Here is a 72,089-nt window from a genome sequence, read left to right as displayed (position 1 = left end):
GGTCAAAGGGAATTATTGTTTTGTTTACTTTTTTCTGACAGAGTGTCTTTCTGTGTGGTTCAGCCTAGCCTTGAACTTGTCGCAATCTTTCTGCCTCAGCCTCCCGAGTGCTAGGATATGCTGCCACACATAGCAATGGAAATTGTTACTATAAGAGTTTATATACCAACATTTTTTATCCCCAAAGTTACATCAAATAGCATAGTTTTGAGCAATGCATTCTTTTCTTTATCTTCTGTTGATTCAGTACTGAAGACTCAATGTTAGCAAGCTCCTATCTAGATCCTCTTACATAAAATTGATTATATCCTCCTGATGTCCAAGTTATCTAACAAAGAAATGAGGTGGAAAAAAACTAAAAAGGAAGAAAATAGGAGAGAAGAAAATGGAAGGAAAGATGGAAAAAGTAGAGGAGAAAGCAGAGAAAAAAGGAATGAGGGAGAAAGACATGCAGGAAAGATGGGCTTTTACACAGGAAACTGAATCTCCAAAGCTTTCCCTGTCCAAAAAATAGAGTTTACACAAAGTAGTTCCTGCCAACATCCTTCTTCTGATTCAAGATCAACAAGGAACATTTTGCTGTCAGTAAAATAGGTTTAAATTCTTCTTTTTCCTGAACTGAACTCTTCCCTTCCTATTCCTAAATTTATGAAAATGGAAATAGATTTAAAATTCACCTCGTTCTCATTTTGACAGACTGCCTGAGTTTTCATACACATTTCATATGAGTCTTTAGTCAATTTCTATATAATAGATATTATCACCCCAAATATAAAAATGAGAGAACAACTTAGACAATCTAGATAGTTTCTCTGCGTCAACCAGTAAATGTAAGGGCCAGTTTTTGCATTCAGGTTTTGTAACTCTGATTTTACTCTATTTCAAGGTTTCTATAGCTTTTTGATTTCTGTTCCCTTATCTGACTTCTCAGTTGGGTATTGCTTCTGATATCCTGGAAATCTGCCCAGTCTTTGCTTCTGTGGTCAGGGCTTTTTGCCTCGCTCCTTCAAACTACTGTAGCCCACATCTCAACCTGGTACCTTTCCAACTTTGTATATTGGATAGTGTATTCATTTAAGAAAATGTACTGTTAGAATTAAAATCAATGTACTTTGGAGACACCTGCATTAGCCATGTTTAAAGTGGCAAAATGGAAAATAGCCAAGATATGGAAATAGGCTGGGTTACCATCAGCAGATGAATAGTTAAAAAAAGTTGTGTATACATAAACAATAGTGTATTAATTAGCCATAAAAAATAAAATAATATCATGCCTAGGAAAATGGATAGAATGGAGACCATCATGTTAAGCAAAATAAGCCAGTCTCAGAAAGACAAGTATTATATATTTTCTTACTACATGGATTTTTTTTAAAATGACATGAAAATAGAAGGTAGACTACTTGTGTTTAACATTTTTTTTTAAATTTTGGAAGTAGTAAAATACAGCAGAACAAGACAGAATAAAGCCGAGACCATGTAGTGAAATTGGTACAGAACTTCCCAGCAGGTTACCAGGATAACAGTAATAGGTATTACAGTATATTTCATTATCTTTACAATAGTTCTTTCAATCACATATATCAAAATAAAATGAAATACAGAACATTATAAAACTTCTCAAAACAGAATATTGAATAGGGCAGTACCATTAATCAAAATAAAGCAAAACAGTAATAAAAATATTTGCCTTCAAAGAGATGGTAGAAGGAAATCCCGCTTATTTGCTATGGTCAACCTCCCAAGAGATGTTCAGATTTCTGGTTCCCATTTGCTAATGGGGGGACAGGGAAAGGAGAGTAAAGGAAGTGGGATGTTTGACTGTAGGCCATGCACCAAGTAGGTTCACTATTGCTTAGCAGGGAGGCAGGCTGGTTGCTTGGTTTCCCAGCATCTTAAGTTCCAACCTGGTGTGGATCTCAGAAGACACTGGTGGTTCACCCCCTGGAGGGGCCGTAGTCTGCCACACTGCAGGCACCTACCAGGGAGGGAGCTGCTTGCTTGGTTTTCCGGCATCCTAAGTTCCAACATGGCTCGGATCTCGGGAGACACTGGTGGTTCTCCAACTACTTGTGTTTAAATTGAAATTTCAAAAGTTTAAGGATGTGAATATGCATTGTGTGTGTGTGTGTGTGTGTGTGTGTGTGTGTGTGTGTGTGTGTGTGTAAAGGGACTAGGACCATTTCAATTCCTGCAAGATTTTAATCTCTAAAACAAAGCCCTGTATTTCTAGTTTGCTTTTTAAAATGTCAGGTAGTTGCATTGCATTTAAAGTAATCTTATTTTAAAGTCAAAAGGGAAAAATTCTTATGAGACTAGAATATCATAACCAATCCACAGAAGTACTCCCAGGGCAATCGTAGCAATTTCTAAGGAAACCACCCATCTGGTAGAATATCTAAGGTTGACTGGCCCTGCAGCCGCTCCCTACTGTAACTGCCAGCAGCAGAGGGTCATTTTTTAGGCTGTTGGAGGTGTGATAAAGGATAAATGTAGAGGTGTTTAGTGACCTTTGAGATGTGTACAGGACTTATTCAGATGTCATATACATAAAGGAGATGATTTCCACTGTCTAAATCCAGCAGATGAGAAATTTGGGATTCATTATCAGTTATAAGTAAGTAAGAAAAAGTAATAGCTTGTTCTGCAAGAAAGACAAAACATTCCACTTTGGTGCCATTGATCTTGGGGCCAGCAACCACTCTTGTTTCAGTTACTAAGCACCCTCTTCTTTCCTCTCCTTAGGCCTGTATCCTCTGTTATCTGTCCTTAGTCAGAATTCCCTCACCTCTGGTTTGACAGGTGTTTAACATATCATTTAGTGATCTTTAATGCATTTCTAAATATGAACATCTTTTGGCGATAACTTGCCAAAGTTTTTTTTTTTAAATTAAGGACAAACAGTGAAATATAACTTATCTAGATTATATTAAATCCTGTCCTTTTAAAAACAAAATGAAACAAAACAAAAACTCCAATTAAATAAATATTTAATTGGTTCTCAGGCTGAAAATAGTCTACATTTCTTCTGTCTTGGTGGGGCCGGAATACATCTTGAGGTTTATGTTTTACTAGTTAGCTTGCCCATCTGAGAAGCACCATGCATGAACATTTCAGCATTAGTAAGCTGCTGATTAGTGACAGATCTAAATCATCCTACAATGTCTTAACTCTGAGCTCATCCCACTCCACCCCACAGGTTCTGTCTTGGTTCCTCTTTAAGCACCTCATTCCCATGTCACACACACTGGGCCATCTTCATCTGAATCAGACTTATTATTTCACTGATCACCGGTCTCAGTCTTCCAAAATTCTCACTTCATTACTCCTCATGTCTTATATTTGAGCTCACTGAAATGTGAAATGCTCTGACATCTTTCTTTTCTTAAGGCATTCCATCATCCGCTCCCCTATCCAGACATTGGCCAACTCGTGTTTCGTTCCAGTCTAGAATTTACAGCATGCTGTTCTGTAGCATTGAGTAGAGGTCTGGGGAGCTATGGGCCTCCCATGAAAAGTCTCTCTATTCCTCCGGGTTCATGCCCACACTCAAGCAAACAACAAAGAAGTGGAGTGAGACTGGATAAAAGCCGAAAGCTTCTGGCTAAAATTAGGGAAGTCAGATTCCACAAAGAATGAAGAAATCAGAAATGAAAGTAGAACAAAGCCAATATTTATTTGTAATGAGGTGAAGACAGGGACAAAGTGGCCAGGTAGCAGGCTACAAGGCAGGGGGAAATCAGAACCTTGAGCAATTTTCTAGGCAGGGTATATTTGCCCTGCTGTACTTCATAGGGTTAAACTGGTCCCCCAAAATAACTATTTCACTGATTGAAGTAATCTTAGCTAATCAGGATCTTAGCCTTTGTTTCTGGGGGTGAGTTAAGGGTTATGGGGTCTAGGGGTACACAATGGTAAATGCACACAAAGGCTTTACAAAGGGCAACTTCCCCAGCTACATAGTGCAACATAAGCATGTGGACATTTATATAACCATCAGCTGTGTCAGCTACTTAGATCACACCCTGTGTCCCTGCCTGTCCAGTCCCTATAGTTTGTCAGAAACAATGCCCTTGCCTTTATTCCAGCCCTGCTAACTAAAAACCTTTCCCAGATCAATCATTAGTCCTGTATGTACCTACACCCAGATTCCTAGATAGAAAGTTATGTAAAACATACACTTCCCCTTACCTCAGCTGAGCTCTGGGACCACTGATGCGTCTTTTGCTTAGCAGTCTTTGCCATTACCTGCAGTAGCTTTTCCTAACACCCTCACTGTCTCCCACCCTTAACCTCTTTCCCCTCAGCAGATGGGATTGCCTTATATTTCACAAGAAAAAAAATGGTGTCTCTCTGGAAAGATCTTTCTCCCATTCATTCCCCACAGAAATAGGCTTTTCTACAACTGTGGCATCTTTTCCTCATGTCCTACAGAAGGAAGGTTCTACCTAAGATTGGCTTCTCCTCTTTTTTTTAATCTCATTTGCTCTCAATTATTCAAATTCTTTATATTGTCAATTATGTCTTTCATTTCCTACATTGTTAGCTTCCTCTTAACTACACTGTCTCTTCAGCACCATGTAAATATTTTCAAATTTGTTCCATTTTTAAAAAGAAGCTATCTTTGCCCTATCCTTATTCCTTCCCTTCTCAGTGGAATCCCCACTCAGGAAAAGTTGTCTATCTTCCTGTCCCCACACTTTCCTCTATATCCCACAGACTCTTGCAATTTGCTTGTACTTCAACTATGCTACTGAAATTACTATTGTCAAGATAATTTCAGTAATCTCTAAATTCATAAACCTAAAGTCTAGTGTTCCACTCTTGTACTGAATTTTCCTGCAGCGTTAGATGTTTCTTGCCACTCCCATATCTTCAAGTGCTCTGTCCTGGATTCTAGAATAACATTCTTCCTTGTTTATCATCTTACTTCCCTGACCAGGCTTTTCCAGACTAACTCCTTCCATCTTCTTCCTATCTATGTTTTTTTAAAAAACGTGTAAAAACAAAACAATGTAAGTGAAATAAGCCAGGTACAGAAAGATAAATACTGCATTATCTCACTCATATATAGAACCTAAAGCTGATCTTGTAGTAGAGTAGAAGGTTGGCTCCCCAAAGTAGGAGAGGGTGTGGAGAATGATTACTGAGCACTAAGTTATAATTAGATCAGAGAACTGAGTTGTGATGACCTATTGCATACTAGGGTGACTATGGTTACTATTATATTGAATATTTCAAAATACCTAGAAGAGAGGACTTTTGGATATTCTCATTACAAACAAAAGATAATGTATAAAGAGAGTGATATTAGTTCAATTATTAGATATACATCTGTGAAAATATCACACAGTATCCCACAAATGTAATTATTATATGATAAAATAAACCCAACAATAAAGAGATTTAGTTCCCTTCTCTCTCCACAAATATTGTTTCACTCAGTCACGGGTCTGACTTTCCCTGCCAATTCTCCTAGTTAGGTGATACCACCATAATTCTTCCAAATGAAGCATTTGCTCCTCAACTTGACTCCTCACCTTGACTGGTCTGGTCTCTGAGTGTCTCTCCAGACTTCTGTCACCTCTCCTGTCCTTACACTCTATGCTCCAACTATAAGATGATCTGAACTAGTTATTCTTTACTAAATATTTACCATGCACACTAGAAGTACGTGATTAAAAAATAGCTTGGAAGACAGGAAGCCCAAGTTCAAAGTTAGACCTGGTGCTTAGTTGTAATGGCATCGGGGGGCTCATTTAAAAGAGTTCTTTGAGCTCTGTTCCCTCACTAGACTACAATAGCTACAACACAGACTATAATGAATATCTGATTAGAACTGTAGATGGACCATACTAAGTATACAACAACTTTTAGGGGCAACAACTGTCTTTGTCATTATGGCAGAAACTTTAGAGAAGATGGCTTATTCCCAGAATTGAATGACATGAGTACCACTTCCCTAACTAAAAGCCAGAAACTTGCTTTTCTTAGCATCTGTTGAAGATGGGAATATGATAAAGATATGCGAGACTTTGATTCTAAAGAGAGCAATGTGCTATTCTTTCTTTACCTACTTACATTGCATATTAAAATTGTCACTTTAAAGCTTAAAGTACTGTAACATGCACATTAAGTTCTGGAATCAGGACCAAAATTATATCTCTATATATTTTTCATTTATTTAAAAAAATGTATCAATTGCCCTAGTGCTGGAAAATATGAAATGTTACCTATAGCTTACTATATTTTCAAAATTAGAAACTGAAAGCTAACATAATTGTATATTTTATTGAGCAGTTTTAATAAGTGGCTTTTTGTTTTACTAGGATTTAAATATATTACTTGAATTTTTGGCCAATGAAGTATTAAAAAATCTTTAAAAATTCACACTAGAAATTATCCCAAGTATGAATTTGCTCCAGTTTGTTTCAAGAGGAAAGTATATTACATATATTTTATGCATACCTGTGGTTTCTTTCTAAATGAGAATAAAAATTTGGCATTCATCTCAGAGAATCAGTGACAAAGTTAATAAAAGTCTTCTCTTCCAAACATCTGACAGCATTATATGTAATACATAATAAGCCAATATGCCATTATTACTCACAATTATGTAATGTCAACAATCTGGGTGGGCATCCATGTAATTAAAGTATGAAATATTTAATTATCATAATGGTCTGATGTGAACTTTACATTCTTTTACTGTATGTAGTTGGTCATAAAGCAATATTTTCCACATGGTTTATTGTATAATAATAGCTAATATTTATTGATGGATTACCAAGTAAAGCTGTTTATGTTTATCAACTCATTTCTGTTTAAAAGGCTCAATGAGTAAATACTATACCCATTTTAAAGATGAGGAATTTGGGACAAAGACAGTTAACCCCTCAAAGACAACACAGACACAATTAGAATTATCACAGTGACTTGAGCATAGTATAGTCAGGTTCAAGATCCTGCTTCTGGCCGTCTCTTCTGATATTTTCTCATACAAATCTCCTCAAAACAATATGCTGCTGCCTCTCCTTGTTAAAACAGGAAATTTTTCTTCCATTTTTTAAAATACTAAAATAAATGTTCAAAACTACAATCTGCTTCTCTCTCATATTGAATAATAGTGGTTCTGGTGTTTTGGACATTGATTTACATGCTTCCTTTTATCTCTGTTCTTTGGAAGTGTCTATCATTATACTGTCTATGAACTCAAAAAATGTGAGACTTGCTTAAGAAGAGAAAGATAAATTTTCTGCTTGTCTCTATCATATTTTAATAGTGTGAAGAATAATGCAGAGGACAGATAATGGATGAAGACATGGCATTGTGCGAGGAAGAATTTTGATATCTTACAGCTGAATCACCAGATAATAACTCAGACCGTGGCTATCCTGGACCAGATTTCTGTATTTTGGACCAAAAAAAAATCATAAAAATATGATTATACTGAGATACAATAGAAAAAACCATGTGATATGCAGCACATCTAATCTACTCAGCTGTCACAAATTGGTGGTGGGGAACTGTGTTGAGTGGTTAAAGTGCTTTAATTAGATTTTCTTATACTCCTAATAATAACTAACCTTGGACAACATACACAATGAGTCTGTCTCATAACGAATTCCATAGTATAGAACAACTGAAACACTTATTTCTTAGAAAACTAAGCTAGGTTGTTTACATATTAGATATTATTAGCATAAATTATTAGTGAAAAAAGGAAAAGAAACTGCTTAAAAGGAAAGGACTGGTATGCTGGGAAGGAGAAAAGAAGGAAAGAAAAAAATATATATATATACACACAGATAACTAAGATAATTGTACCACTCATTCCATGAGTTTATTAAAAGGAACAGTTAGTGCTTATACTGTTTGATCAATTTTTTTTAATTTTATTTAAGGAGAAAAGAAAAAAAAAGCAGGGAAAGGGTACAAGTTATACAGATTTACAGAAAAAAAATGAACAGTAGGAAATCACTAGTTAATGGATTACATATTGTCATCTTAGAAATAATTGTTCAAGTCACAAAATTAAAGCTTGTAAAGTGGACATTCCATCAATGATACTGCAAACAGTTCTGTTCATTGATCCAATAAAACTCTGTGATATCATTTTCTATCTTATACACTTAAATATACATGCAGTTATATAGTTTGGAGCACTTTCTTTTCCTCTCTTTTGTACCATGACTATTACACATTTTGGGTTTCATTGCTCCCACGGTTCTTATTACTTTTTTGGAAGAGAGTAAAACCAAATGTGACATAACAGAACAGAATCGGTCAAGTCAAAAGGGTGGACATAATAGATAATGTAAAAACATAATACAAGGTGATCAACAATGGTTACCATAATGCCTCCCGCTATCTCTAATAGAATTGCCTATATGGTTAGTTATAATACAATTGAACAAAACAGTAAAGAATAAAACCGACAAAACCAAAACATTGGAGACATTGTAGGTCTTCAAAAGTAGATAAAAGTCAACGAGAATGGGCGTTATAATGAATCTCATTATCTTCACAGCTGATGCCTAAACTTTCGAACCTGATACTATCCAGCAAAACAGAATAGGGGAACATCAGTTAAAAACCAGATGGTGAGAGTAATACAGGGCTTTAAATCAAGGTAATGAAAAGTCAAAGTGGGTTACTATAATATATCCTGCTATTTTTTTTCCTTTAATTAAAAGGATAAAGATAAAAAAGTAAATAATGGAGTGGAGATTGAGATAAAAGAGGGCATAACAACGAAACAGCGCAGATCAAAACATAACCATTTAAGCAGAATAGTGTTTCACCACCAGATAATCCTAACCTAAAAGTAGTTACCATATTGTTTCTTTCTTTGAAATCCTTGAGTACAACTTCGTATACTGTAGCATTAAGTATATCAAAACAATGTAAAACCATTCAAGAGAATGACAGCATTACAGAGTATTTAGAATCGACTAACAGAAAATGAACAATGGTTTCTGTATAATCTCCTTGTCTTTAAAAGGTTTTTGCTTATACTATCGTACATAATAAAATCCAATAAGATACAGCCTATTTAGACCATTGGAGACAGAAGGACAAAAGCTAGATGAGACTTCAAAATAAGATGATACTAAGTCAGTATTACCTATTAAGATGTCATTTTCTCCAAAATAGCTGTTCCTATCATCCAATCTTCTCTGCCTCATTTCTGTTGAGCTCTTTTTCTGTCAGTTGCTGTCAGTTTGTCTTCTTCATTTTGTTCTCTGCTCCATTCGTTGTGGCCTCTCTGCCATTATTTCTGGATTCTTTGTATTTTTCTTTTTTTAGAATATCCTGCAATACTCTCTGTAGAGTTGAATTGGTGGTTGCAAATTCCCCCAGTTCCTCTTTATCCTGGAAGCACCTTGTTTTTCCATCAATTTCCAGGGACAGTTGTGCAGGATATCTCAATCTTGGCTGGAGATTATTATCTTTCAAAGCTTGAATTATTTCCCCCCACGCTCTTCGTGATTTGATGGTTTGTGCAGAGAAATCTGCTGTAATTCTGATGGGTGTTCCCTTGTAAGTGGTCTGTTTCTTGTCTCTTACAGCTTTTAATATTCTGTTCTTGTATTGAATTTCTGGAATTTTTATTATTATATGCCTGGATGTTGCTCTGTTTGGGTTGTAGGTAGCTGGGGTCCTGTATGCCTCATACATCTGAGTATCTTTACCTTTTGCTAAATTAGGAAAATTCTCCTGGATTATTTCTGTGAGTAGCTTTTGTAGTTCACTTGTTTGTGTCCCTACTTCTTCTTTTATGTTCTTAATCCTTAAGTTATGGCTCCTCTTATCATCTTCTTGTCTTTGTATTATTGCTGTTTGTTTCTTTGTTATTTTTAAGAAGTTTTTCATTTCATTCTCCCATATTACAAGTCTGCCCTCCAGTTCAGATAGTCTGTCCTTAGTTTCTTTCAAGCTGTTATGCCAGTCTTCTATAGACTTCTTAGTATCTTGGTAGTCCCTTTGAACCTGCTTCACGTATTCTATGCTTTCTCTGTTTTCTCCATCAAACAATTCTCCCCTTTTTTTCTGTTCTTCCATTCCACCACCTGTTTTTTCTTGGGTGGTACTTAGCATTTCTCTAACTATTCTGCATACTTCTAGCTTCAGGTCGTTGATAACTTCATTCCTGAATTGGTCTATGAGGCTCTCTATATGGTGCCTTATGTGTATTGGTGCGGTGTCTGCTATTGCCTGTTTCTCAGAATTGGGGGCCAAGGAGCCTTTCTTGTTGCTGCCTCTTCCCATGCTGCCTCTTCTTCTCTGTTCCTTATATATGCAAGCTTATATAAGAGGCCCAGCTTCTCTCCCAGTCAGCCACAGCCTGATCGAATTGCGCCAGTTAGGTGTTCCCGCTCACCACTGCGCACCAGGGAGTTACGGACCAGGCAGCCTATGCGTCTCCCCTCCCGGCCACTGTCAGGCTCTGGGATCTGGGTTGGGACAGTCTACCAGGTCCGCTGGCAGCGTCACGCAGGCCAGGCACTTTTCACCAATCCCGCTCGAGAGGGGGATGTGTGGCTGGAGTGGCCACCGCACCCTGCTCCCACAGGACTGCTCGGGCCCAGAAAGTCCTCTGCTGGAGTCAAACTGTGGTAGAGTGTCAGTTTCTCTCACTCACCTCACCACAAGTCAGTGCACGCCTCCCTGCCGTTCGCAGATTGCCATTCTCAGAGCTTCTGCGCGTCTCTCTCCTTGCCGGGCCACTGTAGAGGCAGCCAGCCGCCGCGCGGCGGGAAACCCAAATCGCGGCTTACAATGATGCAGGGTCCAGCCTCCACACCGAGGCTTTTCTGTTCCTGTTTTAGCACCAGGACTGCATTCCAAGTTGGTTTCTCTCAGCCCAGTTCCTTCCTGAGTCAGCAGAGCATATCTCCACCTGCTTATGTCTCCTTAATCCGCACCATTCCTGGCTTCTGAGCCGAGTCTTTCAGAGAGCCTCCGGTAGTTGCTGTTATCTGTCCGCCATGTTCTCCCGGAAGTCCCCTGTTTGATCAATTTTGCTTGCATATATCTGGTAATCTGAGCAATCGTTGGAAGACAACAATATACAATATAATAACAATTGTTAATTTCTTACCTTATTTTGAAATTCTGTATCATTTTTATTATTTTTTAAAATTCTCTTTAAAATAAAAAAAAATTTAAAAAACATACTAAAACACATTAAGATAAATCGACACCGTGAAACCTAACTCTGTTCTCATGTTTTTCAACCCTTTTGGATATGAATACTTTTCTTGTAGAACAAATTATTTACCTGAAAATAATGTAATGAGACAATTTTAGTTTTACTGGGTTGTCAAGTGGGGAGTGTAAAAGAGGCAGGTTCTGTACCACATTCAGAAACTGTCCTTTGGGGAATTTTCTGGGGTAGTAGGTAACAGCCAGTTGTCACACTCACTTGTCGTTGTCAGCAAGCAGAGAAGTGAGACAAGTGACAAAGGCCCTTCTGAGACTGTCATACTAGCAGCAATGTGTCAAAAGAGCTCCTAGTGCTCTGAGGAAAGAAGGGAGCATCCTTCCTGCTTGAAAACAAACCTGTAGATCACTCCCAAACCATCCTTCTCCCTAGAGGCTTTCCTGAAGAGTGTGGACAGGAAACAAGGAAACCTCTGTTTACATTTGGTGTTTGCTCCAAATGCCATTTCGGGTTAACAGGCTTTTGAAGGATGAAATTTCATTATGATGAAAGTTGAATAATTTAGAAAGTAGGAGATCACAAAGTAAACAGTATAATAGTGCACATTACCAAAACACCTCCAACATTCAGAATTGAAAGGGCTTTTCTGAAAGGGCAGTTTCTTCTGAGCAAACAAGGAAACAGAGTCATAGCTTACTGGTTCTGGACATTTTGATCTTAATCATACTAAGTGAAATGCCTAGGATTTCATTTAAACATCGTGTGTGTGTGTGTACACAAAGCATTCTAACATTAATTCGTAAATACCATGATACTTAAACAGATTTTCACAAATTTATATTGTTTGAAAATCACTTTAATAATTTGAATTAATGATGTTCTTACCCAGAGACTTCCTACAAGATGTATTTTGCACTTTTAAGACCATGTTCATTGTTTTTAACAAAGTGCCTGGATTATAGTCAAAATCCTTTTGTTATTCAGCATGTTCATTCTCTTATAGCATTTGCATTAGGCCTTTTGTGTGTGATTTTGTATGATGATGTCATATTAATCTTCAAAATGATCTTTAAGAATCTATAAATGGTAATGGAGGTTAGCCTGTTTTATGTTGACTTTTTATTGTTGATATCCAACTGAAGCATGTTACTGATACCAAGTAAATGATTCACATTAGATATTCTTTTAGTGAACATATGTCTCATCTCTGTATTGAATCATCAATTTTAACAGCACTGAGAAACAGATCAGCTTCTGCCTGCCAGGTCCTGCCACCAGAAGACCCTTTCGTACAGGCACCCAGTGCGGGTAGAGAGAGCCAGCAGATCCACCTTTGCCTGCTGGGCACTGCCACCAGAAGATCCCGTCCTGCCAGCAGCCAGCATAGGCAGAAAGAACCAGGAGACTCGCCTCCACCTGCAGGGAGCTGCCACTGGAATGCTCCTTCCTGCAGGCAGCCAGCAGGAGTGGGACACACAGCCAGGTAAGCCCTGTGTACCTATAGGTCCCCATTGGAGGCCCTTAGTTCCTTTGGGCAGCCACTAGCAGACTAAGACAAACACACGCATGTGTGTCTGCCACAGGAGTGGCATCACAGGAGTCCCAGTGTAGACACACAGGCTGAGAGAAGCAGCCACCTCCATGTGCCCCTGATCATCAGGGAAGCCCCAGTGTAGTTGCACAGGTCTGAAGAAGCCTGCTCCATGTCCTGCTTCCTCCCTCTAAATCTGGGATTAGAGGAACCCAGGTGCCCATCCCATCCCCCTACACCACAGAGGGGCAGCCAATGTGGGAAGTGCCTGGGGCCCCACAACCAGCTTGTTGGGAGGAACCCAGGAGAATGTCAAGACAAAGGAGCAAAAGACAATCTCAGCCTCCAGCCCACACAGAACAAGTTGGGGAGATACAGCCATGGAAGAAAATGGAAGTCACACACCTGAAATCTCTGAGAGGGCAGCAACTGAAACAAAGAAACAACTTCATGAGATTGTAAAAGCAATCAAACCAGAAATAATGTCTCAGGTAAAGGAGGAATCACAAACATACTGAAAGAATTGTTCAGCAGATCTAAAGAAGACACAGACAAAAAAGAGGAGCATAGGAAAATGATGGAAACCTTGGATGAATATAGAAAGGAATTACATGCATGAAACAGATGCAAAGAGAGATCCAGGAAATTAATTCAATTGAAAGCTGGCAAAACTGCTTGAAACAGACTGAAGGTAGACTTTCAAATCTTGAAGACAGGATTGCAGCTAGTGATTCTGAAAGTGATTCTCTTAAAAATAACATGGAATTGGCCGGAGATTTAGCTCAATGGCATAAGCACCTGCCTGGCAAGTGCTGGGTTGTCAGTTCGATCACCCATACCAAAAAACAAAACAAAACAAAACAAAACAAAAAACCAGAATTCAAATAACAACTCAATGGCTGCAAGATGATGGAAAGAAGCACAATTTAAGAGTGATAGGTGCCAGTGAAGAAGCAGGGTCCAACACAAATGAAATTAAAAAGCTGTTTACAGAAGTAATAGAAGAAAGCTTTCCAAACATGGGAAATGGATCTGGCATGTAGATAAGTGAGAATGCCATATAGAACGCCAATTAACCATAACCAAAGTAAATCTACACCCAGACATATAATAATTAAGATTAAATAAGTTCAGCACGAGAACAAAATATTGAAAGCCGTTAGAGAAAAGAAACAGATCATCTATGAAAGAAAACCAATCAAAATCACAGAAGACTTAACAACACAATCATCAAGTCAAGAAGGGCTTGGAGTGACGTGTTTCAAACCTTGAAAGAAAACAATTTCCAACCCAGATTGCTCTACCCTGAAAAATTATCTTTCAAAATTGATGGAAAAATAAGATACTTCCATAATAAAGAACAACGGAAAGAATTCATGACCACCAAACCAACCCTACAGAGAATGCTAAAGGATAGTCTAAGAGAGAGATAAAGATGACCATGATTCCAGGAACAGCAGCCAAACAAGAAAGGCAACTGAATGAAAGGGAAAAGTGGAGGACCAACAACAGGAGGATAGCAGGTCAGAGACAATCTAATGTATGCTGGTTGTAACCATTGAAGTAGATGGCCTCAGGTCAGCAATACAAAGAAACACAGGGAGAGTGGATCAAGAAACAAGATCCATTGATATACTGTATGCAAGAAACACATTTAACTGGAAAGGAAATTCATAGACTGAAAATCAAAGGAGAGAAAACAATTGTTCCATGTGACAGGAGACCAGAAAAAAAGCAAAGAGTAACCTACCCTCCAACTGCAGAATGGATAAGAAAAGATATGGTACATACATGCAGTGGAAAGCTACCCAGCTATAAAACAGAATAATCTTAAGGCTCCTGTAGGTAAATGGCACAACTGGAGATCATATTCATGGGCAAAACAGTTCGAACTCATACATGTGAACACTAGTATAAGAAACAGAAGGAGATAATGAGATCTAAAAGCAAATAGTTATTGTAAGAGTGATAGGCGAGGAAACACCTGGGAGGGAAAGTTGGTAACTACTGTTAATTTCTTATTGTCTTGTCTTGAACTAACTCTTGTACTGTTTTCACAGTTTTGTTAGGTTTGGCTTTGTTCTGTCTTTTTTGTTAGATTTTATGCTGTCAGATGGTAGGGGCGGCTATTTTGAATATAGTGGATATATTATGGTAATCATGGCTTCCTATTATATTGAAGTCTTATAATGCTTTCATTAGTTTAATTGCTTTTATTTTGTTTTGTTTGATTTTATTATGTGCAATGGTATGAATAGTTATTTTGAAGAAAATAATACATTATGGTAGCCACTGCTGATTTCCTGTTATCTTGTTTTGAAGTCCTATCATACTTTTGTTCTTCTGTTTTGATTGGTTCTATCATGTTGTGTTTTATTTGATTTCATTATGTGTGAATGGTATAGACAACTTTTTGAGGAAAATGAGATAGTATAGTAGCCATTGTTCATTTTCTGTTATCTTGTTTTGAAGTCCTATAATGATTTCATTCTTTTGAATGGTTTTATACTATTTTGTTATGTTTGGTATTATGTGTATGCTCAACTATTTTGAAGAAAACAAAAGACATTATGGTAGGCACTGTTGGTATTTTATTGTCTTGTGTGAAGTGCTGTGTTGCTTGCATTGTTCTGTTCTGATTTGCTTTGTTCTGTTTTGTTCTTTATAAAATAAAAAAAGCAGCACTGAGTTCTCAAAAAGGATTATTTTAATTCATGTAATTTCATGTACTCTGTCCATCACTGTTTCCTAATATTCAATTATTATAACCGCTATATTGGAAATGCTGATAGTATCAACCTTGTTATATCCTTTACTCTATTCTTTGTGCTTAGACTTAATTTTAGATAACTGTTTAATTATTAAAAAATTAAAATTGCTATAGATAGCTAAGTTTGATAGAATATTATAATCAGGCAGACAGGGCTGCCCTTTGAAGGAGCCAATGCAAAAGACCAGATATTTTGCAACCTTGGAGGAGACACACTTCCTACTGAGGGCCAGACCCTAAGACAAAGGATACAATAAATGCACCCACATCCAAAATACAAGAATCAGGTACTGATATTCTGTATAGGTATCAGATCACCTTGTGGAAGCCAGAAGGAGCCATTAACCCAATCCCTGCAGCCAACAGCCATGTTCCTTGACTCACTTACCCATTTGATCCCAATTTAATCAATTTTACCTGAGCAATTATATTCATAAACTATTGATTTACCAGAGTTTCGTCTTACGTCCACTTGCGAGTTTCCAGTTTTTCCCACTTTAGACCCGCCTCAGCTCATCGTTTTACTCTATAAAAATCCCTAGAAAATACAGAATCTTTGGCAGCCCACTCGGGACCTCTTCTATCTCTCACTCAGACAGAAGCTTTGTTTTTCTCAATAACTGTGTCCTTCTGTTAACCTTCCTTCTTCCTAAAATTCACTCTGTTTTAGAGAACATGAACTCATACCAAACATCTAGTAGGTTGAGAATTTCTTTCCCCTATATCAAAATCACTATGTATTTTTAAAATCTGATCAACAGAGTCACAATTACTAATTATTTACATATTAGAATTTTTAAAATCCATAGCCATCTCACTACTAGAAAACAGAGCTTTAAGTAGCATATAGTCTATGGCTATATCTACAAGTATCTGATCTGATTACCACTATTATTCTAACATAGTATGTTTGAAAATTGCAAGGGAAGAGATACTGGCATAAACAAATGACAGAATCCTATAAGCCAGGGACCTAGGTTTTGACTCGGATTTTGTCACCATTATACCATTTGTTAAATTATACCATTTGTTAAATTCTGTTTCTGAAGGTGCTAAATTAGAGTAATACTGTATCACTGAGTTGTTCTGAGGGTTACATGAGTTATAACTTACTAACACATTGTGTGGCCTCAAATAAGTGGTCAACAAATGTTAATTTCCTCCTCTCTGTTAGCCCATTTCCTCATCTTGATATTATTGCTATAAAGCAGCAATAATACCTTAATGGACTTGTGGTACACTAGAGCTGACTTAAACCAACTATCATGAAAACTAATTGTTAAATTTTTGGGAACTTCTATTTCAAAACACAGATGGTAACAAAAATTATATAAATTTAAAATAAAATAAATTGCATTAAAAGCAATAACAAGAAATATGTGAATCTCACTGTTTTCTAATTATTTTACTTCACATAGTACTGTGGACTATGGTTTTAAAAGTATTTACATATATTATATCTTTGTGGTGGACATACATTAAAAATAATGCTGCATTCAGTGAAGACCTTATACCAAAAGCATCAAATTGGCCATGTTGAGAGTACTTACACTACAAAAAATATTAAATGCTTCAAATTAGAGATTTTTCCCTACAGAATGCTAAACATTTATCAGTGCTCATATATATAACTGATTTTGAAGTGGAAAAGCACTCTACACATAGATGATTTTAGAAGTTTCTAAAATTTGTCCCTATAATTTTATGTTGAAATATTATGCAAAAGGAAAGGATGTTGCGCTGGGAATTTAGCTCAGTGGCATAAGCACCTGTCTGGCAAGTGTGTGGTCATGAGTTCAATCTGCAGCACCCCCCCAAAAAATTGTTATTAGCAGTCATGGAAACATCAGTAGCAGATAGTATGCTGACTGTAACTTGGGGCAAGTGGTCTTGAAAAGTAAGTACAAGGAAATGAATGGATTTTGGATTTAAATATTAAACAAATATATGAACATTGGACAGGGATATGCTTCCCGAAATAAGTCCTATAAATGGCACTAAATATGATTTAGTGTTTTATCCTAATTATAATCTATAATTAACTGGCTTCACTTTTGGAATAGATCTAATAATACTTGCATATATATTCTTTATGATGTCATGATATGCATTCATGTGGTGTCTTGTTAATAAGTGAGGTCAGTTCACTTTGTAAATTATTATTTCTGAGTGGCCTGGCCTTATAATGAATTTTACATGACATAAATGCTATAATGAAGTTCAAGGTTTTTACACCTAAAAATATTTTTTTATAATTTAAGACTATGTGATCCACAAAGAGTGGGTTATTTAACTCAAAGTTCAAAGTAAAGAAAAATAGAATATAAAATATAATACACATACTAGTGATGAGATATCCTTATATTTTTTAAATTATTGGTTAAAGTGTTTTTTCTTTAATGTATTTCAAAATTCTTAAATCCCATAATCTTCTTTGGAGCAGCTTTTTACAACTAAACATTTTCTCACAGGAAGAAACAACAATAGGCTGAATCCGTTAAGAAAGTAATCGCAGCATTCCAACTTTGAAAGAATAAAAAACGATAAATTCCAATATTACGATTTGGGTTAGGGTTAGAGGGGAGAAACTACAAATTATCTATAAGTATTTGAAAATAGAGTCTAGAAAATATGAATAAAAAGCAAACATTCAATTGTTATTTCTGGAAGTGATTGCATTTTCTCTCTTTTATACTCAAATTTATTTTTCTTGTCCCAGAAATTAGTTTCCACTATGTAATTTATTACAAAGAAAATTATTCTATCCTGATTATGTAATTTGAGAAGAAATTATGAGGAAAAAATCTTATGTTTTTGATAAACTTTATTTCTAAATTTCATAATTTGCTTTGAAATTAGTAAATAATTTTCCTAACCTCATATTCCTTATTTTACAGTATAGCCTTCTTCACATTATAATTATGAGACTTCATCTCTTTTGTCTACTGATCATGAATAAATTAATATAATTCTCCTGATTGGTTTCCTGCGCTCATAAAACTACAAATTAGAAAACCTAAGAAGCAGTTCTAAAAATCTTTTTATCAAGCAAAAGCTGATTTCTGCCCACGTTGTCATTGGAAATGATGGAGCACTTCTTTTCACATCATAACAGATGGTATGGTAAACTACACTAATATCACACACACGTTCAAAATACCATCAAGGGAGTAGCCCCCCTTGAGACCTTTTTAACTTTTTACTAAAAGTATGAATACTGAAACAAATGAACATTCACAACACAAAAACACTGAGACTAGATTCAGCATCTATATCCAGCAATGGAAAGAATCTGTCCAAATTATAAGAAATATGAGCTGCTTTAGGGAAAACAAGCAGACCTTAACTTTCACATGAAATGAACACCTAAGAAATGGCAAAAGATATTTGGAACCCCCCAAATCCACCCTCATTATAAGGGGCAAAAAAGAATAAGGATGTCTTTCCCTTAGAGAATCACAGCCAACTTGCCAAATTCATGCCACTCCATTCTTCTCTCCCTCACACACACCCACGTAGCCCCCGCACACCCATGTATTCATGAGGTAGGAGCTGGTAGCACATGCCCCACCTCGTGTCACTTCTGCAGTATGGTTTACACATTCCTCCAAAGGTGAAACACACATTCCTCGGTGAAACGGAGCCCCAGGTGCCCACAGGTGTGACGAATTCAATATAACTTGCTTGTCCCTCTCACTTCACCTTTTTGTGATTGTGCTTCAAATTACTTGGGAGTCTACCACAGCTATCAGGAAACTCAAACTAAAGCAAATTCTCTACTTTTCCATTCTTTATGTTTTTGTTTAAGCTTTAAGACTTAGTTCTCCAACCAGGTGTGATGGCTCATGCTTATAATTCCAGCATTCCTGAGGCAGGGGGATCACTGACCAGCCTGGGCTACGAACTGAGCCCAAGGCCAGCCTGAACTGCATAGTGAGACCCTGTCTCAAAAGGAAACAAAAAAAAAAAAAACTTAGTTCTCGCATCACCTCTTCAGAATCTGATTGACCTGACTTTGATACCTCTTTCATTACAATATTATAATGCTTGATCAACTGGATTCTCCCTACGATTGCCATCATCCCTTACGTATCAAGATAGACATTTTTCTTTTTTTTTTTTAATGTTTTATACTTTTTTTTTTAATTGGTACCGGGGATCGAACTCATGACTGCCTGCTTGCAAGGCAGGCGCTTATGCCACTGAGCTAAATCCCCAGCCCCTAGGATAGACATTTTTCTACTGCATTTTTACCTTGGCACCTGTTACATGGTAGGCTCCTAGTAAATGTATGTAAAATAGATAATTGAAATAAAGAATAAAAAGAGAAAAAAGAAAGAACAACAACACAAAACACAGACTTCCTTGCTAACATGAGTTAGGACTTTGTTTCTGATTATCCCAAAAGCAGCTCTGTGTAACCAAATTGAATTTCCTATTTTTGGCTTACATACTCACTCCACAAAAATAGACTTCACAAAGAACTTCCGTATCTTTATTTCTGAATGAAATGGAAAGGACTTGTAAAATGAAAATATCTGAGGTTTCAACAGCAGCAGAAATATAAAACTCCCTTCTCATTTAAAGCCAAGAAGAACTCATTCAGAAGTTCCCCTTGCTAGATAATTTCAGGGAGAAAAAGAAGTCACAAGTTTACACTTGGAAAATTATTCATATTTATACCTACAATAGGAATGACAGCAAGTTGGGCCAAAGGTTAAATGAATAGGAGACACCCATGCAACTCTGAGCCCTGGGGCTTCCTCGGGCTGAGGAGGTAAGGGTTCAATAAAGTGCCAAGAGCTGTAGCTGCCAAGCCCAATATTTTGGTGCAGTGGTAAGACAGATGGACATTACTGGTTAAACAAAGTTTTTAAAAACACTTAACAAAAGTATTTCCTTCAGGGCATGGAAGATAAGGAGTAAATCTAGTGTTGCCTGTAGTAGTCAAGAAAGGCATCTGAGATATATAAGAAAGATAGTTGACCTATTTTTGCCTCATCAATATAGAAACATTTAAATCAGGAAAAAAAAGGAGGCATGTAATACAAGTATAAATCCTCTAAATCGGTATTTTATTAACTACTAATTGCAACTCATCAACAGTTCATAAAACCAATGTTTGAATTTTGACCAGTGTTTTAAGAAATAATATAGAATGGATTAGAGTAGAAAATTATTGTAATGCTCACATTTTTGTGGGCACATATATGTGAATGCTAGGTCACAATATAAAATGTTTTCTTAACTCTGGTTTGTGGTTAGACATATCTGGAAGTCTCTGCTTTTGCTGTTCCTTCTTTCAAATTGTCTTCTGTATCAAAATTAGAGTTCAGATAAACGGGTGGGTTCTTGGCCTCAGCTCCAAGCATCTGGATTTTAGAAGAATGGCAAATGATTGTAATTCCTGCCAAAAATTTGGACTCCAATATGTTAGCCAGTTTTCTGTCACTATAACAAAATATGAGGGAATTAAAGAGAGGAAAGGTTTGTTTTGGCTCAGAGTACTGGAGATTCCAGGTCAAGATCACCGGCCTCACTTGCTTTGGACCTCTGGTGAGAGCAGCACATCATAGCAGGAGCTTGTAACTGAGCAAACTGTTTATCTCATAATCAAGGAAAGAGAGAAGACATTGGATCCTACAGCCTCCCTCCAATATTCTAAGGACCCTCTGCAATGTACTATCAATCTGCCACGAGGCTCTACCTCCTAGAGACTCTTTTTCCAATAGTACCACCCCAGGGAACACTAAGGTGGGCATTTTAGGGGATATTCTACATTCAAACTATAGCTGATGATAACACTTCTAGGATTGTGAGTGGTACATAAAAAAAAGTGCTAATTCTTTCACTTGCTAGCCTTGTAGAGCACTTCCACATGATTATAATTTCAGGGAAGACCTTAATTCTTGAGAAGAAGCAGAGTGGAATAGAGGTTAAGAGGTTTTATGTGAAAAGAGGCAGACTTGGATTGCAATCCTAGTTTGTCTTTTGCTAGCTGTGATATCTCTGGAATCTCAATTATTTGTAATAAGTGGCATTTACAACTGTACCTACTGCATAGAATAAAATTAACTAAATTATATGAAGCAGTGAATAGTAACACAGAAAATCTTAGCAATTATCACCTTTAAGAATCCACCAACATTTTGAGAAAAATGCTTTTTAACTTAATTTGACAAACATTGGTTGCACATGCAAAGAACAAAATTGAGGGTTTTTATAAATACAAAAAAATAGTTCTATTTTCATGGAGTCTACAGTTTAATATGGTTGTAAGTTTTTATAGCAGAAAATAAGCTTACAGATTACCAGTTCTGTCCTTCATTTAACACAGAGAGAAGCTGAGACTATTGAGTCTAAGCAAGTTTTCCAGAGACCTCAAAATTAGTTAGTGGAGAAGTTATAAATATAGCCTGGGTAAGTGAACCCAAGCCAGTGCCCTTCTACCAGAGTAGGTAGGTCAGTTCCTGGGTAAGCCAGAGCTCAGTCCTGACATTGGTATATTGGTAAATGTTAAAAAACAGCTCTGTGTGGACATATGTATGTACCCACATTGATATGCACATTTACTGATAATAGGCTGTATCATACAGTTTACAAATGATTAAAAAATACAACTTTTTAAATTACAGAATCCAATTATTGTCACAAAATCCTTTTGCTCATTTTTGCTGGATTTTTATATCCATAGCCAACCTATAGTTATAATAAAAGATGATTTGACAAATACAGTTGTGTTTCAATACATTAACTCTTTATAATTGAAGTAAAATACACCTAAGATTTGCCATCCTGACCATTTTTAAGTGTATAGGTCAATAGTGTTAAGTGTATTCACGTTGTTGTGCAAGTAATCTCCATAACTTTTTTATCTTGCAAACCAAAACTCTGTCTTATACAACAATAACTTCCTGTTCTATCCTCCTTTTAATGTTTGGGAACAATTATTTTACTTTATGTTTCCATGAGTGTCACTACTCTACTTCATAAGTCACTTTTTGTGACTGTCTCGTTTTACTAAGTATATAGCATCAAGATTCCTCCATGTGGTGATAGCCTACAAGGTTTTTTTCCCTCTTTTACGCTTGGGTAATACCCTATTGTTTGTCTGTTAATGGACACTTAGGTTGCTTCTGTTTCTTACATATTACAAATAATGCTTCTATGAACATAAAAACATTTCCTCAAGATTCTAAGTTCTTTTTGACTATACAGTACACTCAGATGTGGGGTTGCTACATTACCTGAAAGCTCTATTTTAAATTTTGTGAGGTAGCACTGTACTTCTTTCCACACCAGGTGCACCATTCTACATTCCCACAAACCCCACCCAAGCATTCCAACTTCATATTCTCTCTCTCTCTCTTTTTTTTTTAATCAGTACTGGGGATCGAACTCACAACCGCCTGCTTGCAAGGCAGGTGCTTATGCCGCTGAGATAAATCCCCAGCCCCCAACTTCACATTCTCATATCCTTGACAACAGTTATTTTCTGTAGTTTTGATAGACATAGGTGTGAAGTGATGCACTTACTATCAAAAAAAAGCCTCAGTGAGTCTGACATGCTTTCCACTATTAAGACAGGTTAAGTCTCAATTAGGTTATATTCGTTAAACTAAAGCCTCTTTTTAATTTAGCATACTTCTGTTGCTAAATCTAAATGAAACAAAGGTAAACTTTTTCTGTAATGAACCAGATAGTAAACACTTCAGAGTGTGGGCCATAATGTGTCTTCCCCAGCTGCTCAGCTCTGGCAGTGTCAGACAATTCACAAATGAATGAGGCTATTTCAATAACACCTTGCAGCAACAGACACCAGACAGACCCTAGTTTGTTGACCCCTGGTACAGACAATGAAGCCAAAACTCAAGCCCTGGTCTTTGCCAACTTCTCTGTGTAAATGCTCTCACCCATCATTTTAAGAATTTACTGAAAGTAGTTAGAAAGAACAACATAGTAGCATACTATTTATAAATAACGTTCTCATCACATAGATACTAACAGCATACATTATCATAATGGCACAGGTCCTAGTAAAAACCAATGGAAGAATTAGGCATTGATAGATTTCGATTACTTATTATTTTTATTTTTAATACTATGCATTTAATTTTAAATTGTTACAATTTTTACTGAAATTAAAAACTGGCTTGAAAAATTCTTGGAAATTTAACAACTGTCTGGCATAGCTGGTATGGGCCAGCCCCAGTATCCCACATTTTTTAGTCGCAGGTCTCATGTCTGTGCTCTCAGATTATCTGAGAACCAACCCAGCTCTTGCCCTTTGTACCCTTTCAAACTTACAGAAAATATTATCTTCTGAAAGTGGTGGGAACTGGTTTCTTGGAGTATATTTTACCTCTTCATAACTTCATTTCTCAAAGAACACCTCCTGTGCCTTTAATATTTAGGCAGTCTGGCCTTAAGGTAATTAAACTTCTGACCAAGTCTTCACTGTCAAGAGACTTAGAGAATTAAATGCCTATTTATGTGTTTACATGTGAGACATGTTTGGTTTAAAATAATTTGTGTGCTCTTTAGAAGTTTCTCATATTACAGCATTTCTCATCTCGGGAACCAGTACATTTGGGTAGAAATTAAGATGCAAATAAAACAGCATCTGTGAACATAATCAAGGGATTGATATTTTAACTTCATCTTAGCGCACACAGTGTCATCTTGGACAACTGATTTCACTGATTTATAAGTCTCACTTTTTCTCTTCTACAAACTCAGGGAAATAATTTTTGGTACTCTTAAAGTCTGTGAGGACTGATATTGCTACAGTGGTGGAGAACACTGGTTAATAGGGTGTTGGAAATGTAGGTCATCATTTATCATCTGGACATGAATTTGAGGTATTAGAGATTGTAATTCCACAAACCTGACATAAACACTTTAAGCTTTGAAAAATGTGCTGAGCAAATTGGAACTTCGGGTAGCAATTATTTTTTCAATTGTTACTTGCATTTCCTTCACCCATGTTTGTTTTCCCAATGCCACAGATATCTGAGAGGCAAGGCTGAATTTATTCAGATATGTTTTTCTTTACTTATCTTTTTGGATCTAGAATCATCAGTCTATGGCACCAACGCCACCATTTTCCTGTTTTCCTAATTTCCTTCTTTGTCTTCTTATTTTTTTACCTGTTTTTCCTTTCTATGTCTTTTCTTTGGTACTCTATACTTCTCATCCTGTTTTGTTTCACGTTCACTACTGCTTGCCAGAGTAGATGTTTACCCTTAAGTCAGTCTGAGATCTAACATTACATAATAATGTATGTGGTTCTCCTTTAACTAGAAAATCTTAAATTCCAATGATCATTGCATCCATATTTATCAGTCCATTACATTCCATCATCTTTTTCTGTTTCCAAGTCCTAGCCCTGACCTCACTATGGATGTGTACTACCAAAGCACGGATCTCTCCAATACTGATCTCTTTATTCATAAAACATGGGAGAGGACACAGGACATGGGTATTGGAGTTCACTCTGGTAAAGCATTCCTTTGCATTGTAAATCTTGTTCTGTGTACACTATAGAGGCCACTTGGGTTCATGCTTAAGTCTCATGAGAATGCTAGTCTACTCATGGGCCTGACTTATTTCCCTGTTTTAAAGACTCAGCATGATAACTGTATGCTAAATATACCAGATCTAACTATTCTCTACTAGCATTGTATATAAAGGTAGATTTAGAAAGAGGTGCCAATTTGAGAAATATTTTTGCAATTTTTATGGTATATCATATTTATACAAAAAGGCTTTTGTTTTAGAGTATTGTGTTTAGGAGTATAGTGGTAAAAGCGTTATGTAACTCAGCCTTTTATTTGTCCTTTGTACATGTGTACAGAATCTGAAAGAGAAAAATGCTAGCTTTTATATTAGCCACAAGTAATTGTGGTTAGCTTTGCTGAAATTCCTCATCCTAATGATGCAAACAAAAATCACAAAGCGCAGAGCTTTAAGTTTCAGAGGTGACTCACAAAGTCTAGCAATCCATCTTGGAAATCTTAGCAGGTCTATTTTTGGGCTGTTTTCCACAAATGGCAAAGCTGAAGAATCCCAGGTGTTCTTGCCGAGCACAAAGCAAGAGCATGAGGATTGCCCTGAGAAGCAAGAACATGCTCATTAAAGTAGGTTTCTGTTGGGAGACAAATTCAACTGGCAGCTCTGCATTTCTCCTTATGGTGACCCCTTTGCTTGTTATAGAGGGTGTCTGAGGTCCCAGTGTATCTGGGTTTAATGAGTTGCGGTTCACTGGGGACCCAAATAGGCCAAAAAAGTGCTTGCTTGGTGAACCAAGGATGGTATACTGTTTATTTCATGGATACTACACTGTTTAAATAATGTAAAAGTTTTTTCTTTTATAAGACTCTTCTATGCCTTAGAAGTCTGAAATGGCATTAGTGAATGTAGGAAACTCAGGGTTATGGTACAAATGGACTAATAACTTTGGGTGGATTAATTATTCTCATGATAAAATCTGAAACTCAAAATGATTCTATAAGATCAATATATTCATCTATTTTAAAGAACATGAAAAAAGTTAGAGAAAGGTTTTTTACTTTACACTTTGTTGAATAGTTAATCTGGTGAAAAGATCTTTAAGTAGATCAGGGAATTAATATTGATTTGTCTTAATTTGTCAGATACTTATTTGCAGCAAGAATACTTTTTCCATAGCTGTATTTCATTGAAATGGTAAATAAATTTTGAAAACAAAAGTAAACAGTGGCATATAACAAAATTGTGAACAACAAAGTGGAAATTTATTTATGGTCAAAGAAAAGAATTTTATGTAACACATAAAGGTGTGCTGCCTGCACAGGAACATGCTAGACAACTACTGCAATTCTGAAACCTTCAATATACAAAGTGTGTAATAAGTATTAACCTGACTTGGTTTCATATATTTCCCATTTGATGTGATATTTTGAAAGACCTCTCCCTCACTCCAAATTGAACTGTTTTTCTTTCTTTTTTCATGGTAATATTCTGGAAATAAATCAAGTGCATTTAATGTGTATGAAAAATTTTTCTGCCATTAGAAAATTCAATTGTTAAGGAAAATTCTGTGCTCTGCAAACCATTGTTTTAAACACTCTCTTTATAGAATCAATTACATGAACTGCATCATGACATACATGTTTTCTCCTGTTCAAATGAAAGTTTTAAATCTTTAAAAATTTAATCTCCTCTTAAGCTACTTATTATATAACTCTAGTCAAGTTCATTCATTTTTCTTTGTTTTCCCGCAGAAACGTGAAGATCATGATACAGTTCTACCTCCTCGTATTTTACAGTATTAACTGAGTACAAGTGAGCTATTTTTATATATTATATTAAGGTATTATATAATGTTATATTATTAATGCTCATGTAAATTTTTAATTTTATAAGCAAAAATAGCATAGTTCTCAATAGATGAAATATAAGAATATAAATCACTGAGCTATCATATAAATAGGGAAGGAAACAGATATACTAAGCATACAAGCACTATTTAACTGTCATAAATAACACTGAGGTAACCACTACGAGATCAACTTTGTAAATGAGAAAACTGGTACGTACAGAAGCCACATACCTTCTGTAAGTGGAAAAGATCAAGATTTGAACCTAGTACTGTTTGACTTCTTAGCCCTAGGTCTTAGTCCCACTATTTTGTGATTATCTTTCCAAATTCCAGTTTCCTGTTCACAGGATCCAAGACTTCCAAATACTATATAAAGTCCTTTCTCAAAATGTGAGATGCACAGTAGCTGAAATTAACATACAATTTTTATAACATTCAAAACTTTCCACTGAAATGTGTACCCTTTTGTCACCCAAATTAAAATAAATTTAGACAAATTCTATCCTATGAGCTAGTAAATAGGAAATATTAAAATATTGTGCCTCCTGCTTTGTTAATTATCTGAGTCTGATAAGCAAACACATTTTCTTTGAGATGAGCAAATGTTTCAATTCATGAAAGCTTCAGACAAACATTTATGCAAATATTCATTTGCCACTTAGAGAAAAAATAAATCTGAGTTACTTGGAATTTTTTTATTTACAGAATTATATTAAATATTCTTCACCCTTTCCATGCATAAAAATTTTATAGGAGTTCAAGAAAATGACATATTGCCTGCTTAAGAATTAGGAAAAATCTATGTGGAATAAGTAAAATAAATAAACTGAGGGACCTCACTGAAAATCAGTACTTTTTTACGTAAGTATTTTAATTTACTAATTTATCTAAAAGTTACTTTTAAGAGAAATATATATTCACTTTTTAGAAAACTGAAAATAAATGTATTTTAAGAACTGGGAAGAATGCTACATGATGATCATTTTTCATAGTATCTTAGAAAAAATCAAGTTTTAAAAACTTTTAATAACATAAATTGCCAAGACCTTCGACTAAATAGTTTATATTTTTTCCAAAAAGATGTTATATTTACATGTTTGCACTTTGTAGACCAAGCTAGTTCAATTTTATTTTGATAAAATATACAGTTTTCTTAATGATATGTATTAAACAAAAAGTGTCACCCTAGACCAAGATAGTTCAATTTTATTTTGATGAAATATACATAGTTTTCTTAATGATATGTATTATAAACAAAAAGTGTCGCCCTAGACCAAGATAGTTCAACTTTATTTTGATGAAATATACATAGTTTCTTAATAATATGTATTATTAACAAAAAGTGTCGCGAGTTCCTCTCACTTTTGTAACTCCTGGGAGAATACAAAATGGAAAACTAGTTAACCATGTGAAAAGAAAACAAATTATTCAGAAACAACCATCTTATATAGATGCTTCATCCAAATGAGGATTTTGTATAATGTAAATGAACTTTTACTAAAAGTAGACATTTACCACCCTGATTAATACTTTACCCTTAGGGCTGGGGATATAGCTCAATGGCACAGGGCCTGCCTGGTAAGTGTGAGGTCCTGCGTTTGATTCCCATTACAAAAACAAACAAAACAAAACAAAACAAAACTTTATCTTCAGGAAATACAATTCCTCCAACACTATAATGCAAAACTATGTAACAGTTCTTCCTAGGGGAGAGATCTGCTGTATTGTTTATATTTACTCTGTTATTTTGCAAAACCATGGGAACATAAGGAAAAATACGCCATACAGTTACAGCCTGATTTCAAAAAATAACTATTTTCCAGCCTGTCAAATAATGTACTACATTATTTTTTAAATGTTATATTTTTGCCATACAGAATAATTACATTCATCTTGGGGAACTGCTACACATTTATATTGCATCTTGATCAATTTTACTCTCTTTCCCTCTCCTCTCCATCCTTCTCCTGATCTTCTCATCCCAGAGGCTACTCCAATGGTAGTTATATCAAGGATATTGAGGAACTTACAAATGTATATAGTCTCCTTCTTCCTTGTCTATAAGAATCTTTTTTATTTGCAGAAAGAAAAAATATATTAAAGTCTGCTCTTGTATCTTTTAACTAAAAAGATAGTATTTTGTATTAATTCAATTTCTGTTACTCCGTTCTAATCAATCTGTAATTGAAGACAAAAGAAAATGGAAACATTCACTTTTGTTTGTATTCATAACAAAACATCACTTAAAATGATGTTGTTAATGTTAAATTAGTCCCATAGGTTTCCAGTTCTTTTTAACTGACTCCTCAAAGAGTTAAAGTCCGGCAGCATAAGATGGAACACTGGCAGGAAATCTGCCAGCGGTGCTTGGTGGCTCAGGAGTAGGAGAGTTAAGAGGTGAAAACACTCACACCCATGATCATAGGCACACATTCCTATCTATGGCTGCACACTTGTTATAGTTTGTGTCTGGGTATCCCCCCAAAGCCTCATGAAGTCATGGAGGTGGCTGGATCTAGCATTGTGATTGGTCCATTGTCTAGTACTAGGACTGGGGTATGAATGCTGCACCCACCCAGGGGTGGGTAACCCACATACAATATAGGGAAGAGACAGGCATGCTTTTTCCTTTTTGCTCTTGTCGCTTACAGCCACCATAAATAGTTGCCCCATAACCACACCATCCTGCCTTGGAGCCAGCTTAGAATGGACTGAAACCTCCAAAAACTATAACATAAATGAACCTTTCATTCTCTAATTTTGGGTGTCAGGTATTTTGTACCAGCAGCAACAGAGAAGTTAAGAAGTCACCTGTGTCACACACATTTGGGCACAAAGGTGCACTTGCATACATAGACACACATACACAGAATATATTGTCAAGCATATTCCCAATTTGGAATTGCTTACAAAGATATTTTGTCACACCACAATGTGGCTAAATCAGACAGAAGTAGAAAGGCCAATCTTTCCTGGAAGAAATCCATGATCTGAAACTTTCCAACAAACAAAACATATACTTTCCAAATCCCTAATTGCTTTTACTTTAGTCTGGCTTATTCTAGAAGGCTTTGATACTGTCTTAATTATAATTATTTTATGCAATTTACTTAAGGTTTCAAGTTTTGTACTTTTGGGCAACTTTATAAAGTGAAAAATTCTGAGAAAATAAAAATATTACACTAGCAATTTATTCTGCGTGTTTAGGCCATTTTGCAAGTGTCCTTGAACATTTGGCACTGTTCCATGTAACCTCTGGCAATTGGAGACCATTTGCTTTGAGGCATCATCAGGACAAACAGCTTCAGGAATGGAAGCTACTGATGTCCTCTGACTGGAGACTACCCTGTCACATCCTCACAGCACTAGCTACTAAAAGCTTGATTAAGACTTCTGTGACACAAAGTCAGAGTAGAAAGGGAAATATGAGATGAGAGTTCTTCAACAGAATAGGCCAGCAAAAAAGCTTAGTACTAAGCTTTTTGGGATAATGTCTAACATAAAGTGGATACTCATTAAATGCTTGAATCAGTTTGGTACAGGCAGAGGGAAGGAGGAAAAAGGTGCAGATATAGGGCTAAGAATGCTCTACACTAAAATATTACAAATTTAATGAGCACTTAAATACATATCTCATACCACAGAGCCTACCCTAACATCTGGCCAAGTTGTGTGGCTCTGTGGGTAAGTGTATTTTTGTTCTTTCTTTCTTAGAAATTTATTTTTAATTACTCGTATTTTTTATCTGTGGAATTTTTCCCACAGTAGACACTGAGATCTCTGTGCTCATGAGAAAAGTGAAAGAAAATGAAAATCTCTTCAGGGCAGCAAGCTACTGAACACAGTCTGGTGTACATGTCACTTTTGAGAAAGTTATCACTTTTAGTTAAGATTTATGACCTCATGGGGCTGGGGATTTAGCTCCATGGCACAGGTACCAGCCTGGTAAGCGTGAGGTTGTAAGTCAATACCTGGTACCAAAAAAAAAAGACAGATGAACACTGATAGAAACATTAATGACTGATTTTCTGACATCCACAGGTAAAGCAGAAAGAGGGAAGGGGGGTAATATTTTGAATTTGGCCCCCATTATTTCACAGCTGCCTGAAGGGCTGGGTCCTCAGTTCCCAAAAGAGGCCTACACAATGACCCCGAACCCCACCTAGGGACCCCATATTTTGTATCTAGAGCCAGCATAATAGGCCAGAGTAGTTAGCTCCTCACTTATTAAAATGTACTGTTTGTAACCACTGAGATAAACGTTTACATCCCTTAACATTTGTGTTAGCTGATTGTATATCAAGGGGTAGAACAAAATTCTGTTTTGCAGCTTTAACCTGAAGTTTGCTGTTAAATTTTTAGCACTCAACATTTTAGAATGAAACAAATCAAAACAACACAACATATAATGAACATCTCATCTGTTATTAATTAGAAGATTAATTACTTTGCCTCCATTTCTCCTTTTTTTTTTTTGCCTCAGTATTTGTGAAAGGCCAGCAACTATCCAATCTAAAAATCTGAAAATGCTATCAAACACATTGAAAGACAAGTTTGTGTGGAACTCCAAAATCAGTATTAAGAACTTGTTAAGAGTCATTAACGAAAATAACTACATGTAAATATCTTCAAAGACTTGGAAAAGACTCACTTCAGTTTCCTTCCAAACACAAATCCAAACTATTAAATTGTATTTTATGTCCAACATCTGCTGTGTGGACTCTGGTTTAAACTTGTGTCAGAACAAGTGGGCTGTGGAGTTAAGTGCACAAATGAAAAATACTTTGGAAAATGTGACCAAGTTAAAATCTCATATACTTTAGCAGCTTCAAGTAGTTCAGTATTGAATGATGGCCCTTCTGGTCACAGCATTTCTCAACCAAATTATACATATTTAAATTGATTTCTCAAACAATTTGAAGAACACATTTTCTTATTTTGCAAGGACAGCAATTCTTTTTGCTCTTCCTCTAAAACTTTGCTATTCAAAGCTTAGTCCCTGGATGAGTGGCTCTGGCACCAGCTTTATTAATAGTATAGAATTTTGGCTCAATCACAGAGCTTCTCAATCAGAAACTGCTTTTTCACAAGCACTCTAGGTGGCTCACGTGTCCATTACCACTTGGGGAACATTTTTCTCAAATACGCCTACATATATTTCTTATAAAGGAGAGGTGGGTTTTTAAATTTTCACAATTTGTCATTAAATTAGGCAAGCTTTTTTAACTCTAAAATTTTTTTCAAGTTTAGATCAGTTTAATATAACAAGTGTGTGACTCAAATAAAATGTTTTTCTAGAAATTATTCCGGGCAGTTGGGAGTTTGTTATAATCATCCCAAATAACATGTAATAAACAAATCACAGGTTATAAACAAACAAATAATTCTTGATGACAAACATAACACCAATAGCTAGTTTATTCTCTAATCTCTACGAATAAATAGGCCACATTTATGTTTTGTTTTCATTTATCAAATCTGCAATGTCTTGTATGAAGTATTTTCCAGAAGAGTTGGTAACAAATATATGCTGTAAGTCCTCTGAAAAAATTATAAAAACTATGTTCAGAACAAGAGAACCTCTACTGGATTGTAATTATCTTTCTGAGGATGGAAGATGAAATTGAACATCAGCTCTGATTTTACAGAGTAAGAGCAGCGCTCTGTGTACTCTAAGATAATCAGCTTTGCTTTTCTTAAATAAACTAAAACTCCCAGTGAATAATAACGCTTGCATCACGAAGAACAAATTACCTAAGTGACAACTTAGAGCGATGATATATTTTACTATTAAATCATGAAAACAGTTTTATCTGATTGAATTACATGTGCCAATGACATATTTTCTACTCACACTTAAATATTTTATTACCTCATTTTTAATCTTTTAAAATTAGTTAATTTCAGTAGCGGGGAGGGGGGCGAGGAAGTCCATAGAGGACAGCAGTGGTCTGAGGGTTAGAAAACTGTAGATATATTTCTTGTTACCATTTTATTGAACTTCTCAAATGTCTCACGATGAATACTTTATTATTTTGTAATTTAAAAAACCTTTACAAGGGATAAAAATTGCCTTGGCTCTTAGGAAAAGTACAAAATAGTTGCGTATTAAAATAGAAGACACCTAATATAAGGGTTCTTCTTTCTGTATACTTTCCATAAAGCCAAATCATGATTTTTTTTTGATATGGGGAATCAACCTCATGCAGGTGCTGTGCCCCTAAACTATACCGCCAGCCCAGTGATTCTAGAGAAGCTTAACCGAGAGTTAATCAATGGAAAATTACCTAGGCAATGAAAACTGTTAAACAGTTATCTAAAGTTTAACCCACAGTGATACAACATTTGTAAGATTCTGTCCCTCTTTTCAACTTTGCAAATTATATATTCTTGTTAATTAGATGGGGAAAATTCAAAAAAAGATAAGTATAACCACAAGAAAAGATATGCAAAATAAGATGCTCTTCAAAAATGTATTCAGAAATATAATTCTATTTCTTTCTACTCAAAAAATTTGCAACTACATTGTTCCCTATCAAATAGACTATAAACTCTCGCACAGCTACAAAATTTTGAATGATCTTATCCCAAATCTTACCAGTTACCTCAACTACATTACTTGCAATCCTCTCATCTCTGCGTAACCCACACCAAACTTAGCAAATGAATATAACATGAGTTTTTCCTTTCCACACTTTTGCTCCCACTGTTTCTGTTGATTTTCTCTCCCCAATACATCACCCTGCCCTACTCCCCACTATGGTCCAAACTGTCAAAAACAATTGTACTCTGTAAAATAGGGAAGTTGGTTGCTCCTCACAACAGAACATTCTCAAAACATACCTTACCTTACATAACAAGAAGTTCTAAGGTGGAAGGAGCAATATGCTCACATCATTCCTTACAGCTACTAAGTGACTGCCACAGCTCCAGTCATCACAGCCTCATACATCTATCTCAAATGGAAAGGGTGTGGGAGTTCCTTTTATTTGCCTTTATTTAATACGTAACCAAGGAAACCTTAGCATCCACTAAGTCGGCAATGGAAAGGAACCATTCATGCCTTTTTTCTAGTTTCAAAGGGGGCACAAAATGTAATCATTTAGCATTTTCAGTTTCAAAAATGGATAGACCCTATACTCTCTAAGAGGATGTGAATTGGAGGAGCTGCCTACTGTAACAAGCCAAGAACTAAGTCCAGTACTGTAATCTTCCACATTCCAAATCAATGACATTGACTATCTGCAGTATTCCCTGATTCACCCCGTAAATGTAATCTGCCCTTGGAGTTGGCTTACCACTGTGCACCTTTGCTATTCACATTTTGCTTTGTACTGCAGTTACCTGTACATCTGCCCAATTTCCACTATGAAGGATGCATTGGCTCTCTTTATCATCTTTTATTCTCCATATGCCCAGTATTGTCAGTGATTCTTGGGAAATCTCAAATAAATATTTCTTGAACTGACAGCTCACTAATTTGAACCACAGAAGAGCTGGGGATTTAGCTCAGTGGCATAAGCACCTGCCTGGCAAGTGCAAGGTTGTGAGTTCAATCCTCAGTACCAAACAAGTAAAAAAACAAAGTGAACCACAGAAGATTCTTTTTCGCTACACAAGGAAAAATCACAACCTCACAAGAAATGTAGGGGTTTCACAACATTTGCAATTAATAAATATTCTGTTTCTAAATAAACTACTTGGTTAACAATCAGCAACACAATTAAGAAACATAGGATTAAACTTACCTCCTACACGCGCGCACACACACACACACACACACACACACACACACACACACACACTGGCCAAGATCAGTGGACTTGCTCATAGAAGATGATGTGAAGCTCCCAAGGGCTCATCCTAAAAGATTCCAAATGCATGCCGATTTATATCAAAAGTATTAGGGCTACCATATCGGCATGGAGAGGCAATCAACTAGGAGCATCTTCCATTCTCAAGAATTTTACAGAACAAAACTGTCACTCCACTTTCAGACTTTCAGCATGTTTGTAACACAGATAAATTTCCCTCAGCTCTAAGTTTTCTGGCCCCGAAGCTGAACCTAATCCAAATTAATACATTCGGTCTGTCTCACAGATCATAACCTATCAGGATCTCCAAAAAGCATTAGTAGTAACAAAGTCCTCTTGAGTCAAACCCCAGTACTACTTAGAACTCAACTCTAAAACTAGCCAAAACTAATTCCATCTAGTCTCACACCATCAGCTCTCTAAATTCAATGATGTTGGCAAAATGCTGACTGCAATATTTCATTCTGTATACAAAACTAGAGACAGCAACAAATTGTCATATAGCCTAAACATCAACATTGCTTATCGTATTTGGTTAAGTTCTATTTTATTTTTTACTACCAGAGTCATAGAGTTGAATTGGGTCTTCCCAATGCCAAAGCAATTTACTTCCAACCAAGAATTAGATGAGAAGCATGAAAAATCCAACTCAGTAGTTCCTCACTTTTTAATTTGCATTGCTTTATGTTTTACCCAAGATCCTCGGAGTAGCACTATTATAATCTGCACAACCAAAGAGTCAAAAATCTAAATCTAGGAGACAAAATCTAAAATCAAAAATTAATATAAAAATTATTCATTTTATTCTCAAGATCAAATTAATGGAAAAAGTTGTTTCTTTCACCTAAGCAATTATTTTGCTGATACAAATTTGTTAAACCAAAAAAGAGCTAGCTCATACATGGAGACAAATTATCGATTGTGGTGCACTTTTGCGACAGCTTGTGTAAAATAGCCTGATGGAGAAAGAAAGATTAACTCCCTGACAGGCACAGAAGAGGGGCAAGAAGGCTTGTCCTCAGCTTCACCACTCAGAAGGCAACTGCCCAGAGATTACGCTAAAAGTTATAACAAAGTTTCCTAAATCAGTAGGGGAATTTAACAATCACCTGATTCATAGAAATGTAGACTTCAGATCCAATAGGGTCAAAACACCCAAGAGACAGCTTGAAATGTCTAAATTTATCTATGTTGGTTTTTGTCTCAATAGTCAAAGCTACATTTCACTTTGTGGAAAGTATTTTCCCAAATATTAATGCAATTAATAGCATAAAACTGATCATACCATGCCATAAAAGAAACCTATAACCCCTCTTAGATATAACACCATAATAGCAACATTACTCTTTTAAGGAATGTGCCTCTTTATTAAGTTATCACAATGCTTTTTTTCACTTTGGATTTGTAAGTGGACCTTTTATCCACACACATTATATTATTTAGGGACTTAAAAATGAATAAATATATTAAAAGCCATCAAAATGTAGTGATTTTTTCTTTAGAGTTTATACATCAGAAATGAAATACAGGCCTTTGAATTAAATTTTTCAATACATATACATTCTCAAATTCTATAAGCATATACTGCATAGCATTGTGGTTACTATGGTACTTATCAGAAACAGTGTAGCCCAGTGGTTAGGAGATAAATTCCAGGATAAAATTACTAGTTGTGTGAGTTTAGGCAGACTATTTAACTTCCTGCACCTTGGAAGTAATCCTTACTACATTTTCTCATCGAAAGGACACCATACTTTTACTTTTAAAGTGATTTTTATGTAAGTTATGTAAAGTTATATGTGTAACGCATCACATGTATGTATAAAGTATATACATACACCACACAACATACAATATACAATATGAAGTATTTAGCTAAGCATACATATACAGAATGTAGTATAAAGCTAATTTAAAATTAATTTATTGGGCTGAGAATTTAGCTCAGCGGCATAAGTGCCTGCCTGGCAAGTGCAAGGTCATGAGTTCAATCCCAGTACCAAAAAATCAGTAAATCAATAAATATAAAATAAAATTAATTTATCTATATAAATGTCCCACAGTGGGCAAAGATAGTTTGAGCCAACTTATTCTAAGGACTGTGAGAATTAGACACCACCCAACATTTAATCAGTATTAAATTAATATGTTGTATATTTTGTTCAAACAAACTCCCTGGTGAATTCATTTCTCAATAAAATACCTATTGAGGGATGGATGACACAAAGAGAGAGAATTTGAAACCTTCTGGCTGTTAGACACAGTTGGTCTCTTCCATGTACTCATGCCCAGCAAGCCTTAAGAATTGACCTAAAAAAAGAAATGACCTATTCCATAGGCAGCATCTTTAGACTAACCCAGGGAAACTTCTTTTACAATCCTTTATGTGAACTCCTTTGTATTTCCATTTCTGAATGGGTCAAGTGGGTCTTGAAAGAGGAGATTATTAACATAACATATTCTGTCTAGAAAGGTGGGTAAGCTGATGTTGCATGAGACGGCAGGTCACAAAAAGCAAAGTCAAGCTGTGTTGTATCCTTTGAAGGTGAAGGCAAATTGATGCTGAGAGGCTACTGGAATATAAAATTAATAGAAAACATTTGAAAAATGTATAATAACAAAATATTTTCCAGTTATTGATTGGCTAGGAGTAATTTCAGTTTTGGGTATGAGACTCTTATGTGGGGGAATACGGCATTGAAGTTGTGATAATTGCCAATTAGGTAGGTGTTATTCATTTTTATTACATTTGAGTCTTGACCAAGTTGGACAATTTGGTAGGAATTATGGCTTCTTTTATACATAGGTTTTAAATGGTGTCTTCTCCCTTAATTAAAATAAACATAAGAAATAGCTAAATAATTTTTTTTAAAGAATAGTAGTTACCATAGTGTCTGTCTTTTAGTAACTCTTTTTGATCTCCTATTAACTTGTTTTGAAGTCCTGTAATACTCCCAAGATCTTGTTTTGACTGATTAGACTCTGTTCCATTCTGTGCGATAGTAGCAAGTTTGAAGGTATAGGCAACTAATTTGAAGGCAATAAGATTCACAAAGATGCCCATTCTGGTTTGACTATTGTCTCCTTTGGAAGTCCTGTAATGTTCACAATGCCTAAGTTTTATTGGTCTTGTTCTCCACTGTTTTGTCCGGCTTTATAATATCTAATGAGATGGACAATTCCTTTTAAGGAAACAAGAGACAATGTTGATAACCATTGTTGATGACCTTGTACTCTGTTCTACATCATGTGCTATGTCTATCCTTGGTTTGGACTTACAGCTTTGTTTTGCCATATTTGACTCTATTCTCTCCCCCCCAAGAGAGTAATGAGAACTGAGGAGTAATAAAATCCAAAATGTGTAAATTCTGTTATAGAAAAGAGAGGGAGGGGAAAAAAAAAAAAGAGCTCTAACGGATATAACAACAAGTGTGTTTAGGGATGTTAAATAGCTGACTATATTAATGTTTTTGGATCATTGAACACAGCTGTTTGCAGTCTCTCCGTTTGAATGTCTACTTTGTATTCTTTGATACTGTGATTTGAGCAACTATTTCCAAGATGATATTATGTAATCTATTAACAGGTGATTTCTTACTGTTATGTTTTTTTTTTTGTAGTTCTGTATTATGTGTAACCTTACACTGCTTTGTTTTGTTTTGTGTTTTTCTCTTTTTCCTCTTAAATAAAAAAATAAATAAATAAATAAATGGTGTCTTCTAATTGCTGATGCTCATAAGTTATATCAGAATATATTAACTATTTTAGCTGTGGGATAAGTAATCTATCCTGAGTTGTCTCTTCTACTCATGATCTGAAATTGTCCATTCCTTAATAACACCTTAAAAGCTAAATCTTCCCATGAGCACTTTTAGAATTCTCCCCCATCTAACTACATTTGTCTCTGCTTAAATTCCTATCACAGTTTGAGTCCTTGGGAGGGTTTACCATGTTCTCCCCTACAGCAAAGTCATTCCCATATGACTGTGCCTTACAGGTCTTATGAGCATGTGCTATACAGACAGGACTCTAGTAATTCCTCAAAAGAATCACACCTGAATCACGCCTCAACAGAGTCACTATCTGTTCTTAAGCATCTGTCTTCTCTAAGCCACAGTATCCTTTATAAAAAAGAAACAGACATTGCATGAAAAGGGCTTTTCCTAGTGTCTGGTTCATAATAAACACTAAATAAAACATCATTATTACTTATCCTCCTTACTAGATCAGAAGCAATTTAATATCCAAAACTCACTTTTAAAACCCAATTTGTTGCAATAATGCTTAGATAGAAAGCACTTAAAAAGTATCTATTGATGACCTGAGTAAATGGCTCAGGGGCTCTCTCTGAAATTTTAAAGCAAATTAACATAAAGATTGACACGACTAAATTGCTTAAAATCTAATTTTTTTGACAGCATACACACAAATAATCTTTTTTTTTAAAAAGGCAGAATTTAGGTAGACTTAAGTTTGTCTTGAAAACTGTTTAACTTCTAACTAGCTAAATTAACTTCCCAGATATTCCTCTATATCCCATGACACTTTTCCCCAACTTTGACCTTTTAATTCCTCTCTCTCCTAAGAGCTTAAGCACCTTCCAAATTTATTAATACAAGATAGATAATTATGAATTAATATAATGACTGCTTAATTAAAACTTAGTCAAAGCTTCCTATTCAAAATCCTATCCATAAAAACTGTTGATCGGTAAAACATATGAACCTTTTAAAATATATGATGAATAATCTAATCTGAGTACACATCAAAATTGTTTTTTAAAGTTAGAAAACAGTACAGTAGTTTTCCTTCAAGTACCTTCCCCTACCTTAAGGGGGAAAATGTTAGGCATGGAAATTAAAAAGCAATGTTCACTAAACATTATTTAAAACTCCAAGAAATGTCCTATCTGTGTAAAATGTGATTGTTCACAGTACTCTAAACCCAGATAAAAAGTTTTAATTGCAGTGGGAAGTATTTACAACACTATAAGTAAAAAGGCAAGGTACAAGTTACATAAAGAAAAAGCAGTTTATCTCAGTATGATGACACTTTTCCTTAGGGATAGGATTATTCCTGATATTTCCCTATCTTTTATATTTTTAAATATATTACAAAATACGAGTTAAATTAAAAGAATATCTTCATCAGGTTTTAGCTCAGTGGCATAAGCGCTTGCCTGGCAAGAATGAGGTCATCAGTTCGATGCCTGGTGCAAAAAAAAAAAAAAAAAGAGTATCTTCATCTTCTAAAGATTTTATAACTACATGTTAGAATGATCTGTAAGAATAACCACAGACTGTATATGACTGAAAACTAAAGTTTTCTTGAATACAGTTTACTACTTAGAAATCTATGAGCTTCCATTTTTAGAAGTGCCTATTTTGATAACATCCTTAGATTCTTTAAAACATATTATTAAATATTTTTCATAAAAAGTACTACTTGGTCCCATTTTAGCTTTTGCTTCCTTGAAAACAAATGATTCCTTACATTAACCTACTTAAATTGTGAACCAGAAATAAATCCCATTATTAGAAAGTCAGATAAATATAAATTATGTTATAAACATTAAACTAAAATTTATGATATATAATTACAATAATCTTAAATCACACTTTCACTTTAAATAATAAGTAAACCTAATTTCCTATAGGATATATTAAAAGGTAGTCAAAAAATAGTCCTCTCAAAAAACTCACGTAACAATTTGTCCTCCCTGGCATATTTTATAATAAGAGGTGGGATTGTCATGTGTGATCTCACATTTGTATAGCCAGCAAACTGGCCTATCAGCAATAGGGCTGGCAAGGTTTGCCTGGTCTGTCCATTGATTTTCCAGAGTGATGATGGCTTTGCATTGATTTAGCTTCCCTGTTTTGTTCACGCTACCCTTTGGAGAATGGTACGGTATATGCCAGAAAGGTAGACATCACAGCATGCACACCATAGCATGCAAGGCTGACCGTTTCACCTGATAACTAACTTTAAGGCCCTGAACTTGGTTCCATTTGATTTTGCCACCAGCTGTCCTAACTCAAATTCAAAGTAGGATTACATAAATTAGCACATTCCAGAGTTTTTATGGTTTTTTTTTCCCATAAGAAATATCACTATTAAATTTCCAAAAGGTTTCCTATTATGTCACGAATGCAGAAGGGCTTTATAGTAAGAATATCAGGGAAAAAATATTTCAAATACATGTAAGTAAATTCAGGGTGGAACGTTTAGCAGTCTGAAAGTGAACTCTGAAGTAACCTGAAACATTCACACAAAGCAAAATAATGAAACAAACTCAACAAAGCAACAGCCTTTTTAAGTTAGTCATTAAAACTTCAAAAATCTTAAAGTAGATAAATAGTAACACCATCACCTGACCAAAAGATCACTACACAGGATCCCTGGAACGCTGGGATCTTGTCCTGCCTCTCATTATGTAACACAGCTTCTCATTTGTAGAATGCAAAACTGGGATTGACATGTCTAAGAGCCCGTGTGACTATGAAATACTAAGAATTCATATTCTTGTAAATTATATAAATCATATATTTAACACTTTTTTAAATGTGGATTTTTTTTAACCCATGGCAAAGATAGAACTGCAAAAATGTTCTAAGATGAACACAAAATTTCAAAAGCTTCCTTTTGGATCAAGTCTTTAAGGGTATGAATAAAAATTAACTGTATAATGCATCCACCAAGTGTTTCATTTCCCATCTGAAAGGAAACAAAATCACCTGGACAGTGTAGAATATACTTTCTTACACTAATTTCTAGTGCAACATTGCAGTATTGCTAATTTTAAGACATTAAAGCACTTTTTCATATGCTATCTAGAACTATAATTTTTCTTTTGCTTAAGAATCCTTCCACAAGTGCAAAAAAGAAATCTGAATTTTATCTTATAAATGTCTTCATTTTAGTGTTGCACTGCAGGTTGGATAACTGAAGGGATTTGAGAGCAGGAAAAAAGCAAGTGGCAAATTGGTTTTAACCTTGCAAGTCCTCACAGTGTCTCTTGTAATGTACTCTTTGGAGAAAAATTAAAACAGAAAGAAATGATGTAAGAGATGAACTTTTGCAAACTAGAGCTGCAAAGACTCTAGCATCCTCAAAAGTTAAGCCCCATATTAGAACATCAGGTCAAAAGTCACAAAATAAAACAATTTTCAAGAAGACAACATAGATAATTTGGATTTTCTTTGTTATCGCTTTAAAAAATTGTAAACAAAGATGTACATTATTTCTAATTAAATACTGGATGAGCATAATCCACATGCATTGTCAATCAACGTATTTCAAAAGAATTTACCAACTGTCATTTGCTTATTTCAGTCCAGACTTCCCTTGAACTTCTGTAAGTAAAAAGCTTCCGTCCCTTAAAAAAGTCAAAACTAAAATTAAAAGTAAGAAAAAATCTACCAAATGTACTTCAGTTCTCTTGTAAGAAAAATCTATCACCTGCTGTACGAATGTGTCTTATAGGCCACCACTGACCCACCAGTCTTAGCAGTAAAATTCGTATTACCAAATAGGCTGCAAACTAAATAATTACAAAGAAACAATTCAGTCAAATAGCTGTATTATCCTAAAAATTTTGTGTCTTTAAATAGAAATTTACTGTACATTTTAATAGATTTTAAAATTAAGGAATAAAAATTTTAAGGTATTTTTCTAACTTTTTCTAATGAAATCTATAAAGTATATTTATTAAGAATGTTTTCTTCAGAATACTTAAGCTCAGCAATAAAGTACAATCCCAACCAATATAAAACTTGAAAAACTGGATGATTTGTAGGTTTCCAGGAATAATAAGGCATAATGGTAAAGAACAATATTTAAAACAAGTATATTTACTTCATTTTGAAAATAAAGTCATGAAACTTTTGATGTAATTTCGTATTTTCTATATTTTCTTGCACTTACTGGTTTTATATAATACCTACCTTATGAAGAAGAGCTTAGACTGTCTTGAACTTACAGATTTCATATTATAACTGTATCAATAATTTTCAATTTTTTTTTAACCTTAAGAATTTTCTATTGCCATATTTTAAAAAACAGCAAGCAGTGATGTGATAGGAAACAAAGCAGTAGCAAATTGGGAAATTCAAAAAAAGAAAAAGAAAAAAGAAAAGGATGAAAAGAAAGAAATCATAACTTCAAAAAAGCCACTCACCTAACAGGCAAAAATTCAGCTTAATTTGATCACAGATTCATCACTGCTTCAAGGAATTGATGAGAAAAATAATGAATCTACTACTTCCCTAATCCTTAAAGATTAATTTTAAACTTTATAAGGTGTTAAACAATCTCTCTGACCAAAGGCTGCCTATATGGTAATTTGTTGTGTGTTAATCTACCAACAGATGTACCAAAGCCTATTCCTAAAACAGCGTACTATTACTTAGTAAATGTTTTCACTGTTTGTGAAAATCTAGTATCTTCCTTATTCTTAGGAATTAAATGTAACCCAGTCAGTTTTTGAATTTCTGGTGAACACTTGAAATATTTCATAAAACATTAAGTCTCATGTATTTAGGCTTTTATTATACAAATTTGAAAGATCTAAAATATAAATCATCATACTTTAATGTTTCATAAAATGAATCTTATGAAATTTAAGGAATGAAAGCTTCGTATTCTGAATATAATGTACCATAAACAAGGAATAGATTCACATGCTGTTAGTACTATTTTGAAAACTTTTGAATTCAAAAAAGGAATCAATAAGACTTGTAGTAGAACCTATGGTACTATTTTATTTATAAAAATATGGAATCATAAATTTATTTCAAACAAAGCTATGCAGAACACAACTAAGTTAAAGGTAACATGGGATTTAAAACTTCATGATAAACTACCAAAAAATATTGTCTGTTAATGATGGCATCAATTAAGAATTGTATTTAAACCTAAATATGATTTATTCCTCATAAAAGCCTACATACAGAGAGCTAAGCTGAAATAAAAATATCCTCAAATTTTTAAAATACTGAACATAAGAACCTATGATTGAGGCATTTATTTATAGACAGATGTTATCTCTGGTTATATCCTTAGCTAAAATTTATTTAATCATGGCCATTTTAAAAATATATTACCTGGATATCTGATAACTTATTGACCATTTATGTTCCACTTTAAATTTGTAAAAATATTCTGTAGAAAATCTAATTCCAATTTCCTTTATAACCTTGGGAAACATTTTAAAATTTATGTTTAAAGATCTTTATTTCAGAATGTTTTGAATTTAAGATTCTCCATTTTCATACATTTATTTGCATTACATTTGTTTCACACTGCCCTAAACATCCGTAGACTAATTTCAGATAGGTTTATTAAGTAAATAATGTTCTGTCCTACTGACTTCATTAGTCTAGCAAAAGCCTCAAAGTATAAACTATTTATGGTACAGAAGTCTTTTACCAACTTTATAAGGCTCTTGCAAATTGTTCCATGAATAGCATTTAACTCTGGGACCAGAAGTCTAGTCACATAAATATTCAAACTCTCTATTTAAATCCTAAAAGAATCCACCATTTCAAAATTATTTCCAAAGGGTATTTATATAAGACATTGCTCCAGTAAAATTCTCAGCTATGCTAATAATGTAATTAGCACCTGAATAAAGACCATTCATTAACATTACCCTTAACTCATTTGTCAAATACAAAACTTGAACACACTATAATTCTTTTAGGAATCTTTATTGATTTTTTTTTAACAATTCAGTTTGTTGGTTCTCCATGCAGTTTATAAAAAAATTCAATAGTTCCATATAAACTGCAATCAAAAAAGTAATTTGTCAATGAAGTAATCTGAAGTTGCAAGTTATTTTTTGTAATATGCAGAACAGTAAAATGCAAGCATGCTCTTGGATGCAGGTGCTCCTGTGTACTATGGAGTTATTTTTAGAGCTTGCTAAGGTCTGCAGGCAGTTTATGGGATGCAATTATTTTCTTCACAATTTTAGGTACATGAGAATAAAACTGATATTTATGAATAGAGTACTTTTCTAAAAAAAGTTGAGGCAGCTTTTGTTGAATGCTATCTGTGCAGGTACACGTGCTACACCTTGAAATGTACTAAGAGAGACAAGACAGCAAGGAGTCCAGGTTCATGCTGAAACTTGAAAGTCCCTCCACACGTGTTGAGGAGCTCCAAGAAAAGAGGGCAAAATACTGCACAGTTGTTCATTGTCTTATATTAACAAAGCACACCAAGAAACTTTACACAACATGGAAGCAAATCCCCTTCACTGCTTTTAAAGTCTGTGGTGTCTACAGTGGAGGGTGGAAGTGGAGCAAACCTAGTATGGATAAAGCTTAAGTCTACACCTCATGCTGAGTTGTCCTTTTTTTAAATTCTTTATTTTTTTTCCTATCTCTAACGTTTCTCAGACATCTGAATTGGAACTGAGGTTTGTTAACCTGGGGTCCGCATTGATTTCATATCTGTAATGATACCCCTCCATGTGATCCCTGCAGGCATCTCTGATGTTGTGCATCCACTTTTTTATCCCCTTACGGTTCAAATACAAAACGAGGAGGAAAATTGCGCCTATGAGGGCTAAAACAATACCCAGGAAGACGTAAGAAGTCTGCAGAGAAGGAGGGAGGACAGGATCACAGTCCAGGCTGGAGATGTTCAGTTCCACGAGGATTTGATTCCTCATTTTTTCCGGGAATGCACAGGTGAGCCTGGTTTTGCCCTCCACTATCTCAGTCTCCTTGAGCCACGTCACCATGTCTACCATGTGACAATCACAGACCCAGGGGTTGTTGTCCAGAAACACCTTGACATGCCCCAGGCCTTGCAGCTCCGCCAACGTGCCATTATGAAGGACTTTGAGCGCATTGTCTTCCAGGTGGAGGCTTTCTAGGTGTGTAAGGTTTCGGAAGGACAGGTAGGTCAGGCTCACCAGAGAATTGTTACGCAGGTCCAGGTGCCTGAGGCCAGACAGTTGGGACAGTGTGTCCCTGGGCAAGTAAAGAAAGTGATTGCTGGCCAGCTCCAGGTGACGGAGGCCACGTAGTGTGTGGCCCGCCCGCAGGGCCGATGCCACCATGACCTCCACACTTTGGTTCTTCTCGTTCTGGTCCTGGTCCTGGTCCTGAGCGGGGCGCTCCACGTGGTTCAGGATCAGTTCCATCAAAGGGCTGGGGGTTGAGGCGCTGCCGTTGATGCCCGAGAAAGCAAAGGGGCTAAGGTGCAAGAGCGGGTTGTGGCTGAGGTCGAGCTGCCGCAGGCTGGGCAGGTCCTCGAAGGCACCAGCGTGCACCTCTGCCAGGCGGCTGCCGCTTAAGTTGAGTGCAGCCAGCTCGGTCAGGGGCGGGCGGCGGGAAAAGGCACCGGCGGGAAGCTCGGCCAGCAGGTTGCCGGTGAGGAAGAGGGTGCGCACGTAGGAAGGCAGGTCCGCGGGCACCTCGGTCAGGTTACGGTTCACGCACTTGACGGTGCGCGCCGCCTCGGAGCACTCGCAAGTCGCGGGGCACTGGCTGGACAGAGGAGGCTGAGCGGACGCGGCCGAGGCCAGGAACGACGCGGAGGCGTTGGAGGAAGTCGCCGAGGAGGTGGGAAAGGACGAAGAGACCCAGCCCAGGAGGACCAGCGCCAGGCGCGCCAGCCGCAGCCGCCCGCCCCCGGTGGCGGGGCCCCGAGAGCACCCCCCAGGCATCGCGGCTCACGGCGCCCGGAGCCGGGCTGGGACGGCGCCCACTCCGAAGGCTCCGGGGGCTGGGCACGGAGGGCGCGGGCCGGCCGGAAGCTCCTGGAGAAAACTTTCCTCTCGTGGGCGCGGAGGAGGGACCCTGTGGCCGGAACTCGGCTTAGCTAAGCCGCTGGCCAGCGGGCGCCCCCTCCCGGGCTGACTCCCCCGCCCTTCCCTCCAGAAAGTACGCACGGCGGTCCGGACGCCGGGCTTCGCGCTCCTCCTCCCGCGCCCTTCCTGCCGCCGCCCGGGTGGCACCTCGTCGTCTCTTCTGTCGGCGTCTCTCGGTCCGCTGTGCGACCTGGGACGAGACAGAGAAGCGTGGGGTGAGGCGGTGGCCGCGGTTCCCCGCGAGCAGGTACCGACTGGGCGAACCAGGTCGTCCCCAGCGTGTCCCCGAGGCGGTCTGCCGTGCGCCCGCACGGGCCTCGCCGTCCCCAGCCCTCCGCGCTGCGTTACCCGGAGAGGGAGGCGTGTGCCAGGACTCGGAGCGTCAAATCCTCGCTCTTCCCGGCCCGCGCTATATATACGCCTCCCGCTCCCGCCCGCCTCCTTCCGCGTTCACACGCGTCTCCCGCCTCTAACTTCGCTTAATCCCCGGCGTCTTTCCCAGCAAACTTCTCGCGCTCCTGGTTCCTCTCCCCCGCCTCCGCGGACCACCTGGCCGGCCGGGGCCTCTCCCTCTGCTCCAGGTCGGACGGAGAGGAGTTTCAGGTTACGGGAGTCTGGATTTCTTTCGTACCTTCTTCAGGAGTAGGAAATGGAGGGCCGCACCGCTGCCGCCCCCAGCAGGCGCCCCGCCAGGCCCTCTCGGATCTCAGATTGGTTCAGGTCATCTCCGAAGGGGCCGAGGGAGTCAGCGGACAAAGCGACTGGGACCTCGGGCGGGTGGCAATCGGGACCGCAGCTGCTCTCCCGCCCGAGGGTGGGAGGGTCCCCGGCCCTCTCACCTCCTCGCCCGCCGCGCCCAAAGCCAACTCCAAGCGCCCCAGAGTCGCGGTCCCTTCCCGGCTCCACGCAGTGGGGGCCGACACCCCTCGCACCCCAGCTGTTGGCCCGACCTCCACAGCTGGGAAAAACCAACCGGGGGCGGGGGAGGACCGGGCCTGCCAGAGGATTGTGTCCTCTCCGCGGCCTTCGGCAGCCCTAGGTGGGGGAGTTAAGAAGGGAGAGGAGGGGGATGCGGGCTGCGCGCCTCCTCCTGGTGGAGGCGATCGAGAAACACGCTGGAAAAGGTGAGGGAATCCCTTTCTCTTCCCCCTGGCCAGCATCCTTTGGTGGTTCCTTATTTTGCATACTGTATTTACCTTGGCCTGGAACAAAACTGCTGGCGACTCTCGTGTAATTCACCCTGCTTCAGGCACCTTTGGCAGTGGCGACATAGATTTCGGCGTGACGGAGCAGCACAAAGCGGCCGCAGAAAGAAGCGAGCTGAAAATGTACAGCGGCAGCAGCGAGCGCCCAGCGGACTGTAAGGTCGCTTCAAAAAGTCTCCCACCGAGGTGGCACCTTAGGCTGTCAACTTCGGATTCTGCCGGCGCTAATGCGCTGCCGCCTGCCCCGCCCCCGCACGTCTCGGGCAACTGTGCAACTTGTGAGCAGAGAGCAACTTTAGGAGAGGGGGTGGGGACAGTGGAGAAGGGACTCATTCTTGATTCATTAGATTTTCTCGTCCCAAAATTAAAAGCAGAGAGAAGAGCAGCCAAAGCATCTTAGAAACAAAAGGCAAATACCAAGGACGTGAGTCACCCAGAAAGCGAATCCGCCCCCCTTCACCAGATGTGGCGCCGGTGTCAGCCTCGTCACTTGGCCCACGGGTGAGATGGGGCTGAGAGGGGAGAATTATCAAGGAGAGCACAAGTTTGTCCCAAAGTCAGGCATCCCAGAGGTTGCCCAACTGAGGGCAGGGAGGCGGAGTTAGGGAAAGGGACACAGAGGTTTATAGGAAAGATGTGTCATTGTATGAGAAGGATTTGGTCTGGAAAGACATATCCTGGCTCTCACAAAATTCTGACCCACTCAAATAATTTTCTCTAACGTGTGAGGAGGTTCAGGCTTCTTCATTTTGAAAAGAGAAAGTAACAACTAGGGGAAACACGGTTGAAAAATAAAAATTAGACCTGGTATAAAAAATGATGAGAAATGCCGAAGTTTCCTGAAGTATTTGGCATTGAAGGTCCCAACTCTGGATCTGTAACTAATTCGTTTGGTAGAAAGAGAGGATCTGCAGAATCAACCGCAAAACTGGCCTGGACAAAAGCTGCAGGGGCTGGAGTTTACAGTGATTCATGCAAAAAACAAAAAAAAAACCAACAGTTCATTAATTTGCAGTTGTAGCACATTTGCCTAAATCCCTTTTTCTTATTTTAAAAAATGTTTTGCAACATAAATTCAAAACACTGAAAAAAAGAATTTCAGTAACTAGTAATTTTTTTTATCCCAGTTGCAATGATTATATGAATGTATACTTGTAAAATTCAGACGTTATACACCAAAGATTCGGTTCTATTTTATGAAAATTCTAAAATATTATTTATGGTAAAAAACTTTAGTAATGTTCTAACATGCTATTAAATCTGATTCTATCTGAGGAACAACTGCTCTGGCAGGAGGACGAGATGTACTTTAGTATTTAGAAAAATAGTACACATTCTCATCTGACCCTCTAAACGATTCAGAGGCAAGATAGATATCATCCATTTTACTGTATTGTGGGTTTCATTGTTACTCTACTTTACAAATGAAAATACCAGGGCTTTGAGCTTATAATAGCTAATATTGACTGTCTTCTACTCACTAGATTTTATGCTGAGTACTGTATAGAAATTAGCTGATTTACTCCACACTCCACTCCGTACTCTAGTTCACTCCAGTTTTATAGGTGAAAAAGTTGGTGCAAAAAGAAATTATGTAACTTCTTCAAATGAATGAAGAATGACAGAGATGGGAACCAGACCCAGATCTGCCTGCGTCTCATGTATATTTTCCCTGTCCTACCTCGGAAAGTGTAAGAAGCTTGTGCAAAATCCTATTCTTTAGGTAGAACATAAGTCTTACTCCTAGTTCTCTTTAGACTTCTTAAAGAGATACAGACAGAAGGAGAGAGAGGGAGGGAGAGAGGGGGGAGGGAGAGAGAGAGAGAGAGAGAGAGAAAGCGAGAGCAATACACTTCACAGTAGCCAGCAACATGTTACGGTGATTGAATGGGGATCAAAAAAGAGCCTTTCTGGTTCCAACACTTTCTGTGTGTCTTCTGTATACTTCCATTTCTTAATTTCTAATATGGGACTACGTGTAAAGCTTTAAATCATTGCCATGGGAATTAACATAGTATATGTAACACATTCGCCAAAATCCCCTGCTATTACTGTTCTTGCCTTTCTCTCAATAATGTCATTTATAATGACCCATTTTATTTGCACCCATGTTAGGGATAAGAGTTCAAGGACTGATAATTATAACACCTTAGAGTTGCCAGATCTCACAAATAAAAATACAGATACCAGTTAAATTTAAATTGCAGATAAACAAGGAATAATTTTCGTGTAAGTATGTTCCATATCATATTTGAGATATCGTTTCACTAATAAAATGGGTGTTTACAGTTGGCATTCAAATGTAATTGGGTATTTGGCACTTGATCTGGCAACAAGGTAGCTCATAATCTGGATAGAGTAACTAATACAGAAACATAAGCTCTCAATGCTGACTTAAGGGCAGTTTGGTGTATCTTTCTACCCCACCTGTCTTATGTATATTTTGTTTCTGTTTCTGTTATTTTTATATGAATGGGATAATTATTATTCATTATCTTTTTAAAACAACCACATATATTTCTGTGTCCACACATATAGGTATACTTCTTCTCTAAAATAAAATATTCCATATTGTGGATTGCTATATTTTTTAACAGCCTTATTGAAAAATACTTAGATCAAAAGCTACTTTTTAAGACAGTTCCTTCAAGTGAGAAAAGCTTGCTAGGATCATTTCTATTTTGATTGTCTTAAGCATTTAATTACCCTAAATTATCATACTTTCTTTACTTCTGACAGCTTGAAAATTTTTTGTAATGCTTTTTGCATGTTCCAAAGCAGGACAGGATTTCAGAGCTCATTTTTCCCCCAAAGAAATAAAGGGAAGATCCAAATATCCTGACAAAACCAACTGTTTTGAACAGGTTACTTTATAGCTTCCAGGAAAATGTCTCTACACTATCATTTATTTAAAAGGTTGTTTCTAAAGAAACCATTTTTCTTCTAATGTTCCAAAATGAAATCAGTAGTAAATTATTAAAATATTGCTACTAAATACTGGGAAAGCAATAATAATAGAAGATGACTGATCATAGCTACCTTCCTGATAGCTAGCCAAGAGAGGTCATGATGTCTAGCGTGGGCATACACTAAGATTCTTTAAATACTAGCATATTTTGATCCTTGTCTTAAATTAGTAAAAGAATTAATAAAGATGAACATTCAAATCTAAAAGAATACCTGAAACAGAGCCTAGCATTGGTAAACATTAAAGCATATGTTATAAAACCATGAATCAACACTCCAAACCAGAATAACCAACTTGAGAGTCTAATGAAAAAAATTCCATATGGAAAAATGATTTTTAGACATTTTTAGTTACTAAAAATAAAACTTCATGAATTGATTTTGAATCACTAGAAAAATGGCCTTCTGAAATATGCAGTAGATATATATTAAACTATAAGGAATACATGAACTATACGGAATGTGTCAAAGAGCACTTATATGTCTCATCAGTACACAGACAGTTGAAGCTAGTAAACCATATAATAATAAAAAGTCTCAAAATTCAGTAAACATGAAATAAATATTAGTGAGAGAACAAACTAAAAGACTATTAAGCTGAAAAGAAGACAGTAAGTGAAAATATGTGACTTCTAGTATGAGGAAATATTGAAAGGCAATTGAAAACAATTATATAGTAGTTTGCAGAGCCCTCCAAGCAACTAACATTCTTACTCAACCTTAATTCAATAAATGTTTTATGAAGACCACACCCTATGTATCCTATGTCTGTTACCTATTTGGCATATTGGATATGATGGATAAAAATCCCTCAGATTAACTCAGTTTAGTATATAAGGATGCGAAAGCTCAGGATACAAAAGGGATGAATGTCAAAAGAAGGTAATGCCTTAGTTGCATTCTTTAGTAAGAATTCTCCAGTCTAAAAAAACCAAAAAATGTTGGTGAAAAAAAAAAAAAAAAAACCAGCATTCTTTTCTCTGTTCTGGAGACCATATGAAAAAGAATACAGCATCCCCAGGAGAGAGTAGTAGGAATCAGGTCTGAAACATGACAGAATCAGATTACTGACCTCCAGTCTAAAAACTGGGAACCAATGAAGAGTTCAGTGGAGGAAATGATCGTATGTGCATTGACTTATAGGCAGGAAAGACTGCAAAGAGGGAGAAAAATTGGGAGGTCCCCATGAGAGATGGTGAGAGGCAAGACAGGAACAGATTTGGACCAATGTCTGGCAACAGGGTCTCACTGCCCCCAGTGGACATTGTGGGTACTTCTGGAAGACTTTTCAAGTAGTCAACAGTAATTGAAGAGAATGTTTCTGGCAAGGATTCTAGACATCCTGTAATTAGAGGAGTAATGCCATACAATGAAGAATTTTTCTGTACACTAGCTGACTTTCATGCATCCATCTAGGCATTCTTGTGAATGAGACTGAAGTTTCAGCCTAGGACCTTGATTTTACCCTTCAACTCTAAATACTCATAATACAGTTTTATTATTTTTCAGAAATACAACTATCTTACTCATTATGGAAAAAAATTGTTTGGAACTTTACTAAAAGCTTCCAATTGCATGCAACATGTTCTATTTAAGTTACCAACACAATCCACCTCTATCACTTTGTGTATCACTTTGTATTTTGCACACTTGGGTCACAATATATAGACTTTAACTTTGCTCATTTTCTTCATATAGTCAACAGAATAATTAGAGGAAGATTTCTTTGCTCTAGGTATCAGATTCTTTTATTGAGCTATGGCACTTGTGTATCTACATTTTATAGGTTTATTAGAACTTTTAAGATCTTAACCCATGAACTCTCCTCTTTCTTGAGTTTATTTCAAACTACTTTATTTCAAAATCTCCAGTACCTTTTAAAGCTGTTTGCAATATTCATTTGAATATTGGCTAAATGTCTTAAATTCGAGATTATTCATAAGTGGTGGAAGTATATTGCCACTTCCTTGGGTCCATTAGCATAATCATGACCAAATATTTCTATATTTTTAAAATTTTATTTAAGGAGAAAAAGGAAAAAACAGAAAAAGGGTACAAGTTATACAGAATTTCAAAAAATAAGCACTAGAAAATCGCTAGTTAATAGATTACATATTGTCATGTGACATAGTTGTTCAAGTTACAAAATTAAAGCCTATAAAGTGGACATTCAAACAGTGAGACTGCAAACAGTTCTGTTCAATGATCCAACAAAAACTCAGTAATATGGTTATCTATCTTATATGCTTAAATTTACATGTAGTTATATCCTTTAGAGCACTTTCTTTTCCTCTCTTTTTTACAATGACAATTACACATTTTGGGTTTTATTACTCCCACAGTTCTTATTACTTTTTTTTAAGAGAATAAAACCAAATGTGACATAGCAAAGAGTCAGTCAAATCAAAAGGATGGACATAGTACATAATGTAAAAACAGAATACAAGGTGATCAACAATGATTACCATAATGCCTCTTGCTATTTTAAAAAGAATTGCCTATATCATCAGTTATAATAATATTAAACAAAACTGTAAAGAACAAAACCAATAAAACCAAAACATTGGAGACATTACAGGACTTCAAAAGAAGATAATAGTCAAACCAGAATGGGCATCATAGTGAATCTTATTGTCTTCATAGCTGTTGCCTATACTCTCAAACTTGGTACTATCAAGCAAAACAGAAGAGAGTAAAATCAGTCAAAACAAGAGGTGAGAGCAATACAGGGTTTCAAATCAAGCTAATAGGAAATCAAGTTGGGTTACTATAATATATCCTGCTATTTTTATTTATTTTTTCCCTTAATTAAAAAGATAAATAATAAAAAAGGAGATTGAGATTGACATAACAAAACAGCACAGGTCAGAACATAACCATTTAAGCAAAATAGTGTTTCACCACGAGATACCCCAACATAAAAGTAGTTATCATAGTGTCTTTTTCCTTGAAATCTTTGAGTATAACTTCATATACTGTAGCATCAAACATATCAAGACAATGTAAAACCATTCAAGAAAATGACAATATTACAGGGTATTTAGAACCAACTAACAGAAAATGAACAATGGTTTCTGTATTATCTCCTTGTCTATAAAAGTTTTTGTTTATATTATCACATATAATAAAATCCAATAAGATACAACATGTTAAGACCAATGGAGATAGAAGAACAAAAGCTTGATGGGACTTTAAAACAAGATGAAATGAAATCAGCACTAACTATTATGATGTCTTGTTTTCTCCAAAATAGCTGTTCATACAATCCAACCTTCTCTGCCTCATTTCTGTTCAGCTCTTTTTCTGTCATTAGTTGTCAGTTTGTCTTCTTCATTTCGCTTTCTGCTCCATTCATTGTGGTCTCTCTGCCACTGTTTCTGGAATCTTGGTATTTTTCTCTTTTAGAATGTCCTTCAGTATTCTCTGTAGAGTTGAGTTGCAAATTCCCCTAGTTCCTCTTTATCCTGGAAGCACCTTGTTTTTCCATCAATTTATAGGGACAGTTGTGCAGGATATATCAATCTTGCCTGGAGGTTATTGTTTTTCAAAGCTTGAATATTGTGCCCCATGCTCTTCGTGATTTGATGGTTTGTGCCAGGAAGTCTGCTGTAATTCTGATGGGTGTTCCCTTGTAGTGATCTGTTTCTTGTCTCTGACAGCTTTTAATATTGTTATTATATTGGATTTCTGGAATTTTATTATATGCCTTGCCGTAGTTCTGTTTGGGTTGTAGGTGGCTGTGGTCCTGTATGCCTCATAGATCTGAGTACCTTTACCTTTTCCCATATTAGTGAAGTTCTCCTTGATTATTTCTGTGAATAGCCTTTGCAGTTCATTTGTTTTTAATCCCTGCTTCTTCCTTTACATTCTTAATTCTTAAGTTATAGATCCTATCATCTTCTAGCCTTTGTATTGTTACTGCTTGTTTCCTTGTTATTTTTAAGAAGTTTTTCATTTCATGCTCCCACATTACAAATCTGTCCTCCAGTTCAGATAATCTATCCTTAGTTTCTTTCAAGCTGTTATGCCAGCTTTCAATAGAGTTTTTAATTTCCTGGTAATGTCTTTGAACCTGCTTCATGTATTCTATGTTTTCTCTATTTTCTCCATCAAACAATTCTCCCCTTTTTTTTCTGTTCTTTCACTCCATCATCTGTTTTTTCTTGGGAGGTGCTTAGCATTTCTTTAACTATTCTACTTATATCTTGCTTTACTTGGCTAAATACTTCACTTTTGAACTCATCTATGAGGTCCCAGAGATATCCCGGAGATATTGGTGCCATGCCTGATATTGCATGTTTTCTGTCCTCATTCTCCTTTGCATTTACCTTTCCTGGATAAGTGTTCTCAGGATTGGGGACTGAGGACCCTTTCTTGTTGCTCTCTTCCCATACTTTTTGTTCCTTCCATACTAGTGTATATAGGAGGCCCCATTTCTTTCTTTGTCAGTTACAGTTTGTTTGAATTGCGCTGGCTAGGTGTTCCTGTCCACTGTAGTGTACGAGGGAGACACAGGCCTGGGAAGCCTAGGCTGGGCCTACCCCTCCAGTCAACTTGCTGAAGGCTTCACTAAATTAGGGTGCACTACTAGGCACAGGGACCTGGTTTGGGCTAGCCTACTGGGTCTTAGTCCGCGGTGTCAGCCAGGTCAAGTGCTCCCCACCAATCCCACTTGAGAGGGGAATATGTGACTGAAGTCACTGCAATGTCCTGTTCCAGCTAGTCTGCCAGGTCCCAGAATGTCCCTGTTGGAGCCCCCTAGTCTATGGAAGGTGCCCCATTCCTCTCACTCATCGCAGGTCAATGCAGGGCTCCCCGCCAGCTCTGCTCTCAGTTCGATTCACTGATTCCCACTCTCAGAGCTTTTGCGTCTCTATACCTGCTGTGCTGATTCAGATGCAGCAGCTGTGGCAGGAAATTCAAGCTGTGGTTTCCAGAGACAAGGGTTCCAGCTTTGGCACTGAGACTTTAGCTGTCCCAGTCATAGCACCGGGATTGCATTTCCAGTTGGTTTCTCTCAGCTTAGTTTGTTCCTGGGTTGGCAGAGTATATCTCCCCCTGCTTAGGACTCCCCACACCACACCGTTCCTGGAATCTAAGCTGGCTATCTCAGAGAGCCTCCATAGCTGCTGTTATCTATTGCCATGTTCTCCCTATTTCTATGTTTTATCATACATCATTTAGTACTTACTCTCCTGTTACTTCTCCTTTAATATTCTAAGTAATGTAGTAATTTTAGAATTTTGTTGAGGTCACATTTTACATAAATACTATAAAGCAAATTTTATAAAATATTTGTTTTAAAAAGAAAGGAGTCTTTAAAAATTTGAAAACAACCTATATACATCTTTAAAAGTTAGAAACTACAAATTTCAGTGATTTATTTGCTTTGGAGATTACAATACAGACTTTTATAGTTCTAAAAAATTACAGTGTTACAGATAATTTCTATATTTTAAATGTAGAATAGAAATTTGAATAATTCTAGATTGATGAGTGTCTTGGTTTCTTTTCTTTTGTTGCTAAGACAAAATACCTGACACCCAAAATTAAGGAAGGAAAATTTTATGTAGCTCACAGTTTGTGGAGGTTTCATTCCATATGACTTCAGGGCAGGGTGGCATGGCACAGGGCAACAGTTCAGGGTGACAGAAAAAAGCAAAACAGCAGGAGCAAAAGTTGGGAAGCAAGCCTCTTTTCCTCCCCTGTGTTTTAATAAGGCTATCCCAACCCAGAGTGGATGTAGCACTCACAATCTCTGTCCCCCTCTTGCACATGCTAAAAATATCTACAAAGTGAGGATCTTGGTCCCCTTCTGGGTCCCTTAGTTAAACGTCTAAACTTTTCAAGTTGATACAATATATCAACCATTAAATGAGCTAGGTATAATTCAGAAGAACCTGAAAAATATCTAGAGGGAGGACACAACAGTGAACCTATCTGTTCAAAGAAGAACCTATCGTTTGAAATTATTGTCTCTTGAAAAGAGACAATATATTCCAGCAATATGACCTCAATTCCTCACATTCTTGATGTAAATTAACGCAACTTTGAAGACGATATTGAAGAATTTTCACTTCTCTAATTCCTGCCCAGGGTGGTTTCTAAATCAAAAATGAAATTAAAACCAAAAAAAACCCCCAACCAGTTGCAATGTAGCTACTATTGAAATTTAGCTAATTTCAATTAAATTTAATACAGTTTAATAAATGTTTCTTAATGTGTTTTATTTTGGTAGTACTCTACTCATTTTGCCTTCTAAACAAAAACACTTGCAAATCCAACTGTTTCTTTTTAGAAAATTCCAATCCTGGCACACTGATAGGCAATCTATTATATATTCATGATGGAAGTTCAGCATTTAGACTTAGGCCAAAATTTAGGTACATGATCCCACCTTCTTTAATCCATTTTATAAGTCTTTCCCATCAGGCCAAAGCATTGTACCTAGGTCTATAAGATGGCTGCTAGCACTGCTTGAAATATTCATATCCAGTAGTTAGTGTTTATCAGATTTCATTTAGAGTTCCTCATACAAAAGCCAATGAAGAGAGGATCAAAACATTTTGGAATAAATCTTGACCCTATTATCTTGATATGACAATAAAAGGAGGCTAAAGGTTTTTAACCAAGGATGCAGCAGGTGTCAAATCACATAGTGGAACAAGGAAGTAATGCTAGAATAAAGTTCAGTACAGAACACCTGTCAAAGGATGTCTACACTGAACTTAAATAAAAACCTGTTGGTAGAATGTATGTCACCGAGAAGTACTTTAACTCAAGAAGTATTCATGTGGTGACATTCACAAAGTGGTTGTATTCAAAATAACTTAAAACCAGTAGAAAACAGTCACTGACCAATCAGTACAATAATCAGAGCTCTTCCTATAAACAATAGTGTTGTGATGATGAATAGAAGACTGGCACATCCATAGAATACTAAAGGCACATAAAGGTTTCTGATCATGTCTACAACCAGTCTCTATATTATGGACAGTTACACTAATATTGCTCCATAACTTCCAGTCTTCAGGGTAAGAAATTGGAAGCATTTTTAAAACAAGAAGAAAGGTAGGAACATGACTCAAGGGTGGAAATGCTTGTCAAGTGTACTTGAGACGCTGGATTCGATCCCTAGCACTGCAAAACAAAATAAAAAACACAATCAAAACTCCACAGTAGTTGTGGATAAACTGAATGTATTAATTAAGTAAATATCTTCAAGAGTGTACGATGAGGGCTTCAAGACATTGTTCTGAGAACTGAGGATACAGTGGTAAATAAGACAGACAAGGGCCAAGTTTTCACGGAATTTATTTCTATTAGTTTATGGAATAAATTGATCCAAGCATGAAAATCTAGGTTTATTTTTTAAATTGAATTAAAGTAGTTTGTTATTTGACATAGCAAACACATAATAAAGAATAGTCCAAAAAACCAGAACACCTATTAATCAATTTTACAAATTCTAAATTTGTTTTAATTTTCGTTGTCATTTTCACATAATAAAATATAATTTGATAAATTTTGACTTACGTAAATGCTTTTGAAACCATAACAACAAAAGAAAATATTCGTCACTCTCAAAATTTCCTTGCGCTTGTTTATAATCCATCTACTCACACATCACCCTTACCCTATCCTGTCCTTATGCAAGCATTAATTTGATTTCTGTCACTACAAATGAGTTTGTATTTTCTAGAATTTCCCATAAATATACTGTGCTTATACTATGTGCATTTTAATCTGGCTTTTTCATTCAGCATGTTCAATTTGAGATTAAAGCACATTGTTTTAAGCGTTAATGATTCATCCCATTTATTTACTTATTCTTTTGCTGAGTAGTATGTCATAGTATTGATATAGGAGATTTTGTTTGTCATTTGCCTATTGATGGACATTGGACTATTTCCAGTTAAGGCTATCACGTATAAGGCTGTTATTGAGAGTGTAGCTTAAGCATCTGTCATTTGGCTGAGGATTGGATGATTGGACTTATTTGGCAAACTACTAATACGTACTTACTCATACTTCTGTAAATTAACTATTCTAGCCTGAGTTTTATTGGGGTGTGTTGATTGGAAATAGTTCTGCTACCTGTGGCAGTTCCCTCCTCCCAATACTAGTGGAATAGCTGAAATATGTTATTCTCATGGCAACAGCTGAAACATAAGAGCAAGCAAATGTTTGTATCACATCATCAATGTTCTGAAAACCAACATAAATCACATGCCATAGCTGAGAAGTAAGGAATTATACCCACTAAAAGTAAAAGAATACTATGAAGTGACAGGTAAAAGTTTTATATTAAGGAAAATCTGAAGAAATGAGATTATTGGCACAATCTACATACTACAAACTGATACACCACAATTTATTTAGACAGTTTCCCTATTTGGATCTTATTAGTCTTCGGCAGAATAAGCCCTTAGAAATTAAATTCTTCATTAAAAGAGATGATTTGGGCTTTTGTAATTTTGATAGCTAAGCAACACAGTTTGTAATAGATAAATCTTGGAAACAACTCAAATGTCCATCAACTGATGAATGGATTAAAAAGATGTGGGTTTCTTTTGATATAGCAGAGTACTACTACTTGAGACATTTATAGCTAAATGGACAGATCTTGAGACCATATTCCATATGCTTAATTTAAATAAATCAAACACATATGTGTAAATATATTGTTTCTCTGGCATGAAAAACTGAATCTGTAAATAACCAAAATGTGTAATACATACTGTGAAATAAGAAGTAATTGTTCAAAAGGAAAGGAGAATAGTGTGTGTTTGGGGGAAGGATGGAAGGGAAAAGGAAAAAGAATAAAATGAAAACAAAGTTTGTAAGTAAGGAGCGGAAGAGGAGTTGTAGAGAGAAATGGAATGGAAAGAAAGAGGAACTAAAATGTATCACGTAGAGGTACAAATTCCCTATGATGAATGTGATCATTATGTATATCTGCATTATACCAATAAACTCAACTTAAAAATAAATGAAAGTCATTTGTGTTTCCTTTTTGAATTTCACCTACTTTTTGTCTTTTACCCATTTTTGTTCCAGTGAGCTTTAAATTTTTTTCATTGATTTGTATGTGTTAAAAAAATTAATACCTATTTAAGTTAGCTACAAATATTTCTTCATTTTGTGGATACTTTTGTAGAGAAAATTTTAAGTTATTTTAATATACTCTAATTTATCACTTTTTAATGGCCTCTACATTTTGTATGATACTTAGGAACACTTTCATCTTTTTCTAAAAAAGAGAATAAAACCAAACAAAATAAAACAGAATAAAGCCAGTCAAAACAAAATAGTTAAAGTAATACAGGATTTCAAAACAAGATAAGAAATCAACAATGGTTACCATAATTCCTCTTGTTATCTTCAAAATAGCTGCCCATACCATTAGGCATAGTAAAATCAAACAAAACAGAATAAGATAAAACCAGGGCTGGGGATTTAGCTCAGCGGCATAAGCACCTGCCTTGCAAGCAGGCAGTCGTGAGTTGGATCCCCGGTACAGATAAAAAAGAAAAAGACAAAAAAAAAAAAAAAAAAGAAAGAAAAGAAAAAAGAAAAAGATAAAACCAATGAAAACAAAACAAAGCAATATAGGATTTCAACACAAGAAAATAGGAAATTAACAATAGCTGCCATCATATATCTTGTTATCTTTGAAACAGCTGCCTATGCTATCAGATATAATAAAATCAAACAAAAAAACCAGAATAAACCAAACAAAACAATGAAAGCAATACAGGACTTTAAAACAAGAGGGAATTAACAATGGCTACTTCCTTCAGAAGGAAATCCCTCATAAACTGCTACGTTGCATATTGTTATCATTTAAATAGATGCTCAGACTACTGGCTGTAGGTCTACAAAATCAGTCAAACACTAAACACTAAAAGCATTAAGCTTTTTTTTTTTTACTTCAGTATGTATAATCTCAGCTTGTGTTTCCATGGATCAGCCGGTTCTTACAGGTGAGGAAGGTGTAGGGTTTTGACTTTTCTTGTCTTCCAGCCCTGAGAACCTTCTGGCTCACAGGAAGGGGATGGTTTCTTGTTTCTCCTCCTGGTGGCCCGCAACTGCCCAGGAAGGCTTTCAGTCTAAAATTACATTTTAGCCAGGTGTGATGTGATTTAGCCAGGTGTGTAATCCCAGCACTCAGAGGCTGAGGTGAGAGGATCACTCTGAGTTCAAGTCTAGCTTTGATACATAGTGTGTATCAAGATATATACATACATACATATCAGGACACATAGTGTGTTCGAGACCAGCCTGAATATATAATGAGACCTTGTCCTCCCACAAAAAAGAAGACAATGAAGACCAAGAAGAAGAAGAAAAGAAGAAGAAGAAGAAGAAGAAGAAGAAGAAGAAGAAGAAGAAGAAGAAGAAGAAAAGAAAGAAGAAGAAAAGAAAGAAGAAGAAGATGAAGAAGAAGAAAAACCAAAAAATACTTTTTATTTTTTATACATATTTTATTATCTAGAGGTATTTTTTCAGCACTAGATAACAGGGTAACATTTAATCAATCAATTAATTAAAAAATAGTAGCAACAAACTCAAACCAAAAGTATTTTTAAAGCCAAAATTGGACCATGCATGGTGGCATACACCTGAATTCCCAGCACTGAGGAGGCTAAGATCAGAGGAAGTGCAAGACCAACCCCAGCTTGAGAACTTCAGACTTGAGATCCTGTCTCAAAATAAAAATTAAAAACAGACTAAGCATATAGTTTAACACAAAGACCCTGGCTTCAGTCCCCAGTACTAAATAAGAAAATTAAAAGGCCAGAAATAGAATAAGGTATTTAAATTATGGCATTAAAAGAAATACTTAAACTCTTCTATTAATAATAAATCCTGTGACACTGAAGACTCCACACCTTTAACAAGGTCACTTTGCTTACCAGTGAGCCTCCCAGGTGAGGTAGTAGGTCCTCTGTGTGTATAAATGTGTTAAACGTAATGGGACAGGACCATTCCCCATAGCACCAGTAGCCACAGGGTCTGCCTTCCAGCACAAACTGAGAGAATAAGAAATCGGAAGACTTTATGTGTTCTACTACTTCTTGTGATTTCTTCCTAGTTAACTCTTTTATTTCCCTAATGCTTAGTTCTGATTCCTTTGCACAACTCTCTTAATAACAGAATTCGACAATGCTGACATCAAACAAATAGCAAAATAACACTTCAAAATTTAAACAAAAAACTCTTGCATGTAAAATTCAATGATATATAAAATGAGTATTTCATAGACACTTGGCATGTTTTTTCAGAAATTCAATTCTTCAACCCTGGACAAATTATTAATATTACTCATATTATTTATATATGAGAGAAGGAAATTCATGTAACAATGCCAACAAACTTTGAAAAGGCATTTAATAAAATAGCAATTAAAACCTTTGAAAAAATAAAGACAAATATATATGTTGTCAAGAATTACTTGATTGGTACTAGAAGCATGTAAGCATTAAAAGAGTGATTTATAAATAATTTGCAAATGGGGTGGAGGTGATTGGTTAATGTAAATGAGAGATTAAATACCTTGCAGTGTAGCTGATAAGGTAATACGGCAGATGCTGGCAATACCTTTGTATGTCAAGCAGAACATGAGTAAGACAGTCCCCCAGTCACAAGATAGCTGCTGAAATATTCAGTCCAATTCTGTTGAATTATTTTTTATTCATCTGCCTAAATACATACTAATTCTTCTACCCTATAATCTTCAGGTATTGTCTAATTATAGAGGAGGAAGACATTATTTCCTCAGTGAGTAGTAATATATGGTTTAGGCCTTTGAAGTTAGACTCCGCTGACTTTGATTCCAGTTTAGTCATACCCTGTGTGAATTCTGAGGCTCTTGTCCCATCTTAAATGAGCATTAAAAGTGGTCATTAATTATTACTGACTTACGAGAAAAGAGACTCTCCACAACTACCATTCCAAAGCTAGGTCCCTTTTACCAAGGGTTGAGTTTGTTTACCTTCATCTAGCGAAGGCCTAGGCTGTATCTTTGTCCAGTTATAAAATAATGTTTAAAAGAATACCAATGAAAGGACTTCTGGGATGGGTGAGAGAAGAATTCAAAATCCCAGCAAAACAAGCCAAGTTGGGCAAAACTATGTAAAGTAATCATTTGAAGTTTCTGGGAACTGCACCAAGGGCACACAGCAATTGAGGTTTTTACTATATTAACAAAATGAAAAATTGAAAAAATATTAGAACTCTTAGAACAGTAAGAGTCTGGGGATGAGCCACTGGTTACCATCCTCCCAGCCAAGCTCAGCTAAGCACAAGTGAGTGTGGCAGCCAAGACAGGGCTCCTTTCCTCCTCAGCTTCCGATCTACCTTTTTCCACCAAGAGGTGCCACCAACACATCTTAATCCTATAAGTGCCAAAGTTGAAGAGGCTAAATATCTGGTGCACGTGATGAACTGGTTCAGTGCTGCCTTCTTCTGTCCAGATTCCATCCACATGAAGACTCTGCTCCAAGCACAGCAGGTCAAGAATATTGGGGTTTGAATTGCTCTGATCCTAAATGTAATATAGCAGCTCCACTCCTGGAAAGAGAAACCAAAAATATCAGAGACAATGCTCTCACTCCATCCTTCAGGAATAGTCAAAGTAATTTTGCCCTGGAGTAGAGGCAACTCACAAAAAAAGGAGAATTCTGAAACTCTTCCCAAAGAAAATGACTTTATTTAAAAGAGAATGCTAGACGTTCAGGCCTCAGGTTACTTTCAAAATAACTATACTTAATGAAGATCAACAAGTGAGCCACAGTCCAGGCGGATCAGCAGACAAAAAGTAAGAGAGAAAGAAAAGAAGAGCCCTTCTGAGGTCAAAATAAATTTTGGGAGCTGACCTAAAAACTGCCCTGCATAGATTTTTTGTGTTAATTTACTAAATGAATAAACTAATTTTAATTATCAGTATAAAAGCACATTGTTATTTCATCTCTTATTTGATTTAAAATGCAACTATATAAAATATAGTGTATATAATTATATTGCTGGACAAAAGCCCATAGACATGTAAGATATTTGTTAATATTACAAAGGAGGATGAGAAGAAAACTGTATTGGGCCAAGGAAGTGACATCAGATGATAATGGGGACCTGTAGAATATATATGGAGAACCCAAAATGGCAAATACTATTAGTTTAATATAACAAACTCTATAAATATATAATTTCTTTCTTTTCCTAGGTTATTTAGTAGCAAACTTATGGAATAATAGTTATAACAATGTATCACTGAGTTCATGACATATAGATGATGTAATATGCACACTAAAATTGCAAAAAATAGGATGAGAAAATAGAGCTCTATAAGAGATATGTTTTCATATCTCATTGTAATTAAATTGATAGGGATGGAGGGTAGATTCTAATGAGACATATATGGTAAACCGTAAGGTAACAACTAAAAACATAAATTTAAAATAGTGAAAAAGTAATTAAAATACTATGTAGAAAATATTCATATAATGCAAATGAGAGCAGTAGAGAGATTAGAAGACATGAAAAATGATAGAACTGTGGGGGACTGGCGGCAGCTGAAAAGATAAGAAGTATGAGATATAAATAACCTTTATTTTGAGAATGCGGGGAGAGACACCCCCTATCCCCTGGGGTGCGGCATCTTCCCCCTGGGTCGGTGATCTCTCCATGGAACACGTGGAGTGGAGGCATATAAGTAGCCTCGGCTTGGTGTGGAACCTAAGGGAGCATTAGGGATGCACAGGTAGCCCATTGGTCTTTGTTTGGTGCCATAGGTAAATTCCTAGGGGTGGGAGAGATGGAGTCACATGTAAATTCCTAGGGGTGGGGAAGATGGAGCTCCTTGGTTCTGCCTCTAAGGCTTCACCAGCTACAGTGTCCTGTCTGGGCCAAAACTCTTTCAAAAAAGACATAGAAAATAAAAACAATAGACATGTCTAGCTATATTAATAGTAACATTAAATGTGAATGGATTAAATAACCCATCCAAAAAGAAGAGATTATCATAATAGATAAGAAAATGTGCCCCAAGTATAACTGTCTACAGGAGAAGAACTTTAGAGTCAAGATACAAATAAATTGCAAATAAAATAATTTTAAAAATATACAAACAAGCTGGGTGTGGTGGCTCATGCCTGTAATTCCAACACTTACGAGGCTGAGGCACAAGGATTGTTGTGAATTTGAGACCAGCCTAGGCTACAAAGTGAGCTCAAGGCCAGCTTGAACTGCATAGAGAGACCCTGTCTCAAAAAGACAAATATATAGATAGATAGATAGATAGATAGATAGATAGATAGATACACACACACACACACACACACACACACACACACACACAAGCAGCAACCATAAGAAAGCTGGATTGGGGCTGGGGATTTAGCTAGGGGCAAAAGCACGTTCCTGGCAAGCACAAGGTTTGAATTTGATCCCCAATACAAAAAAAAAAAAGCTAGATTGCTTTACTAATATAACACAAAATGGATGTTAAAATAATAAAAATTACTGGATATTAAAAGGACATTTTATAAAATAAAATCTGTCAATCTGTCAGAAAGTTGCAACCTTTATAATTGTATGTGCACCTATCAAAAAGTGCCAAAGTAGATGAAGCAAAAATGAACACAATTGAAAAAAAAAAAAAAAACAAATAATTCAGCAACAGTGGACTTCAATATACTCCTTTCAGTAATGCATAGAATATCTAAGTGAGTATTTTGCACTCAATCCGAAGTGGCTCAGGAGAAATAAGGAGGAGACAAAGTAGGAAGAGGCCTTTAATGAGGGCATGGGGGAGCTTTATAGGGATGCAGCAGCTCTCAGGAGAACAAAGAAGTGGAACTACTTGTATCAGTTTTGGCTGGCGGATGAGTTTGGCAGGGGGAAAGAATGAGATAGTAACAGCTGATTGAAGGAGTATCTGTCTGTGTAAAACAGGACATAGAAAGATTTACCAGGGACTGGGGGTGTGGGTGGTTGTGGAGTCTTGGGATTGGAGAGCGCTTGGCACAGCACAAAAAGAGAACAGGAGGTTTATCTCCAGAATGAGAAACACAGAGATAAGAGGTTTCTCTGGGTCCATACTGAATTGGGCAGATGTCATGTTACAAATAGCTAAGCCTCAGGGTATTTGAACCTGTCACTAAGTAGAATATTAACCAGGAGATAAAACTTGAATCATGGTATACACAAATAGAACAATATATCTGTATATTCCATCCCACAACAAATATGTGTAAGTACATGGAATATTCTCATAGAATATTTTCTGAGATAAACCATATTTTGATCTATAAAACAAACTTCAATAAATTATAGAAGCTATTTCTTCAATCATAATGAGTAGAAATTAAAAATCAATAACAGAAATTAGGATATTCCTAAGTACATGGAAATTAAGCCATATATTCTAAATAATTAGTAAGTTAATAAGAAATCAAATATAAAATTAGAAAGTATTTTAGGATGAATGAAAATGAAGATGCAGCATACCAAACTTAGGGAATGCATCTGAAACAGCACTTAGAGGGAAATTTATAGCTATAAATATCCGTATTTCAAAAAAAAAAGAAAGTCAATCTTGAACAATGATATAATAGGCTCATGAAACATTTATAAAATTAAATTTGAAACAACTATAAGGAGTAAATAATAAAAATTAGAGAAGTAATCAATGCAATAAATAAAAATAACAGAGAAGATTTAAAAAACCTGAAAACTGGTTGTCTTAGTCACTTTCCTTGTCTCTAGGACAAAATACTCAACAGAGGACTTAAAAGAGGAGTGGTATTATTGAGTCACCTGTGGTTGGTGGGCTCCTAAGAAAAAATAGCACAGCAGAAGAGCATGAAGAAGGAAAGATGTTCATACCATGTGAACAAAATGAAGAACCAGGGAGAAAAACATCTTACCATGTCACACCCCCAGTCACCTACCTCTTCCCACCAGGCCCTGCCTCCTAACATCACAATTAACTACATCACCCACAAGACTCAACCACCTTCCAAAAGCTTGGCCTATGAACACATGAGTCTTGGCGGTGGCGGGGTGGGGGTGGGGACCTAGATATAGGCCATAATATTGGTGGTCCAAAGAGATAAACAAAATCATAAAAAAATTATTTTGACAAAAAACAGCCTCAAGTCATTGAAATCAGGAAAGGTGAGACACTATTGTTGCAGAAAAATCAACATCAAATCAAATGGAAGACTCTGCACCGACGAGTCTAGAAGGCAATGTTTGTTGATCTAATGCTGGTGGGCTGGTGGGAATCAGTTCTGAATCACCAGCCATAAGTCAGTTTGGAGTGCAATTTAAATACAATTTCCAAGCAGAAAGTATAAGGCTGATGGTAGGTTATTACATGATTGGTTACATAAATTAAGTCACATATTGTGAGGCAAGCTCATTTTAAATAGATTTACTTAAAATAAATTATTTATCATAATATAGGAACATCTTGGGGGCCAGAGGAGAGGGCTTGAGCAGAAGAAGCAAAGTTAAAAGTGTCCTTGTCTGGGTGAGTCTGTCTCAAACATGGAGTCCCTGAAGCAAGCTGGGAACAATATATACTCTTAACTAAGGAGAATCACAAGCTAGCCACAGTCAAGTTGACCCAGTGCATTTTCAAAGAGAAGCAGCTAGAAACAGACTATCAAGGCTAATTGAATTTAGCAGACTAACTACAAACAAACAGTAGGAGCACAGTCACAGGCCACTAATTGATTTTTAACTTTGCTGTAAAATATTTGTAAGTTTGCTATTCTAGGGCAGGTATTGATAACATCCTGTCAATAGTGGTTATGAATATATGGCATTCATATATTCTATATGTGTCTATGCTGTGGAATTTTTGTTTGTTTGTTCTGGTACCAGGGATTGAGCTCATGACCTTGTGCTTTCCAGGCAAGAGCTTGTGCCACTGAGCTTCTATTTCCAGCCTATTAAGTTTGCTTTTCTATAATTATGCCCTTACACTACCAGTGACTTTAAAGAAAAAAAAAAGAATTATGAAAGAATATGAAAAACAATATATGTTGGCAAATTTGATATTAGATAAAATGAACCAATTTATAGAAATGCATAAGCTACTGAAAGTGACACAAAAAGAAATAAAAAATCTGAATAGACATAACAAAGATGAGACTGAATTAATAATGTTATTATTATATCTCCTCAAAAATTAACTTTGAGATAATCTCACTGCTTAAATACCTTACTCCTTTAAAGAGTAGTTAGTTTTAATTCTCAAACTTTTGTTTGAAAAAGGAAGAGAACATTTCTCAATTCATTCAGTGATGCCAATCAGGTACCAAAATCTGATAAAGATATCACAAAAAAAGGGAAGTAGAGCTCAATATCTCACAAATATAGATGCTGAAGTCCACTAGAAAACAACTAACAAATTAAGTCCAGTAATATGAGGAAAACATTGTACACAATTATCAGATAAAGATTTACATTCACGAATGCAAAGTGCTTTAAAGTCTGGACATAAAATAATGCAAAACACTCAATCGATAGGAGTGAATTTCAAATGCTACAGAGAGATGATTAAACAAAGTTAACATCTGTTGATGAGAAGAGAGAAATCCACAACCAAGATGTCTTTTTTTTTTTTTTTTTTTTGGTGTGGGGGTGGGGGTGGGGGAACCGAGACTTAAACTCAGGATGTCACACTTGCCACACAGGCACTGAAAATGATTTTTAATGCAGAAAGTCTGAATAGTTTTTCTCAAAAATCAGATCAACTACAAGGATATGTGCTTACCTCTCCTTTTCAATATGTTACAGGAAGTGCTACCCAAAGCTATTAGGCAAGAAAATAAAATTCAAAATGGTAAAAAAGAAATAAAATTCTTCTCTGACACATAACCTTTCCTTATGTAGAAACTCTTGATACCAAATCTGATAAAGATATCAAAACAAAAGGGAAGTAGAGCTCAATATCTCTTATAAATATAGATGCTGAAGTCCACTAGAAAACAACTAGTAATATGCTAACAAATTAATATTTTTTAAAATCTTAGGAATAGGGAAAAAATGGCTGTTTGCTAGGAAGCTGGATAGAGAGCCTCTCCAAGGAAAACAGCCCAGATGCTAGAATCTGAAAACATGGAGAGGGCCAGATGATTGGAAAACAACTCTCACTAACCCAGGAGGAAACCAAAAGAAAAATAAAATTAGGAAGAGGAAGGAGAAGCATGGGTGAAGGGCTGAAGCCTGACGTACTCACTGAGATCTGTTCCTCACTGTGCTGGGTGTGCTGTGGAATCAGAGGATTCAAGGTTGCACTGAAGTCACAGCGGCCAATAACAGGAGATGGTGAAACCCAGGCCCTTGGCGGGAGGACCCAGCATAGTGTGGAGTGGAACCAAGGTAGAAACTTTATTGGCTCTCAGTGCATGCTGGAAATTGGGTCCTGCTGCATGGGAGGCTGACTGGAAGACATCTTGGAGCAGGGCAGATGTTGGGAGCCGCAGCCCCGAGCCCGGTCGCCTCACTTGGTGGACGTGAGGCCTGTAGTAAAGAGTAAAGCCTGAGGTAGATTACCCCTCCCATCGAGCACGTTAGTTTCCTGCTTACCGCGTAAGCAACCCGCTCAACAATATAGTCTGCCTGGCAACTGATGATGTTAGCCAATCAGCTTGCCTTGCTTACTTTAACATGATTGGACACTGTATCCGTATATATACTGGTGCCACCCCTGGGGGGGGAAGAAGAAGCCCGGAAGTAGAAGCCCAAAAGGAGCCGCGGGGAGCGGACTAAAGGAGCGATCCCAGGGCAGGCTGTACGGAGAAGGAAAATAAAAAGAAAAGGTTGTCCACTGCCAGACTTTGTCGTGTGTCCTTCCTGCCGGCCAGGAGCGACATCGACATTTGGGGACTGATCACCCCCGAGACGTGACAGCGGACAACGCTCCAGTACAGAGCTGCGAGACAGGTGAGTTGGGGATAAGCCTGGGCTCTGGGTGGCGCGCACCTACAGGGCTTTTAGACTCCCCTCAGGCTCACGCGTAAGTGGCGGATTCCTTGGGCCTCACGCGGTGAGTAACATAATAAAAGATGGGAAACATGCTAGGTAGCAACACTAAGAGCGAGGGTGGTTGTGGAGAAAGCTCTCAAGAGCTTACAAAAGTACGCAAGGTATTTGAGCAGGCCCAGTCAGGGAGCTCCCGAGAGGGGCCCGTCAAGGGGAACAAAGATGCTAAGGAGAAGGACGGGGCTCTAGCCTCGGAGTCGTCTGACTCCGAGGACGAGGGAAAGTTGAATGGCAAGGAGGCCAAAGAGACCAGCTGTCAGGAGCCTAAGTCGCGCGATAAGGAGTCGCAGGGTTCTTTCCCAGCGTTGCGCCGCGAATTGCGCTCCGCTCAACTTGGTCTGCGGAGGAGTAGAGAGCTCCTGAGCGCTCCCCGGCGCGAGAGGGAGGCGAAGCCTTCCGCCCCACCTTGGGGGCTGTTCCCGGAGGCGATCCCTCGCCGCGAGGCGGCCGCCCGGGAGCTCCCTTCCCCTTCGCCAGAACAGGAAGTGATGCACGGGCCCCCATTTTCCGCCCAATCATGGCCGCCGTCTTATGCTCCGCCGCCGGCGGGTCGGTATTTTTACAGGCGGCTTTGGCAGGGGGGACGTTTGTCTCATGAGGTACATCCACCACCTGGGATAGATAGTGGCCCCTACGGGATATTTCCTGTACAAGTAGCTATGGGCCAGGGACGTAATGCATGGGAGCCTTTTGAGATAAAGCAGATTAGAGAACTTAAAAATGCAGTTACAACCTTTGGGCCGACTGCGCCTTACACCATTGCCATGCTGGAGAACCTGTCTTCTGGGCCCCTCACCCCCGCGGACTGGATTCAGCTGGCAAAGGCGTGTCTGCCCTCGGGTAGTTACCTGGATTGGCGAGCCTGGTACGCAGAGTTCTCTGCAGAGCAGGCTGAGAGAAACGCCAATCGGGGAAACCGGGGGTGGAACAAGGAAATGCTTATAGGAGAAGGTCGGCACGCTGATGATCAGACTCAGTTCCCCGGCGCTGTCTATGAACAAATCAATGCCATAGGGCTCCGCGCCTGGAAGCAGGTAAGTGGTGCCGGAACAGCCTCCTTGTGTCTTTCAAAAATAATTCAGGGTACCACAGAGCCATTTGTTGACTTTGTGGCCCGAATGTAAGATGCTGCCGATAAGATATTTTCTGATCCGGGAGTGGCTCAACCGCTGGTAAGGCAGCTGATTTTTGAGCAATGTACAAAGGAGTGCAAGGCAGCGATAGCTCCTCATAAGAACAAGGACCTCAATGCCTGGATTAGGATATGCAGAGAGATAGGGGGGCCGCTCTCCAACTCGGGAGTGGCTGCTCTCCTGGCCGCGGCTGTACAGCAGAGGGGACCTCGTGGGTTAGAAGGGGAATGTAAGGCTAAAGGGTGTTTTGCCTGCGGGGAGCCAGGACACATTAAACGTCATTGCCCAAACAATGCAGATGCTAGGCCTCGCCCTAGGAATGAAGAACCATATGTTTGTGGGCGATGCAAGAGGGGATCACACAAAGCTGAGGAGTGTAGGTCGGTCTTTGACGCTCAGGGCAACCGTATTTGTGGACGAGATGCTAGAGGGCCAAAAAACGGCCAGAGGGGGCCCCCTTCAGAAAATTAGAGAAAGTCAAGGTTTCGGTTCCTCAGGGGAAGTCTTCGAGGGACTCCATATAATACTTGATAAAAGGCCCATGCTCTCACTTAAGGTCAATGGCAAGAATATAACAGGGCTCCTAGACACAGGAGCTGACCGTTCCATTATCTCCAAAAAGGATTGGCCCTCCAACTGGCCCACCAACACTGCAGATAACACGCTGCAGGGCCTGGGGATGGTGTCAGCTCCTCAGGTTAGTGCTTCAACCCTGCTCTGGTGCGATGAGGAGGGTCATCAGGGCCATTTCCAACCATTTGTGTTGCAGTTGCCAGTGTCTCTATGGGGAAGGGACATCCTCACTCAGATGGATGTCACGCTTACGTCAAACTGCTCCCCCCAGGCTAAGGATATACTCAGGAACCAGGGATATACCCCCGGCAAAGGCTTGGGCAATGCCCTACAGGGTCGGACATCCCCAATACCAGTAGAGAACAAAAAAGATAGGCAAGGGCTGGGTTTTTCTTAGGGGCCGCTGAAGAAGCTCTCCTACCCACTTCGATCAAAATCACCTGGAGGTCAAATGATCCGGTTTGGGTACCTCAGTGGCCCCTGCCTAAGGAGAAGCTATTAGCCTTGTCGGAAATAGTCAGTACACAACTTAGATTAGGACACATTAAGCCGTCAACCTCCCCATGGAACACCCCCATTTTTATAATTAAGAAAAAGTCTGGCAAGTGGAGGCTGCTCCATGATCTAAGGGCGGTCAATGCGCAGATGCAGTCCCTGGGGGTGGTCCAGAGGGGGCTGCCAGCT

At 37.2% G+C, this 72,089-nt stretch overlaps 1 protein-coding gene across 4 annotated transcripts; it reads right to left on the bottom strand.

Annotated features, from left to right (window-relative positions):
* Nucleotides 1–44,338: 44,338 nt before the first annotated feature.
* On the bottom strand, nt 44,339–48,109 carry Tpbg (trophoblast glycoprotein). Of its 4 annotated transcripts, none has more exons than XM_063233130.1 (2): nt 47,665–48,109; nt 44,339–46,658 (listed from the first exon to the last, which is right to left on the bottom strand). In XM_063233130.1, the coding sequence occupies exon 2, from the start codon at nt 46,322–46,324 to the stop codon at nt 45,044–45,046; it is 1,281 nt and encodes a 426-aa protein (XP_063089200.1). In that variant the 5' UTR covers nt 46,325–46,658; nt 47,665–48,109; the 3' UTR covers nt 44,339–45,043. The 4 variants fall into 4 exon arrangements, with proteins under 4 accessions (XP_063089200.1, XP_005006005.1, XP_023422928.1 ...); XM_005005948.3 differs by lacking the exon at nt 47,665–48,109 and adding an exon at nt 47,100–47,289; XM_023567160.2 differs by lacking the exon at nt 47,665–48,109 and adding an exon at nt 46,943–46,958.
* Nucleotides 48,110–72,089: the final 23,980 nt, after the last annotated feature.

This window comes from Cavia porcellus, unplaced genomic scaffold (assembly GCF_034190915.1).
Source record: "Cavia porcellus strain 051 isolate PalLab524CR breed Dunkin Hartley unplaced genomic scaffold, mCavPor4.1 scaffold_22, whole genome shotgun sequence".
Classification (NCBI taxonomy): Eukaryota; Metazoa; Chordata; class Mammalia; order Rodentia; family Caviidae; genus Cavia; species Cavia porcellus.
The sequence above is the reverse complement of the archived record's forward strand: the minus strand, read 5'-3'. Positions and strand labels throughout refer to the sequence as shown.

Bases quoted from the DNA above. Each gene is read 5' to 3' on its own strand.
- Tpbg (XM_063233130.1), bottom strand. From the start codon at position 46,324: ATGCCTGGGGGGTGCTCTCGGGGCCCCGCCACCGGGGGCGGGCGGCTG.